Consider the following 70,111-nt stretch of genomic DNA (forward strand, 5'->3'; position numbering starts at 1 on the left):
CTGAAGGGAGACAAGGTGGTTGAATTTTGACTTAGGGCTTCATTTGTGCACCCAAATCTGTTGAAAATACCTGGGTGTGTGAGAGAGAATCTTGGAATGCACAAACCGATAAGAATGTAAATTGTCTCAAAGCACATAGTGGGTGCTTACGCATGATCAGAAAGGGGTGCTTTGTGACTTGGAAGAGTCCTTACCCCATCCTGGACAGATGAGCAGAGCCTCTCTTGGACTCTGCAACCCAACAGCAATTTTCCATTATCCCTCCCTCCTCCCCTACTTGGAAACTGTCTGATGTAGGTAGCACCATTCTTAGAAGGGGAGGAGGCATGATAGGGAAGAAAGGGGCATCTAGATTTTAAAAAACCTGTGTAAACGCGCAACTGATGAAACAGATGGCCGTTAAGCTGATGCTACAATTCCAGGACAGACCCCAAGGAGGTGCAGTTAAGAGACTCAAGTCCACCCGACTGGTAAGTTCCAACATGGACCCTGTTAAGACTCATGAATCAAACAAGACCTCATTTAACGATAATGAGTTATTGCTGTGTCCAGACTAGTGGCAAAGCTTTACAAGTTAACAAAATGTTGGTCCATTTCATACAAAGCATGTCCATTTCATTTGGAACACTCCTGATAAATGTAAATACAATATATGTACACTTTTCTACATATCTATATATATAATATAATATATATATATAAATATACTATAAGCTATGTATAATCCTGCTGTGGGACGCTATGATTGAAGTGGAGAAAGCCAGCATAAAAATCTCTTAATGTCATTTAGATTACACAAGGAAGTCTATACAAGGACACACACACCCCATCCACAGTTTCTAGAAAATATTCTGCATTTCATCAGGGGTGTGTGTGCATTATTCCTTCTGACCTCTTGCTTAAAAACGTAAAAACACTGATAATATTTCCCCCGGTTGTGTTTACAGAAATACAAAGACACCCCCCCATTCCTTTTCTACAAGCACCTCCCCCCCCCCCCGCAATCTCCCTGAACATACATTAGTTAAATGTGATTGCTCAGAATTAGCAACTTTACAGCACCGCCTCACCCCCCCCCCCCGCCCCCAGGGGAAGCTGTAATGCAGAAATTCATTGTGTGGGGAAAGCTGCCAATCAGCTTGGAGTTTCATGCAATGGGAAATCAGTCTGGTGCGTGCAGAGCCCTGAGTGAGGAAGCCCAAGAATAACAGAATTGCAAGGTGTTGGGGTTGGGACACACAGAGATCATGGAACTCTAGACCTCAGAGTTCTCCGAGTCTAAGCCTCTGCTGGGCGCTTCTAGCAGAATCCCATGTGAGATTCTTTTGCACAGCAGAACCCCCCGAGGGTTTGGGGATGCACCAAATCTCTGCCCAAGCAATGAAGAAATTGCATCATCCATGTGTGAGTGCGTTGTGTGTGTACAACAAAAACTTATTCCCCCCACTGTGTGACAATCCTATACTTTCACATTGCAAAACTGCGCAGAGCGAAATTGACTTATTGACCAATCAAGTGAGCATCTGGAAGTAGGGGCCAGGTTTCCACGAGGAGGACCACTTGACAGTTGCCAAGCAACAGGAGGATGCAGCATCACGGTTGCCAAGCAACAGGCTGATGTGGCATTCCGCCATTGCTAGGCAAAGGTCTCCAGCCTGCATGCAGTTGGAAAGCTCATAAAGCGGATATGTATGGAGCGGAATATCTCCATACATGGCCCTACGTGGAACCCAGGTCCAGGGTTATCAATTACCAGGTCTGTGCAGCGGGACATATCCGATATTATCGGAAATGATATCCCCACTCTCAGAAATACCAGCATCAATCCGATCAAACTATAATAGCCCTGTTGTATGGGAATTATTGGAAGTATTGTCGGAATCCCAAAACAGCATCCCTGGCCTGCTTAGAGCCAATTTTGCAGGCCTGTGCCACTGGATATACTGGAGAGCACTCTCAGAAATGTTATTGTCATTATTCATTCATTCATTTTTATTTTTAATATATATACCGCCTGACTCCGAAGGCCTTAGGTAGTTAGATTCTGGAAATATCAGAATATGTCTGATAGCTACTAGAATGGTAATGACGATTCCGGCCATTTTAGGTCCGATATTTTTGGACCACGCAAGCCTACTGGTTACCATGAAACAAGGCCCCTCGCTTAATATTTTGGCTTCAATAAGGGGGCAAACCCGTGACCTATTTCAGACAGCCAGTGGGCACTCACACGTTGGGTGCCTTCCCAAATGTCCCTTGCGCCCAGAAAAACAGTATGGTGAGGAGAAAGCCCAGCTAAGATCCTTCTCCTCAACATGTTAGCTTTCTAAGTCCAGAGAAGGCGGTCCCCCGCACCCCCTGCCCCATACAAGGACTTCGAGTTGGGTGCATTCCAATCGGTTCGAGGTTACAACCCACTGCCCAGCTCCCAATGTCTGCAGTCACTGTGTTGACCTGGTTGCCCCCTTGGAATGTCCCCTGAAATGTCCTCTTTTTACACCTGACCAAATCGTCCTTAGGAACATCCCTCCCCGGTGGGGTGCCATTTCTGGGACCCCCAGATCCTCCAGTGCACCGAATCCGTAAGGGGATGGCGCTATCATCGCAACGTCTGATTGTCCGGCTAAACATGATCTAAATTACTGTACAGTACATTTACACTTGTATGCATGATCTGCCTGGGTGCATATTCTCTCTCTCTCTCTCTCTCTCTCTCTCTCTCTCTCTCTCTCTCTCCTGCACACCCACAATCTAACAATGTGGAACGTAGGAAGGCTGGTAGCGAAGAAGCCAAGCCTGAACCTGCAGGCTCTACACATCGTCCCCGTTCCGGTCCAGAAGGTGCACTGAGCTCCTTTTGTTTTTATGGTACATGGCAAACAAGATGAAATAAGTAAATCGACAACCCTGCTGGGGTTGAGTCTCTGGCCCAATTTCAGGGCTTTGCTTCCTTCCGAGGCTCTCCAAGCGAGAAGATCTCAGGACAAGGAGCAAGAAACGGGGAAGAATCGTTTCCTGCAGAGCCAACATTCTCCTCCGCTTCAGACCTTAAAGCCCGCTCTTTTATTTATATTATATTATTATTATTAATTTCCCAGAACGATTTTACCAACGCCGTGGCCCTGGCTGGGGGAAGAGAGGGTTGAACCTCAGACATTTTGGAAGGGCGGGAGGTTTCTGTCTGCGTGCCCAAGGAGGCCCTAGATTCAATCCCTGGCATCTCCAGGTAGAAGCCCCCATCTGAAATCCGAGAGTGCTGCTGCCCGTCAGTGCAGACAACACTGAGTTCAAGGAGTCCGTGGTCTGACTCAGCCAGAAGGCAGCTGCAGATGTTCATCAGGAGCATCTATAGCCCCTGCTGTGCATGTCGGAAGGCTTCAGTCGCTGGCAGCATCTCCAGGTAGGGCTTGCAAAGAGCCTTTCCTGGAACCCTGGAGAACGGCTGCCAGTCAGTGTGGACACGACTGAGCTAGACGGACCAATTTAATTTGCTGTAAGGCAGCTTCATAAGTTCGTATCTGATCATTCTAAGCAGGGCTGTAGCTCAGCGGATGAGCCCCTGTTCAAGCCCTGGCTTCTCCTGGCTGGGCTGGAAAAGACTTGTGTCTGAAGATGCTGCCAGTCAGTGATGGCAATACTGAGCTAGACAGACCAACGGCTAGACTCAGCAGAAGATGGCTCCATTGATTCTCTCTCTCTCTCTTCCTTGTGGGACTGAGAGACAGGTGGATGCCTTGAAGGCATCATCACAAGTGATATAATCATATCACAAAGTATCATCATATCTGGATATACGAGGGGATTATCTTCCTTGGAGGTGCCTTTCGGAGAGCCTTAAAGACCCATCTTTTTAGCCTGGCTTTTAATGATGTCTTAGTTTTAATGTTCATTTTAATCTGCTTTAAATGGTTTTTTAAAAATTATTTTAATTGGTATGTTTTTTTCCTATTCTTTCGTGTAAAACCGCCCTGGGCCACTTTAGGAAGGGCGGGATATAAATTGAATAAATAATTAATAAAACAATAAATAAGTAATTAAATAAAAAGAAGACGAAGAAGATTTCTATCCCCCTTTCCATGTGTTCTCAGAAGTCTGCCCTGGACCCCAGACAGAAGGGAGACCCTTGAGATTTTTCTTCTTCTTTTTAAAGTGCATATCAAACTCTCATCCCAAATGCTTATTTACAAATAGTGGAAGCCATACCAGAGAAGAGAGAGTGGATGAGGCCAAAGAACGGGCCTGGGACTCTGCTCTGCATGCTAATGGTCCCAGGTTCCGTCCCTGGCAGCATCCCCAGGTAAGGTTGGGAGAGATTTCTTGCCTGGAACCTCCGAGAGTTGCTGCCAGTCAGAGCAGGTAATTCTGAGCCAGGTAGACCAAGCGTCTGACTCTGCAGAAGGCAGCTTCACCGGCTCATCACATCCATCCATAGCTCAGACTCAGAGGTAGCACATCTAGTTTGCATGCTGAAGGTTCCCACTTCGCTCCCTGGCAGCATCTCCAAGAGAGAGCATTAGAGAGACTCCTGCCTGCAACCTTGGAGAAGCTGCTGCCAGTCTGGGTAGACAATCCTGAGCTAGCTGGAACAAGGATCTGACTCAGTAGAAGGCAGCTCCCTGTTTTTATGGAGATGGGACTAGAGATGTAAAGGTCTGGGAAACAAGATGGGGGAAAGGAGAAAAAAAGACCCAGGTTGTTTTTTTTACTTTTAAAAAATGGGTTTCCCCGGTTTCCCCCACGTCTTCACATCTCTAGATGCATCTAGGTCCCAGGTTCCCTCCCTGGCAGCATCTCCAAGATAGGGCTGAGAGAGACTCCTGCCTGCAACCTGGGAGAAGCCGCTGCCAGTCTGTGAAGGCAATACTGAGCGAGATGGACCAAGGGTCTGACTCAGTATATGGCAGCTGCCTATGTACCTACTGAGTCAATGCATTCAAATGCAATCCAGGATTTGGCCTTTCCTGCAAATCCCTTGATCCGGATCTGCAACTTGATTCTGCAAATCCTCTCGATCCAAACGTAAACCGGGGCAGACCCTGCTTAGCAAAGGGGACCATTCAGGTTGGCTACCGCAAGACCAGATCTCCTAGCCCTACTAAGGCGGCTGCTGCTGGTGGTGTTGTTGACAGAGGGGGAAACCTAAGAGACTCAGAAATTCTGCCCACAAATGTGCCACTCCATGATGAACAGCAGAGCAGAGGGGCTATTTAAACTGGGGAATGGGTGTGGACGCACAGGGGTCGGACTCAGGGTCACCGACCCTCCAAGGGTGCCCTGCAGTCTCCAGGCACCAATATAGGTGGGGGGGGAGCTCTTGGAAGCAGTCCGGGCTGAGCATTTTGATGGCTGCATATTGCAAACACCAAGATGGCCAAGATTGAAAGGCTGCTTTTCAACCCAAGTCCCCAAAGCGGTTTACATGGATATAAAAAAAAAAAATGCCCCCCTGTCCCCAAAGGGGCACACAATCTAAAAAAAGAAGCATATCTTGCAGTGCTCATACATCAAGTCTCCTATTCATATGCAGACCAGGGCAGACCCTGCTTAGCTAAGGGGACAAGTCAGGCTGGCTACCACAAGACCAGCTCTCCTCTCAGAGATTCTGAGAGAGAGTCATCAGAGAGACTCCATCAGAGAGACCCCAGCAACAGCCACTGACTGGAAGGGATGCTGTGCTGGGGCCGGATAGGGCCAGTTGCTCTCCCTCCCTGCTCAAGAAAGAGAATCCCCACTTTGAAAAGGTGCCCCTTTGCTCAGTGAGCAGGGGAAAGATACTGGAACCAATGGAGATGGTCAATCCTAGCTGGATTCCCGTCCGCCCCATGCCATGGCCTTGAATTTTTGACACCCTCAACACCCTTTTGCAAAGTTTGCCCCAGATATCTACTGGGTCCTGGGAATCAGGATATTTCCCTCATCCAGACAGAACAAGAACAAGAGAAGGGGGGTGGATATAGGGATGTGTGTGTGTGTGTGTGTGTGTGTGTGTGTGTGTGTGTGTTTGTGTTTATGGGAAGGGAAGGAGAAGAGAATTCCTAAGCCCCACCCTGGATTCCTCCCAGTTTTAGCCTAATCTCTCTCTCTCTCTGTGACACACACACACACACACACACACACACTGCTGCCTTCTAAAAACAGGAGCTAAAGAAGCGATCACATGACGGACACGGACAGTCAGGGGGCGTGGGTCCCCGCCCCTGTAACTGGAGTATCACTGCTCACCATACCTAGGACCTATTCAAGTCTTCGGCTTTCCAACTCAGCCACAACCAACGATACCATCCACAAGGTCCAACATCCAGCCCCAAGCTCTCTTGTAACCTCTGGGGATGGGGATTCGAAACTCTCATTCAAGATACCTTTGGGTCATTCCAAAACACGCTTCCCCGCCGCCTTTAAGAGCCCCCTCCCCAAACAGTCACACCCAACGTCCATGGCCATCTTCTCTTGGAGTCGACAGCCTTACAACTAGTGCAGAAATGGGGTGGGTGGGGGGGAGAGAGAAAGAATCGCACCCATTCGAGACAGGACGAAGCGTACATGTTCAGCATCGCCAACGTCTGGATTTCAGGGCCAAAGCGGGTGGCTTTGCTGTGGAAACCAACATTTCAAAGCACGAGGCGCCAACCACAGGCCGGGAATCGGAAACGGGAAGAAAATTCGAACTGCCGGAATCGCAAGGCACAGGAACGGGAGGTCCCGTCTGTCTCGACGCCCTTTGCCCAACGTGGCCCAGCAGGTGACTTGGCCGCCATTCTGTTCGGCATTCCTCCAAACCACCCCAGGACCAGCAGTTCTGCTCTCTTTCCGCCGGATCCCGACGAGTGGCACAGCTATTCCGGTGGTCGAACAGCCAGTTGGGGGCCGGGGGAGGAAAAGGTTGTATCTATGAAACAGCAGCGCTTTCCCAAACTGGCTCCAGGCTTAGGGAAGTGTTTGCCCACTCCTGCCTCCGCTGGCGACCTCTGTAGAAAAGCGACTTCAACACGGCTGTGTGTTTCTCTCTCTCTTCCCTTTTGGGTTGCCTTCCTCCCCCCGTCGCTAAACGTCTCTCGAAGCTGGAGGACTGCAGCTGCTCCCTTTGTGTTGCTCCCCTTTGGAAGCGGGTCGGGGTTTCCCCAAAGTCCTGACGCTGCTGGTGGGCTCTGTCGGTCCGGGGAGGGCTTGCCGCGAGGGCCTCTGGGGGCTGCCCTTGGGGGTAGCGGGCTTGCCCGGTTCAGCCCCCGCCGCGGCGGACAAGGCTGAAGCCTTGGGCTCCGGTTTCCGCGGGGGGTGCCGCTTGGTGTACAAAAACAGGGCCGGATCCGGCATCGGCTCGGCCTCTTCGAAGCCGCCCAGCCGGTCGCAGGGCGAAGGATACCGGAAGGCTCCCTTGCTGTGGAACGAGCCGGCCGCCTGCCTCCGGGCGTGGGACTTCTGGCTCCGTTTCTTGGGCCTGGCCTCGCTGCCGGGCGCAGGGGGGAATGCCCTCTCCAGGGGCCTGTCGGGAAGCGGTTTGCCGGCCTGGCGGGAGCTCTGGAGCTTCTGCTTGCTGGCGTGCAGCTGGAAGGCCAGGTAGGCGGCCGCTTCCGTCTGCTTCTGCAGCTCCGTGTTGAGGATGGTCACCCGGTGGCTTCTCCTCTTCAGCTCCTCCAGAAACCTCCGCTCTTTGGTCCTCAGGCTGGACCGGAGGGCGGCCACCAGGTGCTCCCTCTGGGTCAGCTCCTGGCGCAGTTCCCGGTTGCCACGTTCCTTCTCCTGCAGCTGGGCTTCCATGATCCGGCACTTTCCCTCCAGCTCCTGCTCAATGACTTCTGGAATTGGAGAGAGAGAGAAAAGCGGGGGGGGGGGGGAGTGTTGGGAACCATCGTCAAGAAACTGGCCAGACATTTGATCCTGTTTTTAGACCGCCTGATATGTACATCTCTAGGCAGTGTACACATCATAATATGAAAAAAACCCCACAGGTTAACACACAGAACACACAGTAAACACAATAGAAAACAAATTATTAAAACCCTAATGAAAAGCTTGCGAGAACAGGAGAGTCTTAAGGGTCTTCCGAAAAACAAACCAAAAAGGAGATGCTCTGAGTTCAGCAGGGAGCATATTCCAAAGCCTCGGGGCAGCCACAGAGAAGGCCCGGTGCAGAGTTGCCACCAAACGAGCCGGCGGCAACCGTAACCGGACCTCTCCAGGAGATCGTAAAGGAGGGTTTCTGCCTGCCTGATGAGGTCGTCAGAGGAGGCTCTCGACAATGAGGGAGGCTCGGCTGTTGTGCACACGGGACGGGGTCTTCTCAGTTATGGCCCCCAGACTTTGGAATGCTCTCCCGGTGGGCATCCGCTCCTCAGTCTCCATCACAGTTTTTAGAAAGCGTGTGAAATCTTGGCTCTTGACCCAGGCTTTTAGATGAATGGTATCTTTATATTTTATGGCCTATGTTGTTGTTTGTTTGTTTTTAAAAACTTTTAATTAGATTTCTCTTTATATATTTGAATATAAGGTTGTTGTTTTTCAGTGGTGTAACGTTTATAGTCAGATTGTTTTCAGCATTTTGTAAACCGCCCTGAGATGGAATGAAAGGCAGTGTACAAATTCAACCATCAATAAATTCACATCAGAAAGCACGCTCCATCTATACTGAGAAGGGATGCTCGTTTCATTGTCATGCATCGGCCCCCATAAATCCTGGGATTTCTAGGTTGATGGAGCGGATAAGGATTCTCGGTGAGAATGCCGCCCCTGCAGAACCTCAATTCCCAGCGTTCCCTAGGAAGAAGGAAACAGTGCTCAGCCAGTGGGTTCCCCAAATAGTAGGTCTGGGGGGGGCAGAGAGAGAGAGAGAGAGGAGGGGAGGGGAGGGGAGGGGAGGGGAGAGAGAGAACATTCTCAGTGAGGAAGCAGCATACCATTTAGCTTGCTCTATATACCCCTATGCTAATAGGCAGTGTCTAATCCGATTACAGAAATTTGGGTTTCTTGGGGACAGAAACCCACCTCGCTTTCCCTGGGCAAAGGAGCTGCTTCTCTCTGCAACCTCTCCGTGGCACTAGCCTGCCTTCTGACCCTCTGTTCACCCGCCCCGGCCCATCTGCTCCCTAGGTCTCTGGCTTTACCCGATTAAGTCTCCTTGGCTAACACGCGCCTTTGCCCTTGATCGCTCCTTCTCGGGACTCTGACCTGAGGTTGCTCGGAGAATGCTGGTGCTTCTACCTGCCCGAAGCAAAAGATCTTTATGGGGAGCCAAGAACAATTACAGGCCATCATATCCCTCCTTTCTAAGGTCTAAGGAGAAGAGCCCATCTCGTGGTCGCAAGAATGAACTGTCCCCTTTGCTAAGCAGAGCCTGCCATGGTTTGCATTTGGATGGGAGACGACATGTGTGCGCACTGTAAGAGCTTCCCCTTCAGGGATGCAGAAGGTTCCCTCCCTGGCAGCATCTCCAGATCGGGCTGAGAGAGACTCCTGCCTGCAACCTTGGAAAAGCCGCTGCCAGTCTGTGCAGACAATACTGAGTTAAACAGGCCCAGGGTCTGACTCAGGAGAAGTCAGCTTCCTTCTGCGTGGAGATACATGGAGATCCCCAGGGGGCCTCTCTGAGGCCACGGCGGGGTGTGTGTGTGTGTCCACGGAGGTTCACCCTCCCTCCAGCCTCCGTTTTGCCAAAAAAGTGCCCGGTTCGGATGGTCTTTGGCCATCGAACCAAACCGGTTTGGCTCCAAAACTGTTCGTTCACCCCTATTATCTACTCCCTACATAATGGATGGAGAGAAGAGAATCGGCAACCACAAATGAACTGAACTGAAGGGGTCTGGAGAATTGCCGGGTTGCTATTTGCAGTTTCCCCTGCAAACAGCTCCCGACGCGGCCCGCGCGTCTTGAACGCTTCTCTGCTGCGGTGCCGTGCATCTGTCCGGGCCAAGGGATTAGCCGTGCACAAACTTGTCTGAATTGCGTTCCAGACCAATTGCGTTCCCTGCATCGCCTCTCAAGCGTTTGCTAACGAGCCCTTTGAGGGAGACGGGAGCATTAAAAGTCTCGTTAGGAGAGGGAGCGATCCTGGGATTGGCCTCCCAATAAATGTACTGCCCCATCAGATGCTGGGCGGGCAAAAGCGTACAGGGCAAAATTGGGTAGGCGAAGAAGCCACGGGGTGGAGAGGTGGACTCTTCCCCGGGAGGGAATGGCCAGTGAGTCACAGGCCCGGCTGCACACCAAAGGATGCTGACGGTGAAAGAAATCTGGCTGAAGATGTGCTGATTTGGTGTTGAGACACCACCGAGTCATTCTAGTGTCATCCCCCCCACCCCACACCACCCCGTGAGCACTCACTGCAGAAGGCGGCCTAGCATCAGCACAAGGCAGGGGAAGCTGCCATCTACTGAGTCAGACCCTCGGTCCATTGAGCTCAGGATTGCCAACACAGACTGGCAGCGGCTTCTCCAAGGTTGCAGGCGGAGGTTTCTCATAGCCCTACCTGGAAGGAACTTGAAGCATTCTGCTTGCAAGCCTGCAGGTGCTCTTCCCAAAGCAGCTCCATCCCCTAAGGGGGAATATCTTCCAGTGCCCACACATCTCCCATCCATTTCTGGCATCTTGCGGGTGGGGGGGGGGATGCCAGAAAGACCCTCGTCCTGGAGTGCCCCTGCCAGCCCGTGCAGACAGCAGAAAACAGCTCCTTCTGTTGTTCTGTGGAGGTGAAAGCACTCTGCACATACTCAGGAACACACCCATTGGCATCCCAGGGCGCTGGCATTCAAAACAACTTTTGCAATTGAGCCCCAGGGAAGCCGCTCTCCCGGAGAGCAACCAAGGCATGCGAGGAACGCCAGCTCTTTTGCACAGGCGATGTGCTTCCCTCCAGGGTGCGGCCAGGGAAGATGCGGGATGCAGTCTTTGGAGCTGTCACCGCCTTTGCTGGGACCGTCCTCCACCTGCATTCCATTCACCTGAGACTTCCTGCAGCCCTCCACACCTCAACGCCTTTCACTGAGCTGGCAGGCCTCGCCTTTTGACCCGAGGGCAGGAGCCAGGCCTTCCTCACACACAGCCCGACTCTGTTCCTCCCTCTCACCTCATTGCAAGCTTTGCTAGAGACGGGAAAGGTGCCGAGGAACACAGGAGGCAGCCCTACGCGCTGAGTCAGGCCACTGCGTCATCAAGCACAGAATTGTCTACCCAGACTGGCAGCGGCTCCTTCAAAGTCGCAGGCAGGAGTATCTCCCAGTCCTATCTTGGAGATGCCGCCAGGGAGGGAACTGGGAGCCTTCTGCATGCAGAGCGGCCCTGTCCCCTCAGGGGACTATCTTACAGTGCCCACACGTGGAGTCTCCCTTTCAAATAAAACCAGGGCAGACCCTGCTTAGCACAGGGGACAATTCATGCTTGCTAACCACAAGACCAGCTTTCCTTGGGCAAACAAAAAGGCCAGGGGCCTGGAGCATTCTTCCTTACAAGGCAAGGCTGTGACACCTAGGATTTTTCATTTTCAAGAAAAGGCAACTACAGGGAGACGTGACAGAGGTCTACAAAGGTAGGAATGGTGTGGGTGGAGAGAGTGGACAGAGAGAACATTCTCTCCCTCTCTCACAACTCTAGAACCAGGGGTCATCCCATGCAACCGATGGCCAGGAAGTTTAGGACCAACAAGAGGAAGTACTTTTCCCACACAGTGCATAATTAAAAACAGCAGAACTCCCTGCCACCTGATGGTCGCCAGCAAAAATGGCTTTAAAAGGGGCTTCAACAAATTAATGGAGGACAGGTCTATCAATGGCTACTAGTCAGATGGCCCGTAAAAAGAAACCGACAGATCCGATAATATAACAAAAAACAAAAGTACAACTAAATATATAAATACAAATTATATTCCAAGTGAAACAAACATGTGTGTATAATAATATGAATATTTCATACAAGTAAATAAGACATAACATCCAATCAACAATAGAACAATAGAATAGTATAATATTTCCAAAGTGTATGAGCACTTGAAAAAGTCTATTGAAACAACAAACATTACCGGAAAGCTGTTGTGTTTACACATGTTTGTTTCACCTTGAATATAATTTGTATTTATAGACTTAACTGTATTTTTGTTTGTTTGTTATATTTTTGGATCATAGGAACACAGGAAGCTGCCATATACTGAGTCAGACCCTTGGTCCATCTAGCTCAGTACTGTCTACCCAGACTGGCAGCGGCTTCTCCCAGGTTGCAGGCAGGAATCTCTCTCAGCCCGATCTTGGAGAAGCTGCCAGGGAGGGAACCTGGAACCTGTAGGTGCTCTTCCCAGAGCGGCCCCATTCTCCCCTAAGGGGAAGATCTTCCAGTGCTCACACTTCTAGTCTCCCACTCATATGCAACCAGGGCGGACTCTGTTTAGCTAAGGGGACCAGTCATGCTGGCGATCACAAGACCAGCGCTCCTCCCTCAAGTTAGTGTCAGTTACGAAGCTGCCGATCAGGGCATAAAAGGAACAGCCCTCTGGCTCCATTTGCCCCCCTGCAACTGATATTCATAGGTACATTGCTCTTGAAGCTGGAAGTCCCATTTAGTGACTAAAAGCATTGGGAATTGGCTCCTGGTTGTGGCCACATAGCCCAAGACGGTAGCCTTGTTCCAGCTCACACTGAGCAGGCTTTCGAATGTGCATCGATTGTAAACACGGCTGGTTAAAGAATGAAAGAAAGGCCAGGCCAGAACTGGAGGCAGCAAGACGAGGATGCTGGCCGAAAGCACAGCAGTGCCCTCTGCTGGTGGGAAGAAGCAGGGCTGAACATACAATATTTCAAATTTTTTAGGGAGTGTGGAATCATGAAGACAGTCCTTTAAAACATGACAGAGGATCAACACCTATTTAGACCCCATGACTCCAGGGGGAAAGGCAAAGGAGAAAAAATAAGGCTCTGGTGGGAAATGTGGCAAAAGCTGCAAGAATACGGGTCTGCTTCCTTCTTTTTGCAAACGCCAAATGACCTGGATTGCAAATATAAACAACTATTTAGAAGAGTTGTAAAAATGTAAGCTGACTGAACATAAGTGAACGAGGGAGGAGAGCTGGTCTGGTGGTAGCAAGCATGAATGGTCCCCTTTGCTAAGCAGGGTGTGCCCTGGTTTTCATTTGAATGGGAGATGACATGTGTGAGCGCTGTAAAATATTCCCCTTAGGGGATAATGGAGCTGCTCTGGAAAGAGCAGAAGGTTCCAAGTTCCCTCCCTGGCAGCATCTCCAAGAATGGGCTGAGATAGATTCCTGCCTGCAACCTTGGAGAAGCCGCTGCCAGTCTGTGAAGACAATACTGAGCTAGATGGACAAGGGTCTGACTCAGTATATGGCAGCTTCCTCTGTTCCTATGAGACTATGAGGGATCCACCTTATCCTCTTTTCTGTGTAAACCATAGAGAACTGGTTTTGCTTTGCTGAAAAAGAGTTTACAAATATTAACAACAGCGATGCAGGGGCTACACCCCTCATTTCACCGATACATAAAAATAAAAATGGGAGAACCCGCTTACCTTGCTGGGTGGCTTCTAACTCCTTTGCCTCAAGATCCTGAGTCAACTCTAGAAAAAGAGAAAAATGGCACCGTCAGATAGTAAACAGAAGCTTCACAGTACTAAGTGGCCGTAGGAAAAACGAGGATTTGATCAGTGGGTGAGTTCAATCGCCTTTTTCAGATACAGCCACAAGGATTCCTCATGTGAAACGCAGGGAATGCTGCCTTCTACTGAGTCAGACCCTCGGCCCATCTAGCACAATACTGCCTGAACGGACAGGCAGAAGTTCACCAGGGATTCAGACAAGGGCCTTTATTTATTTTTTTATTTGCAGATCTTGTCAGGGATTGATTGATTGATATTGTGTATGTATGTGTATGTGTGTGTGTGTGTGTGAAACATTTATATCCCACTCTTCCTCCAAGGAGCCCAGAGCAGTGTACAAGGTTATTTTTAGCCCCACACAACAACCCTGTGAGGTAGGTTAGGCTGAGAGTGAAGGGACTGGCCCAGAGTCCTATCCTGCCAGATTGTGACTGCTCGGTTCTCGAAGTACAATCAACGCCCAGACTCAGTTCAGCTCTGATCCAGGCGCCGTCGAGAGGCAGCGAGGCATGCTGGGAGAACCCTCCGCCATGGCCCTCTTGCTCCCGTGCTGTCCAGTCCAACAAAATCAGGCCAGTTCCAGAGGTGGGTGCACCACGGGGGACCAAGCTCATAGGAACAGAGGAAGCTGCCATATACTGGGTCAGACCCTTGGTCCACCCAGCTCAGGATTGTCAACCCAGGCTGGCAGCGGCTTCTCCAAGGCTGCAGGCAGGAGTCTCTCTCTCAGCCTTCTCTTGGAGATGCTGCCCGGGAGGGAACTGGGAACCTTCTGCCGGCAAGCAGGCAGGGGCTCTTCCCAGAGTGGCCCCAACATCTTACAGAGGGCACACACCTGCAGTCTCCCATTCAAATGCAAACCAGGGTGGACCCTGCTTAGCAAAGGGTCACGCTGGCTACCACCAGACCAGCTCTCCTCAGTTGGATTCCCCTTTCTCAGAGCAACGCAGCAGAGCTGTTTACATTTCCAGGAAAATCCACGGGGAGAAGGCAAGACACGAGCTCCCCTGCCAGCAAACGACGGCTTCCTGGCATGTTTTGTACAGAAGGGAAAATAATCTGCATGTAAAACCTTAATGCCAGGGCCATCTCTAGCTTTCTCAGGGTTCTGGATGAGATGAGGAAGGAACACCAAGGCTGCTTTTTACTGAGTCTGACCCTTGGTCCATCTGGCTCAATATCGTCTGCACTGACTGGCAGCAGCTTTCACACCAGAGTCTTTCCCAGCCTTACCTGGAGATGCTGCCAGGGATTAAACCTGGGACCTTCGGCATGCAAAGCAGATGCTACTCCTCTTAGCTACAGCCCCATCCCCAGAAACAACCTAATGAGGAATCATCAGCTACACACGAAGCTGCCATATACTGAGTCAGACCCTTGGTCCATCTAGCTCAGTATTGCCTACACCGCCTGGCAACAGTTCTCCAAGGTTCCAGGCAGGAGTCTCTCCCAGTCCTACATGGCTCACCGCGTGACCTGAGGCCATCATTCTTTTTCAACCTAACCCGCCTCACAGGATTGTTGTGAGGATAAGAGGGTTATGGAAGAACCAGGTATCCCATCCTGAGCATATTGGAAGGAAAGTCAGGAAAGAAATGTCATAAAGAAAGGCATGCATCTCGGTCTACACAACATAATAGGGAAGAGAGCTGGTTCGGTGGTAGCAAGCATGAATTGTCACCTTTGATAAGCAGGGTCTGCCTGGTTTACATTTGAATGGGAGACTGGAAGTGTGAGCACTGGAAGATATTCCCCTGAGGGGCTGCTCTGGGAAGAAAAACATCTGAATGCTTGCATACAGAAGGTCCCAAGTTCCCTCCCTGGCAGCATCTCCAAGAGAGGGCTGAGAGAGAGAGATTCCTGCCTGCAACCTTGGAGAAACCACTGCCAGTCTGTGCAGACAAGACTGCGCTAGATAGACCAATGGCCAGACTCAGTAGAAGGCAGCTTCCTATGTTCCAGCTTCCAGCCTCCTGGTACTTTACAAATGCATATATGCAGGCAAAACGGCAATCCGTCAGCGTCATGAATTGTTCTCCAGAAAACAGCCCGATGTCACTGCGTTTAAATTTATGACCGCTTAAAAATAGCGGTGGTGATTTGTGTTGACATTAAGATCCTTTAAGGGATGAACGTGTCTAAGCGAGGCAAAAATTATTACTAACAAACTACAACCCCAAGATGCACATTTCTTTCTCGCCTCGGATGATTGAAGTGTTTTGCAATCTAAATTGGGAAATTTGTTTTGTTTTGCCTTTCAACAGGCAATACATGGCCACCAATGTTTCCGTGCTCATTCTTTTGTTGATTGTTGGCATAAAACAGCACCCAACATGCATGAAAATTAGCAAAAACAACAATCTTCTTGTTAGATTTCTACTGACACAGTGGTGCTGGGAGGCAGGGTTAACTTTCTAAAAAACTAAATCCCCCCCCAAGTGGTTATTAGTTCTGTTTAGGGGTGTGTGAGCTAGCTTGGTTCGAGGGGTTTGCGGTCGAACCGGACCGGCCAGTCCGAGTTCAAACCGAACCGGGCTTGGTGATGAAACTGGCCCTGGTCCGGTTCGACCAGTGCCCGAACCGGGCCGGGCCAAATCTGGCACGGATTAGAACCGATCCAGCTTGGGCAGTTTTGTGCACATCCCTAGTCCTGCTGCAGAGGGAAAACAGGCACCTGGGAATATAGGAAGCTGCCTTATATGGCGTCAGACCCTTGGTCCACCTAGTTCAGAATTGTCCACACTGACTGGCAGCAGCTCTCCAGGGTTTCATGATGGGTTTCTCCCAGCCCTACCTGGAGATACTGCCAGGAATTGAACCTGGGACCTTCTGCATGCAAAGCAGATGCTCTTGGCACTGAGAAATGGCCCTATCCCCAGACCTGTATTATGCCTGTTATTTTTTTAATGCTCTGGTGGCATTAGCAGTCTCTTCTGGAGAGGAGATTTAGATCCAGAAAACGGCGGAGGGGGAGGTCACCACACCCCTTCTCCTGGTAATATTAATAATCAGCTTTCCCCACAGCTGATTTAAAGCCACCGGGACACAAATAAAACAGATCACTGATCTCCGAGAAATGATCCTTTTTGGCCCCTGGCCTTTTCTGTCTTGCCAATTCGGCTGTTTCCCAAATAATTAACAGGACGCAATCAAATTAAGAACGTCCAGGGAGCTAAATCGGGAAATGGCGCTTCGGAGAACGAGGCGGCCGCGCGGAAGAAGCATAATCGTTCACCACTGCCCTATTTTTGGTGTGCATCTCAAATTGGCTTTCGGGTTGGCTCTAATCGCCCTCGCTGGATCATCACGCTAGACGCTGCTGCAATTTGGAGGAACTGAGATCTCCGCCACCCCCCAGCCCCGAGGAATCCAGCAAAAGGCAGACATGGAAAGCATATAAAGGACAGAGTTCTGACTGCAATTTCTGGAAAACCATTCCTGCCTCTGTTACCATCCCATTGGAAATTGGTATTAGCTGCCTTAGGGGAATTCCCTCCGCTGCTAAAAAGAAGAAGAAGAAGAAAAGACTCCGAATTTAGAAACGCTGCAAAATGTCTCTATTCCCCCAAAGGCAAATGTCTGACAGAATTTATATTATGGAGAGGACATTGGGCCCGGCTGAAAGGAAGGTTTGTCCAGACACTCCACACTCCAGGAAGAAGCAGTGTGGTATAGTGGTTACAGCATTGCCCATGGTGTCTGAAACATACTGGTTCCCTACCTTAGGCCTGGCACGATCTCACAGGGTTGTTGTGAGCATAAAATGGAGAGGGATGAACCATGTATATCTGCTAGGAGGAAGGGTGCAATAACAGCCCCACCGACAAGGAATTATTATGCATTACAGTTTTGCTAAACACCACTTTTTGGTGGGTTTAGTAGTGGCAGATAATGCCACCACCACCCCAATTTGACAGGGGTGGTATTGTCCTATTATTTATTTTATTGATTGATTTATCAAATTTGTATGCCGCCTCAAACTTCCATCTAGTATTATTTTAACAATATTATTTATTTCTAACAACAACATTGACAATAAAATTCTGGCATCCCAGGTCCTTGGGAAGGACTCGATGTCTGGATAAAACAAACCCGTCAATAAAAGCTGTTTGACTGTGCAAACAAGAAACAATAATACTATTATTGCCTTCCCAGATTAGAAAATGATGCACCAGTTGAATTTCTCTCAATCACACAGCTGCTGTGGGGAAACCTGCATACTATCGAGAAAGGTCGTGGCCCTAATAATTTATCATATTTTTTTAATCCTACGACAAAAATAATAAAATATCATATGACTTTGCTCATTGTCCCTTCAGAGGTCATTGTGTTTGTGGACCCGCGAAGCAGCTTCATGTCAAGTCAGGCTGTTGGTTCATCTAATTCAGTATTGCCTGCACCAACTGGCAGCAGCTTTTCAGGGTAAAAGATACGGGCATTCCCCAGGCCAACCTGGAGGGGACGGGGGCGGGAGGGTTGAACCTAGAGCCTTCTGCAAAGCAACAGCTCTGCCACTGAAGCCACCTTCTACTGAGTTAGACCCCTTGGTCCGTCTGACTGAGAATTGTCTACCCAGGCTGGCAGCATCTCTCCAGAGTTTGAGACGAGTCTTTCCCAGCCCTACCTGGAGACGCTGCCAGGGTTTGACTTCCTGAATGCAAAGCAGGGGCATGGCCAATGAGCTCCCCACAGGAGTGCGTCTCCCCGCAAGATCTGCACGAGAACTCTGCGAAAGAACTGAGCAGAGCCTTTTTAGGTCTACGATTCTAGAAGCAGAGGCAGAGTCAGCAGCAGCCTGATGGTTCACAAGATATGCTGGCTGCATGTTGCATTTAATTCACCGGCGGGGCGCAGCTGCGAGCATTTGCTAGGAGAGGCAGTGGCGCGTGTAATAAATGCATTGCATAAGGGCTGTGCTGAAGAGAGCATTTCTGGAAAGGATGCCTCTCCGGGCTGGCGGAGGCCTCTCCCTCCCTCTTCCCCCAGGGACAGGATTGTTCGAGGAAGCCAGCCGGTTGGCTGTTAAGGAGCCGGATTCTTCAGAAGAGTGGCCTAGATGTTTAATGTTGGCAGCTGAACTCTCCAGATCGCCTTCTCTCTTAAAAGGCGTCTGGGGCAGTGGCGTAGAAAGGTTGGGGTGGACCCTGAGACAAGATGGGTCCCTGCCGCCTTCTCCTTTCCCACCACTAGTCAGTCAGGGGGAGGAGGAGGAGGAGGAATGGGTGCTGCCTGACACTCCTCTGCCATCTGTGTATTGTCTACCCAGGCTGGCAGCGGCTTCTCAACGTTTTCAGGCGGGAGTCTCTCCCAGCCCTACCTGGAGATCTTGCCAGGGATTGAACCTGGGACCTTCTGCATGAAAGAAGACACTATGGCCCCATCCCCTAAGTTAGGTGGGGAGGAGACTATGCTCACACATGGTCTCCCATCCAAATGCAAACCAAAGCAGACCCTGCTTAGCACAGGAGACCATTCATGCTTGCCACCACAAGACCAGCTCTCCTCTGTGAGTCTGATGTTTAAGGAAAGATCCACCGCCCCCTTTCTGTCCTTTAGGAACACGAGACTGCTTTGCTGGCACGGTCACGTCTCCAAAATACAAATGCATCCTCTGGCATTTCCATAAAAAGCAGACGCAGGTGGGAAAAACTCCTGAAGTCAGGAGAAACAAATATAGAGGCTTTTCTTAACAGCGGAGCACAAGAGATGCAGCTCCCGATTACTTTTTTAAAAAAATCAAAAATCAAAAGAGCCACTCAGAGATTTCAGTTGAACATATGAAGCGGTCTTCTACTGAGTCAGACCATTGGTCTGTCTAGGTCAGTACTGTCTACTCTGACTGGCAGCAGCTTTCCAGGTTTTCAGGCGGGGGTCTTTCCCAGCCCTACCTGGAGATTCCAGCTGTCTGCTTTTCAGAGGATTGCCGCAATAGAATGGGATGCTTTTCCACCAGACATTATATTTTAAATCGGAAGGGTGGGAATAGCAGCAGTTGGACTTGTCCAGTGATAGTGCACTAGTCCGGTCACTGAATAACTTGGCTGGTGCCTCCCAGGTACAGAAGCACCACAGACATACGGATCAGCAGGATCTGCCTTGGAAAACTCCATCACTCCAAGTTTGCCTGACGGTATGTGCACGAAATTTGCACAAATCAATTCGATTTGGAACCGTCGAGCAGAGCGGAGATTTATTTGAATTGGTTCGAATTCACCTGAATTCAAATTCATTCATTCATTCATTCATTCATTCATTCGATTTCTATACCGCCCTTCCAGAAATTGCTCAGGGCGGTTTACACAGAGAAATAATAAATAAATAAGATGGCTCCCTGTCCCCAAAGGGCTCACCATCTAAAAAGAAACACAAGATAGACACCAGCCACAGTCACTGGAGGGATGCTGTGCTGGGGACGGAGAGGGCCAGTTACTCTCCCTCTGCTCAATAACGAGACTCACCACATTAAAAGGTGCCTCTTTGCCAAATTAGCAGGGGTCAGCTCGATCTGAATTTGGGCAAATTCGAATCAACTTGATTCGAATTTGGGCGATCGATTCGAACAAATCTCCACTTTGTTCAATGGTTACAAACCAAATCGATTCAAAATGGAAACCATTCATGCGCATTTCGTGCACTTCCATATTTGCCTGCACCTTGCTCGAAGACCTTAAAACAGTGGTGCACATGCTGGTAACATCCAGGCTTGACTACTGCAATGACTCGAGTCTGATTTAAGATGGCGCTTTCAAAAAGCACAGGTTAAATTCAGGTTCTATCAGCATTTACTCAAAAGGAAGAGGACGCTGAATTGAAGACCGCCCTCTGAAGTACAGCCTGAGTGGTCTGACTCCCCCGCAACAAATGAGCGAACCCTTCCGCCACTGGACACTGGGGCCCGCCAAGCAAGGGCTGGCCGGGCTCTCTGGGGCTCACCTGTGCAGTGTTTCTGCAAGCGTAGGATCTCCAGGTGCAGGTCGTGGAGAAGCTCCACCTGCTCCTTCTTCAGGAAGGCGATGTGTCTCTGCACGCGTTGGATCTGGTGCTCCAGGGATAAGGTCTCCATCGCAACGCAATTAACCGTCGGCGTCTGCAGGGAACAGAAAAGGCTTTATGGGTTGCTGGTGCGGAATGCATCAGCGTGGCGGAGGGAAACCCACAGATCCACTGTCTTTTCTTTCCAACCCTCTCCTTTGGGTTAGGGAAATTGGGATTCGGAGGCCTCTTGCCTCCGAGACTGGAGGTGGCCTATCGCCACCGAACCAGTGTTCCCTCTAAGAGGGAGTCCCAGATGTTGTGGACTACAACTCCCATAATTCCCCACCAAAGGCCACTGCAGCTGGGGGTGATGGGAGATGTAGTCCACAACTTCTGGAACCCCCTGTTAGAGGGGACACTGCCCCAAACTAGTAGCCACTGACAGACCTGTCCTCCACGAATTTGTCAAAGCCCCTTCTAAAGCCATTTGAGCTGGCGACCATCAGGTGGCAGGTCAGAAAGCATAGCCCAAAGGTAGAGCACCTGCTTCACATGCAGAAAGCCCCGGGTTCAACCCCTGGCAGCATCTCCAGGAACACATCAGAAACCCGGAAGAGCTGCTGCCAGTCAGAGTAGACAGTACTGACTCAGTTATACCACGTTCTGGCCCAACAGAGGCAGCTTCATATATTCACTTGGAGAGGAGAGCTGGTCTTGTGGTAGCCAGCATGACTTGTCCCCATAGCTAAGCAGGGTCCACCCTGGTTGCATATGAATGGGAGACTAGAAGTGTGAGCACTGGAAGAGATTCCCCCTCTTAGGGAATGGAGCCACTCTGGGAAGAGCATCTAGGCTCCATGTTCCTTCCCTGGCAGCATCTCCAACAAGATAGGGCTGGGAGAGAGACTCCTGCCTGCAACCTTGGAGAAGCCGCTGCCAGTCTGTGAAGACAATCCTGAGCTAGATAGACCAATGGTCTGACTCAGTATATGGCAGCTTCCTATGTTCCTATGTTCACGTGCCTGCTTTGCAGGCAGAAGGTCTCGAGTTCAGGCTCCAGAGTGAACTGGGAAAGACATAGGAAACTGCCTCCTACTGAGTCAGACCTTTGCTCCATCTAGCTCAGTCGTGTCTACACAGACCGGCAGCAGCATCTCCAAAGAGAACCTTCTGCATGCAAGCAGGCAGGGGCTCTTCCCAGATCAGCCCCATCCCCTAAGGGGAATATCTTATAAGCCTCCCACATGTGGTCTCCCATCAAAATGCAAACCAGGGCAGACCCTGCCTAGCAAAGGGGACAAGTCATGCTGGCTACCACAAGACCAGCTCTCCTCCCCCTGGCCCAAGAGTCACTGCCAGTCAGTGTGGGCAGTCCTGAGCTGGGTGGACCAAGGGTCTTGCGTGGGAGGCAGGAGCTGCAAACGAGATCTTATTCGCAGGAAATGGTGGGGACGGAACCGAGGACCTTCTGCACGCGAAGCGCACCCTCTGCCACTGAGAGACACGCTTCCGAGGAGCAACGTGCATCTGTGAAGCTGCTTTCTAGTGAGTTTGTTCCCAAGTAGCAGCCGTGTTCCAGAGTCCCAGCGAGCAACCGGACGTGACGGGAGAGATCCGCGAACAGATCTTCGGGTTTTTTAAAAACCATTAATAGCAGTCATGAGAGAACCCGGTTCAGACTGGGAATACAAGCGGAGGCGAGCCCTGCCACGGGCACTGGACCGGTGACCTTCTGCAGGTCAAGCCTGTGGCCCCCGGGCCGAGCCACAGCTTCCTCCCCTTCCCTGCTCCATCTCGGCAGTGCCAGGACCTTAGCAGAGCCATCTCCATCTCCTCTGTGCAGCTGGGGAAGAGAGTGCTGGCAGGCATGCTCCCAGTGGGTTGCTCCCTCCTGCTTCCGTCTGGGAGGCGAGCCTCTGAGCCTGTGCAAAATGCACATCCTGACCCACTGCGGAGCCCCTTGTCCCCCAGCCCGGTTAAGAAGGCCGCAGGAAGGATGCCAGACGCAGCGGGCCTGCCTCCTCCTCCCACAAATAACACCCGGAATGGTTTGCAGAGGGGCCCGTGTGTGGCGCGTCCAGGACCCCTTCAGGGCTGCAGCTGAGTGAGTCCCAGTTGAGAGCTGGGAAGCAAGGCCCTGTGGCTAAGCAGGGCTCCCCTTGGTTTGCATTTGGGTGGGCAGCTCCCCCCCCCGGGGGCTCTGCCGCTCCGTCTCCTTAGGGGATGGGGCCATCACGCAGGCTCCCTCCCTGGTCGGACTGGGAAGGATCTGCCGGGAACCTCGGAGAAGCCGCTGCCAGTCTGTGCAGAGACAACCCTGAACCCCGAGGACCGAGCTTTCTAGGTCCCCTCCTCACACAAAAAACAAGACACTCTCATTACCTGTGCAAAGCAAGGAGGCAACCAGGCGTGGTGGCGGCGGGGGAGAGGCGCAGCTGGGGGTCATCCACCGAGAAAGAAGACAGGCCGGGCCAGGGCCAGCGGAGAGGCTTCGGGCAGCCCCTCCGATCTCCTTGGGCGGGGGGAGGACCCCCCCCTCCTCCTCCTGGATCCCTTTCAATTCAAGGTCTCCTGGCGGCGCCCGGCGCGCAAGGGCAGCAGCGGGCGCCCCGAGGTCGCGCGCCCCTCCATGGGAGCGGCTGGGGGGCCCTCCCCGGCCAGGAGTGGGGCGGCGGGCAGCTGCAGGCCTGGCGAGGAGAGCGGAGAGCGGAGCCGGAGCCGCCGGGCCAGCCGCGGAGGCGTAAACACAGAAGAACGTGACCGGAACTGGGGGTGAGCTCAGCTGGAGGGGGGGTGCTGCTGCGCTCGGGCGGCAGCAGCAGCAGCAGCAAAATCGGGGCGGGCGCAGAGCAGCGCGGGCTCCGCCTCGCCTCCAGCCGATGAAATCACCTCTCCTGCTGGGTGTCTCCCCGGGGAGGGGGCCATGCCGGGGGAGGGAGGGGGAGGAGGAGGAGCTGATTCAGCACAAAGGGCGGGGCAGATCGCATGGGGGTGGGGACGGGGGGGGAGAGAGGGGGGGAATGGAGGCCTGGAAGGGGGCGGGGGGGCAGGGAATGGGAGGAATAGAGGGAGGGGGGATAGAAGGGAATAGGAAGCCTGGGGACGAGAGGGGAGAAACAGAAGACCAGAGGGGGGGAGAGAGAGGGGAAGGCGGGGGTAGGAGGCTGAGAAAGATTGACCCCAGGATCCCCGGCCCTCCTCCCCCCCCTCCCCGGAGATTTCTGCAGTCCCAGCAGCGCCCCTGGGCGGAGAGAAGACAGACGGCATCAGGCGGAGAGGAGGGGGGATTGCGCGGGGGGGGGGCGCCTCAGGGAAAGGGATCGCGCGTTCATCTCCACGCGGCTTCCTTTTGGTTCTTCTTAATGTGCACCCCACTGGTAGGACCCAGAGCTTGGAGAAGGGGCACCCCCCCCCCGCCGCCCCGCCCCACCCCGCAGATGAGGCTGCAGTCGGCATTAAGAAAGGGAGGAAGACAGGCCGGAGGCCAGCCAGGCGATACGGAGGCCTTCTCCAGCTTGTTCTCTCCCTACGTGCTGGGGGAAAGGCCTTTGGCATGCACGCCGCTTCGGGATGCGGCCGTAACTCATTGGGGGCGCCCCTACTTCGCAGGTCCAGCCCCTGGCTGCGTCTCCAGGTTGGGCTGGGAAAGACTCCTCCTGCCGAAACCTTGGCAAGCTGCTGCCGGTCAGTGCAGACAGTACTGAGCAAGATGGGCCAAAGGTCTGACTCAGTATGCAGCAGCTGCCTATGTTCCTGTGTTTTCGGATAGGATTGTAGCAATTCACTTCCCAGTGTGGGAGGGCACAAGGTTTTTGACTGAGGTATACAACTCCCGGCTAAAAGGCAGTATATAATAATTATGGGGTCCAGCAATCCAGCCACTTTAAACTTGGTATGTTAGTAACAGAACATTAGGCACTAAAGAGAGGAGAGCTGATCTGGTGGCAGCAAGCATGTCTTGCCGCCCGTAACTCAGCAGGGTCTGCCCTGGTTGCATTTGAATGGGAGACTTGACTTGTGAGCAGCACTGCAAGATATTCCCCTCAGGGGATGGAGCCGCTTTGGGAAGAGCAAAGGTTCCCAGTTCCCTCCCTGTGGCCCCAGGGCTCTGGAACGCACTCTTAAATGAAACCAGAACCTCCCCATCTCTGGCTCTTTCTAAGCAAGTCTTGAAAACACCCCTATTTTATCAGGCTTTTAGTTATAATGTTTCAGAGTTTTGCTGATGGTTATTTTAAGTTGCTTTATATGATGTGAGGTTGTAATTGTGTTTTATTTTGTAAACCACCTGGAGATTTAGATGGGGTGGTATATAAGTACGACAAATACATGAATGAAATAAATCAGGATAACTTGTCCCCTGCTAACTGAGCAAAGAGGCACCTTTCAACATGGTGATTCTCTTGTATTTAGCAGGGGGGAGCAACTGGCCACATCCATCCCCAGCACAGCATCCCTCCAGTGGCTGTTGCTGGTGTCTCTCTTCTGTTTATTTTTTAGATTGGGAGCCCTCTGGGGTCAGGGAGCCACCTTATTTATTTATATCTATTCAAACTGCTTTGGCAACTTTTGTTGAAAAGCGGTGTATAAATATTTTGTTGTTGTTGTTGTGTGGCAGTTTGTGTGGACTAGAATTCACTTGGGTGGGGCAGGGGTTTGCAGCAGCATCTCACATAGAAGTAGGAAGTTGCTGTCCTTGGTGCTGAAACTCTTCTGTGCCACAAATCCTATATGCACCTATATGCTGGGTGAAATATTTCAGTTTTTATTTTTTAGAACAAATTCTGAATATTGTCATCTTTTTTACCTGTTATTGTTCTCCACAGATTTTTAACAATCAGATTAGTAATTCCAAAATGACTTCATGCCAAAGGAAAGCAGAAGCTCTTTCTCAGATTCATATTTTCTATTATTCAAACGTATCACATATGGCCATTATACAATAAAATGAATAACGTGTGACATGGACATCCTACAGATTTAAAACTCTTCTTTTGCCTCCCTTTCCCAAGCACATCGATCAAGAACTCTATGATATATATCTAATTTATGTTAAGATTGTGTCTGGGGGTGGTTGTCATTCAACAACAGCCTAGGTTACTTTTTAAACAGGCACCTTTTCAAACTGGCAATCCTCTTACATTTAGCAGGGGGAGAGCAACTGGCCCTATCCGTCCCCAGCACAGCATCCCTCCAGTGGCTGTTGCTGGGGTCTCTCTTACGTTTCCTTTTTAGATTATGAGCCCTTTGGGGACAGAGAGTCATCTTTATTTGGCGAGTCATCTTTATTTGGGGAGTCATCTTTATAGTCTCATGGCTGAATGGGGGATTTGAACTCAGGTCTCCCCGGTCCTAGTCCAGCACTCTAACCACTACACCACGCTGGCTTACATTACAAATTAAGTTTCCTCGGCATAACATTTGAACTGCTTTGTCACAGATTGTGAACAGCTCAAGATCTGCACTCTTTGAAGGTGTCTCGGGTTTCTTTTGTAGAACCAGCTGAAATTATACTTAAACAGAGCTAGAAATACAGGAGAAGCATGATTTTTTTTTTGAATAATTTATTTCACATAAGCTTCTTATTGACAATGAATAATTCAACCAGCTCTATTTAAAGCCTCTTGCGTAGTTCTCTTCCTGCTAGGCCTGCGTTAAGTTTGTACGGCAGGTTAGGGGGAAAAGCAGTCATCACTAGACTATTTCTCACTGCCCAGAAATACTCCGAGCATTTCTGATCAGTGGAGGCAAAATGGCTTTAAAGATGGCCGTGGGACTTCCAAATCCTCTCATTTTGGAGGGTCATAATTCTATTATAAACCTTTTATATTTGGAATTCTACATTGAGGAACATATACTGAGTCCATCTTATATCAAGTCAGACCATCCAGCTAAGTACAGACCCTTAGCTAAGCAGGGTCTGCCATGGTTTGCATTTGAATAGGAGACGACATCTGAGCCCTGGAAGATATTCCCCTCAAGGGATGGAGCCGCTCTGGGAAGAGGAGAAGGTTCCAAGTTCCCTCCCTGGCTGCAGCATCTCCAAGATAGGGCTGAGAGAGATTCCTGCCTGCAACCTTGGAGAAGCCGCTGCCAGCCTGGGCAGGCAATACTGAGCTAGATGGAGCAAGGGTCTGACTCCATATAATGCAGCTGCCTATGTTCCTATGAAATACCCTATTTACCTGACAAGAAAGCAACTCTGGATTTAAAACGGTGCCTTAAAAGGCAGAGGGGCTAAATCCAGCCCATATTTACCCCAAAGCAAGAGGACTCCAAATTTAAGACATTCCGCCATATTTAACAGGAACAGGCAAGAACCGAGGAGAAAAATCTCACTTTGGATTTGGGTGGATATGGTGTTATTCACCCTCATTTCCCATTTATCCTGCTTTCCAAAGGGAAGAAAGCTTACGAGATCACCATGTCTGCATACATCCCTGTGCATCCCTGTGCGTGCAAAATTTGGGATCTGACATTTCCGTTCCAGAGCCTTCCCATTGGAAGGAAAGTGGAAGAAAAAGGATTCGAGGCACAGAAGACTTTCAGCACCAAGGACAACAACTTCCTACTTCTTCTAGGTGAGACATTCTTACAAGAAGCAGGAGGAGGGCCACTAGCTTGGATGGCTTTACAAGGGGCTTGGGCAAATTCATGAATTTGTCTAGTAGTCACCAGATAGACCTGTCCTCCATGACGACGCTTCTGCACACCCAAGGCTCAGCAGAAAGAGAGCAAAAACGCCCCCCTCTTTCCCCCCCCGGCCTCTCTCTAAGCACTGGCGTCCCATTTGCGCCGATCAATATTTGCCCATGCAGGCTGCAAGGGTATCTATTCTTAGCCCCTTACGTGCTCTGCCATTCTCTTTATGTTTCTTTCCCCTCCTCCTCCCTGCTGTTGTGTTTGGACTCCAAAACACGGTGAATGAGAGAGGTGCTGAGCAATGCAAAAGGACCCGGTTTCTGCAAGGCACCCTGTGACGCCTGCCTGCCTTGATTTTGCATCGCCTAAACACACATGCGCGCACACCACTCACGGCCCAGCAACGGCACCAGGCTGCAGAAAAGATCAAGGTCAGGGATTCGGGGGGGGGGGTGGAGATGGCTCCCTCCTAGAATGAGGTCATTGCTCCAGGAAACTGTGCAAGAGAAGAGAGTGGATGGGGCCGGGAGGAGGAGGAGGGAACATCGATAGGTCTGGCCCGCCCTGCAATTAAGGGCAAACGGAAGCTTGCCGTCTTTGCTGGGATCATGTGAAGAGCTGTCTGGGCGAAGCCTCCATTTAGGGATGTGCACGGAACTGGTGCCAGACCAGATTCAAACCGGCTGGCCCTAGTCGAACCAGGGGCTGGTCCAGTTCAAACTTAGTTTGAAGCATGTGGGCACCCACCCCCCTTTACGGGGGGGGGAGGTCCAGTTTGAACCCGGACTGCCTGAACCGGGCCAGTTCAAGATCGAGCCGGATTGCACAGCCCTAGCCTCAATGGCCGCTGCCAGGCCTCCTACTGACTGGGGACATCTAGGATATGAATAGTGTGAGTGAGGTTTTGGGGTCTGTCCAACCAGCTTGGACATCGTATCCTGCAGTTCTCAAGAACTCGAAAGAGGAAGCACCACCACACATGCTTCACACAGTTCTCCCGCAGACCTTCTGGGCTTGCAAATCAAACCTGAGCATAGCGTATTTATAAATAAAATAGCTATATATTTAACGCGCTTATGGCCGACTGCGTAGGGGACTGCGGTCGGGGAACAGGCTGTACCTGGCCTTCCAACAGGCCGTCCATGGGCTCAGTGCAGGTTCTGCTTATGGGGCGGCAGAGAGGCAAAAAGGAACGAACTGCCGTCAAAATGAAGCCCCAAATTGCCGGAAGGATCGAGGAGAGGAAGAAGACCATGACACTGGATAGGGCAAGTTGCATTTAACATAGTGGTGGGGGGTCGACACGGTTAAAAACCACCGGGACTGTGAGGGCACGTTGCTGACCTTCTTCCCGTGCCCAAAAGGGGGGGGAACAGTTTGTTCCCGTCCCCCTTCCCCCCCAAAAAACACCTTGGGATTGTGAAGGTCAGAATACCCAGTCTTCCACACCCCACACCACCACCCACAAACAAACCCCTCAGCTCCCAAGTCACCCCTTCAAAAACAAAAAAACAAAAACACCCTGAACAAAAAAACCCAACCCAATAACCTCCTCAGGTGGACCATTTTAATAGGGCCCCTCACCCCTGTGGAGGGTGAAAGTGGTTATAAGTCCAACCTTAACCAGATGGTGGGCTGTCCAGGACAAGGGGGAGATCACAGGAGTCCCCACCCACGGAACACCACCCTGATCAGAGTGAAAGACCCAATCAAGTGTGTGACCTGCAATATGCGTCGGTCCAAAGACCGCTTGGGATAGGCCCATAGTTGTCATGGCCGCTATCAACGCCTGAGCTGCCCCGGACAGATTGGTCCCTAAATGAACACTGAAGTCCCCCAGCACCAAGAGTCTGGGAGACTCCAACGCGGGTTCCGCGACCAAGTCCGTGAGCAGAGTCAGGGATTCCGCTGGGCAGCGGGGTGATTGGTATACCAACAGAAGTCCCAATCGGTCCCTGGTCCCCAAACTCAAGTACACACATTCAGGATGGCCTGACACCCTAACAGGGACCCTGGTAAAGGGAAGTGTTATCCTTATAGACCACAGCCACCCCACCTCCCCTCACCTGCTCCTCTACAGAATATCCTGGAGGGAGAAGCTGGGACCAAACACATTACAGCCACTTCAACCCCAGTCCGAAACAGATTAAAATGGATTAAACAGAAGCCCTCTCACCCTCGTTCTCCCGCAAAGGGGAGAACTGCCACAGGCAGCATACCTATAAAGCCCGAGGCTGAGCAGATTAATAATAAAAATAATAAAAATAAAAATAATAATAATAATAATAATTTTTACACTTATATCCCGCTCTTCCTCCAAGGAGCCCAGAGCAGTGTACTACATACTTGAGTTTCTCTTTCACAACAACCCTGTGAAGTAGGTTAGGCTGAGAGAGAAGTGACTGGCCCAGAGTCACCCAGCTAGTTTCATGGCTGAATGGGGACTTGAACTCGAGTCTCCCTAGTCCTAGTCCAGCACTCTAACCACTACACCTCGCTGGCTCTCGAGGAACAGCTGAGTCACTCAGGGGCTGGTCCCCGTTCTGCAAACACTCCCCACACACTCCCCACAGATGTTGTTACCTAGAGGCTGCAGCCCCACAGGGGAAGCAGCCGAAGGAGCCCCCAGCACCCCCCTGGTCTCTCACTCCAAGCAGCACTGGGTGAGAAGCAGATAGACTTCTCCTCTGCTGGGCTTAGGGCTCAGGCTCCGGTGGGGGGCAGGAATCTCTGCTTTGGCCAGCAAGTCAGAGGAATTCGAGGATGCCGGCAAGGGTGCCTCTTCAAGTCGTGATTGATTCGGGGTGTCCCTCCCCTGCCCATGTCCTCCCTCATCCCAGGGGTTTCAGGCCCCCATGCCAGCGTCTTCCTATGCCCCCGGTTCCTGGACACCAGATCCTGATCTGCTGCTTCTTGCCCTTGTCGGATCTGGACTGCAGGTGATACCTTGTCTCTGTCTCCTGGACTGACACCCAACAACTTGGGTCATAGCATCCCGACAGCCTGGGGGGGCAGACAGCTATGCCTTGACTTGACACTCAGGAGGCCCTGCCTACACTTGGGCTGGCTCAGCCAGGTCAAGGAACCTAGGCCGCTGCTGTCGACTGAGTCAGACCCTTGGTCCATTTATTGCCTACGCCAGGGATTCTCAACGCTGGGTCCCCAGATACTATTGGACTTCAACTCCCATAATCCCCAGCCCCAGTGGCCTTTGGTTGGGGATTATGGGAGTTGAAGTCCAAGAACATCTGGGGACTCAGCGTTGAGAATCCTACACAGACTGGCAGCAGCTTCTCTAAGGCTACAGGCAGAAGTCTTCTCTCAGCCCTATCTGGAGATGCTGCCAGGGAGGGAACTTGGAGCCTTCTGCGTGCAAGCCTGTAGGTGCTCTTCCCAGAGCAGCCGCATTACCCCCTAAGGGGAATATCTTACAGTACTCACACACGTGGTCTCCCATTCAAATGCAAACCAGGGTGGACCCTGCTTAGCAAAGGGGAGCAGTCATGCTCGCTACCACAAGACCAGCTCTCTTCCTATTAGACCAGCTCTCCTTAAATTAGCTTTCCCCTGCTCTCATAGGAAAAAAGGAAGCTGCCACATACTGAGTCAGACCCTTGGCCCATCTAGTTCAGAATTGTCTACACTGACTGGCAGCAGCTTCTCCAAAGCTGCAGGCAGGAGTCTTTCCAAGGATGCTGCCAAGGAGTGAACCTAGGACCTTCTAGATGCAGGCAGATTGTGCCTAAGGGGAATGTCTTACAGTGCTTACCTAAGGGGAATATCTCAACAGTGCTCACGTGTGGTCACCCATCCAAATGCAAATAAGGTCAGAGCCTGCTTAGCAAAGGGGACAATGCATGCTTGCTATCACAGGACCAGCTCTCCTGGCTTGCTCGTTCTCCAGAAATGCTTCCTGGGGGTAAAGGTAAGGTGTGCCGTCAAGTCGATTCCGACTCCTGGTGCCCCCCAAACCCTGTGGTTGTCTTTTGGTAGAATACAGGAGGGGTTGACCATTGCCTCCTCCCACGCAATATGAGATGATGATGCCTTTCAGCATCTTCCCATATCACTGATGCCCAATATAGTACCCGTGAGGATTCAGACCAGCAAAGAGGGGTATTCATTTCTGCTTCCTCTCTCCTGACTGTGGTGGGATTTGCTTCCACTTGATAATGGAAAATGATTGATCCCATCCAAATATCGGCCCTCTGACTAACTGCATAGCAAACTGGGCTGGCTCCAGGCATCTTGAGTGGCCGGAAGCTCTTTTGGGGCCAAGAGGCTTTCAAACTCAGACTTCTGGCTCCCTGCTCTTGCAGCCGGCTAGCTCATCTTCTGACCCCCCTCGCGCTTCTCTGGCTCACTGCTTTGTTTCAGCTCTGCAAAGGCCGCCTGTTGAACGCTTAGCGGAGTTTCAAGAATAGATATTTTAGACAATGCCGACAATCATAATTAAAAAGTGGTCTCCCCCTACAGAGCTGACTCCATCCCTGTTCTTGATGCGATACTGACCTCTGGTGGCCATGCAGGGGAAAATTCAGAGGCTGCGCCCTTTGTTTTTCAATCTTTGATATTTATTTATATTTCGATCAAGGATCAGATACATCAGATACTATTATTTTAAAAATATAGTCAATATCCAGATAATAACAGCAGCAATAGATGCCAAACAATCATCTAAAACTTGAAGAAAGCTTAAAATAATGGCAATCCCACTAACTCAGGCCATAGCTTGCAGACAGCACAACAATATTTTGCAACTCTGAAAGAAATGGCATCATTATTATCAGGCAATAAAATCTGCAAATAGAATGTATCCGAGTGCCCTGGATATTTTGACAGCAATGGTGAGATTAACTGAGCCCGGGTATCTCTGTAATATGGGCAGTACAATTGAACATGAGCAGAAGATTCAACCAGCCCAGCTCCACACGGAGAAACCCTGGCCCCATAAGGAACCTTCTTGAAATAACTCTCTCTCTTTCATAGGAACACAGGGACAAAGGAGGCTGCCATATACCAAGTCAGACCCTTGGTCCATCTAGCTCAGGATTGTCTACACAGACTGGCAGCGGCTTCTCCAAGGTCGCAGGCAGGAGTCTCTCTCAGGCCTATCTTGGAGATGCCTCCAGGGAGGGAACTGGGAACCCAAATGCTCATCCCAGAGTGGCTCCATCCCCAAAGGAGAATCTCTTCCAGTGCTCACACTTCTAGTCTCCCTTTCAAATGCAACCAGGGTGGACCCTGCTGAGCTAAGGGAGAAAGGCAGGCTTGCTACCACCAGACCAGCTCTCCCTCCCCCTCTCCCCCCCCTCCCCCACTAGTATCAACGGCTACTAGTCGGAGGGCTACAGGCCACCTCCAGCCTCAGAGGCAGGATGCCACTGAGTACCAGTTGCAGGGGAGCAACAGCAGGAGGGAGGGCATGCCCTCAACTCCTGCCTGTAGGCTTCCAGAGGAATCTGGTGGGCCACTGTGTGAAACAGGATGCTGGACCAGATGGGCCTCCTTGGGCCTGTTCCAGCAGGGCTGTTCTGATGTAACCTCTCCACCTCCCTACACCACCCCAAACATACATCTCTGGGCAGTTTATGACAACATAAAAGACAATAAAACAGAAATTAAAACAATTTAAAACCAGAGCTCTAGTTAAAAAGCTTGGGCCTCGGGTGAATAAATGCATCTAAACTTTAAAAGTCTAAAGGCTTTTAAAAAGCTGTCAGAGATGGGGAGGCTCTGATTTCAGCAGGGAGCGTAGTCCTTCCTCCTCCCCCCTGTCAGCTCGGCTGCTTGCTCAATGGTCTCCCCAAACTGTCCCCATTCCCTAAGGGGAATATCTTCCAGTGCTCATACATGTGGTCTCCCATTCATATGCAAACCAGGGTGGACCCTGCTTAGCAAAGGGGACCATTCATGATAGCTACCACAAGCCCAACTCTCATCCTCTTCAAGGAGGTGTCCCCTCCTTCTTCCCAGAGGTGTATCTTGTTTGTACGGAAGAGGTAAGAATTGGTGAGTGTGCTAGAATTTGCCAAGCAGAGGAGGTCTTCTATAGAAAAATGGTATCCACAAAGACAGGCAGAAGATTTTGCCAGAAAAAGCCTCTGCAACTCCTGCCCTTCATTTGGGTTAGCCTGGGGCTAGAAACCTGCGGGTTCTTCTCTTTTTTGTGTTTAGATTCACCTGTGATTTCTTGGGCTTTGTCGCTGCCAGTGACAGCTGACAAAAACCTGTCTGAACAGATCTGACTGTGGGAAACACTTCTAATTCGGCCCGACGCTTCCCTGCAATGTCAAAAAAAATTCTGGCTTGCTGGGCTGTGCATTTCATAATGATGACAGGTTACTGACCTGCAAACCAGCCTCTCTCGTTCAAGGTGGATGGTGGCTTAATTTAGATTGGAAGGGTTACGACACACGTGCACACTCCATTTGTAATCCTTGGAAAGAGAAGAGATTGCTGCTATTAGAAGAGAAGGTTTCTGGCATCTTCCACTCAGTCATAGGAACATAGGAGAAGCTGCTGCCAGTCTGTGAAGACAATCCTGAGCTAGATAGACCAATGGTCTGACTCAGTATATGGCAGCTTCCTATGTTCTTCCTATGTTCTAGGAAGCTGCTTTATACTGAATCAGAAGATTGGTCTATCAGTTTTGTCAACACAGGCTGGCAGTGGCTTCTCCAAGGTAACAGGCAGGAATTCCTCTCAACTTTTATCTTGGAGATGCCAGGGAGGGAACTTGGAACCTTCTGCATGCAAGCAGGCAGATGCTCTTCCCAGAGTGGGCCCATCCCCTACGTGGAAGATCTTACAGTGCTCACACATGTAGACTTGCTAAGCAGTCCCTGCTTAGCCAAGGGGACAATTCATGCTCGCTACCACAAGGCCAGCTACCAATTAGGACATATCTGCTCAATGTTTTTCAGACATAGCCGAAAATGTTTTTCGGACATATCTGTCCAATCACCGCTGTCCCTCGGGCCCAAAGCAAAGTTGAAAAGGAGACTGAAACAGGACATGCTGGACACAAGAAGGAGGGCTGCAAAAGGCAGCTGGTTTGGGGATTTGTTTGGGGATGGTACCTGCTGAGAAGGCTAAAGTCCTCTGAATGCTGGGAGAATCCATGGCGTGTCACAGCAAGGCTTTGTTAATTTTAATACTGGGTTTTACATGTTTTTAACCTTTTAAATGATTTTAATCGTTTATTGATGTAATGCTTTAAATGATTTCAGTTTTAAACCACCCACAGATGCAAGTTTTGGGCAGTACAGAAATCTTTTAAATAAATAAATAAATATTAATAAAAATAAAATAACATGCTCAAAGAAGCAACACAGGGGTGGAAGCATTGCACCTTTCCGCCCCACCCAAATAGCTCTCTAAATGGGTTTGCATGGAACCAGTTTGGCCAATGCGGTTCCATTTACACCCGAACCGGGCCTGATTCAACCACCGAACCGGGCCGAACCGCTTCGGGGGATATACTTGTAAAATGGAATCCAGGGAGGATTCCCCTTTACAGGTACAAGGATGGGGGAACCTTTCAGGGGTAAGAGGTGGCTGGCAGGGGTGGTAAGCGAGTAAGCAAGCTACTTACCTGATTGACGTGGCTGATGGCACCACCGTTCTCCCTTCCAGCAGCCCCAAGCAGCACACTCGCCCCTCTTTTACCATGCTGCCATGGTGCAAACATCTTGCTTGCCTGCAAGAGGTGGCACGCACCAGCTGTTTCTGTGCCATTTCTTTTAGAAATCATGATGTGCACAACCACTGTGTTGCTTTAGGAAAACTCTCTCTCTCTCTCCCCTCCCCCTCCCTTTCATCAAGCCCTAACAGCAGGCTGAAAAGTTCTCCTTTTCAACAAACCATTGTCAAGGAAAAAGAACACACCACCCCCACTTTTCAAGCATTTTACCTTTTCTGCTCCTTTTGAAGAAGTCCAGCTAGCACTTAGGAGGAACAAATGATCGATTTTTGACTCACGGGGTGGTCTGGCACGCGGAGTGGTTTATGCAGAAATGGCAGCTCTGTCGTGGTAGGGCAGATGTGGGCCGAATCCCGACCTGATGCCTTTTCTTAAAAAACAAACAAACAAACAAATGGCAAATTGGCGGGCCTTTTCCTCCGATGGCATCTGCGCAGTCTTGTTAGGGCTGGAACCACAATTTCTCCAAAGGGAAACTTGAAATAAACGTGAAGCTGGGGAATGCCCATGGCATGTCGATCATATCACGCCAGTGCTTCGTCAGCTGTGCTGGCACCCAGTCCAATTCTGATCCCAATTCAAAGCGCTGGCTTTTAACCTTTGAATCTCTGAATGGCTTGGGACCAGGTTACCTGGGAGATCACTTTCTTTTACTTATTTATTTATTCATTTCCAAGACCCTGGGAGAAGTCAGGACAAATTCCTTTGCCCCCTATGCCCCGACTCGGACCTTAAGATCTTCTTCATAGGGGCAGGGCCCTTTGAGTAGTGGCACTGCGTCTTTGGAATAATAGCCTCCCCACTGAGGCTCGCCTGGCAGCTTCACTTTGTTCTTGTAGACGCCAGGTGAAGACCTTCCTGTTCTCTCAGGCTTTTAATCTGTTTTTGTTTTGTTTTTTAAACCCAACACATTTGGTACTGTGTTTTCTGTTTTCTATTGTCATTTCTTCTCATTTTTTAAAAATCACGTGTTTTATTTATGACATTTCTCTACCGCCCTGTCCAAACAGCTCTGGGCGGTGCAGAGCCACAAAATTGAAACCCAGAAATCAGTTGGGCCTGAGCATCATTCTTGGGTGCCTCACCACAGCATTCAGGCCATTGGGAAGATCACGACGATGATCCAGAGATACCGTAGCCCAGCTGGCAGCTGTGAGAGGAAAATGTGAGCCAGGATGTGACTGAAGTGGGAGAGAGAAAGGAAGGAAGCGGGGCAGGCGCAAGCCAGGCTGCTGCCTCAGAGAGCAGCGCGCGCCTAGTCCTTCTCCCGCCGCCCGAAGCCAGACCGCTGACAGGAAGGGGCAGCTGCTGTCCTTCAGGGGGGCCAGCTAAAAAACAGGGATGCTGCAGCTGCACATGCCGGAGGGAGGTGGCGGCAGCCGCGGGTGGGAGCGAGAGCTCCGAGTGTCCGAGGCTGGCCGGCCTGCCTGCCTGCCTGCCTGAAGTCTGAGGCAGGTTTGGTTTTTCTTAAGCCAAACTCTGGGTTGCGGGCGGCCCATTTGACCGACGAGTGTTCCCCTTAGGTTCTGGCAACCTGCTGCAGCAGCACTGAGGAGGAGGAGAAGGAGGACCCTGACTGGAGTGGCGGCAGCGGGGTGGGGGGGTGACACCGCGGAAGCGCGCGCGCGCCTCCTTGACCCTCCTCCCCCTCCCCCCCGGCTCGCTCTCTCGGCCCGGCTAAAGCGCCCGACCCCCTCACGACCCTCTTTGTCAGTCTCACCTGGAGCGTCTCCCGTGCCGGGGGTTCCCAGATGTTGCCTACAACTCCCCTCATGCCCAGCCAGAGGCCACCTCAGCTGAGGAGGCTGGGAGTCGCCGCCGTCAACAACAGCTGGGAGGAAGACGCTGGTCTCCCCTCGCCCGCCCGCCCGCCTCTGAACCCGTTTATCCGCGGCCGTCAGATGGGGACACAGCATCCCCAGGCAGGTCTGAGGAGAGGGGGACCCTTCCTTCCCCTGTTCTGGAGACCAGCCTCAGGGGGGGCAGCAAGGTCGGAGTGGGCCAAGGTTTGAAAATGGCCCCTCCCCCCTCACTGAAGTAAAGGAATCTTAAATGAGTGGTAACAAAAAGCAGAGTAACATATGTGTGTGTGCCCACACACACACACACACACACACACTATGTGCCACAACAGAACATCATCCTAGATTATTTTTCAAAAGGTTTTGTAAATTGTGGGGGCGATGCAAGTCATTTCATGGTACTAGAGAAAGACATGCTGTTCTGGTAGCTCCAGCTCGGAACACTCACCTCAATTTCGGAGGATGAATACAACTGTGTTTTTATGCTTGTGTTTTCATTTTTATTTATTTTTTAAAAAAATCAGATTTGTTTTTATATTTTTTTTAACTCTATGTTTCAGTGTGCCTTTTTAAGCATCTTGTTTTTAAATGTTATTGTGAGCCCCCTTGGGATTTTCTTAATGAAAGGCGGGATATAAACTTAACAATAAATAAAATAAATAAATACAACTGAAGGAAGCCCAGGCGGGTGCGTGGCTGGGGGAGTCAGTCATGTGACTTGCCTCTGCCCCCCCCCCAGGCAGTGGGCCCCCAGACAACTGTCTCCCCTTGCCCTATTATAGTTACACCCCTGCCACGCCTCTCTCAAACAACTCTCTGAAATTATCCTTCCATAACTCCACAGACCATGATCTCCTGGAGGGGTGGAGAAGGTGATGGTGATAGTACTTTGTGTAAAGCCTGTGGGAGCAATCAAGAAGTCAAACCAGACTAAGAGAGTAATGTGCTTTAATTCTTCAGAACAGCTGTGTCAAGATCTAGGTTCAGAGAACCCACCCGCAAGCCAGAAGGGATGACAGAAATCTCAGCCTTTCCTACATAGGGAGAGAGACCTTTTGACTGCTTGCTTACAACTCCGAAACAACCTCTCACGTCAGCCTTTCCCTTCCTAGCCTGTGCCTCTCCCCAGGACTTGAGCTGTCTGCCTTCTGTTCTCAGAAGCAAAAAGTTTCAAGAAATCTCTGCATTCCTTCCCATCGCCTGCTGTAAAGAGAAGGGCTCGGTCCGAGTCAGGGATGCATGTAAGTAAAATCCGAGTTGGGGATATATGTATGTATGTAAATCTGAGTCGGATATATATGGATGCACGCATGCATATATGTAAATCTGAGTCAGGGACGTATGTATGCATTCAATGCAAAAAAGAATATGTCGTTTTTACCCTCTGACCCCGAGAAGCATGCTTCTGGATTCCCAAATGCCAATCAGGACACCATTTTGAATTCCAGGTCCACTTCAATCAATTCGCCAGCCTGCTTTATAACTGGGCTTGCTCTCACAGAAGAAAAGAGAACCAAACTTCCGACCTGCAAGGTTGCTCTAGAAAGACTTAAACGCAACCTTGGAGTTGCCTGTAACAAAGTGATTATGCTAAACATATCCTCCAAGTCAACCACTTATCATTAGGAGCAGCTGCAGGCAAACAAACCTTGTATGGAGAATAAATTGAAATACAGTAGGCTTCATTTTGTTCACTCTGCCGCAGGGCGACACCCACCTTGACAACAGAGTTGAAAGCCTCAAAGGAGGCTTGGGGTAGAGGAGGCCAGGAATTCAGAACGGGATGGTGGTCACCTGAAGAACTTTCAGGCCCTGGAGCTATGTACTTAAAAAACCCAACCATCACTTCTTTTGTACATATTTGCAAGTCATGGCATTTACTTAAAGGCATTCTCAGGAAGCTGAAAGAGATGGTTGCAGATTGAAAGCAAAAATAGCAGTTAGTTGATTATATAATACAACCAAATCCAGCACATAAGGAGCTGCCATAAACTGAGTCAGACCCTTGGTCCATCAAGCTCAGTATTGCCTTCACAGACTGGCAGCGGCTTCTCCCAGGCTGCAGGCAGGAATCTGTCAGCCCTATCTTGGAAATGCTGCCAGGGAGAGAACTGGGAACCTAGATGCTCTTCCCAGAGCGGCTCCATCTCTTACGGGGAATCTCTTCTAGTGCTCACACTTCTAGTCTCCCATTCATATGCAACCAGGGCAGACCCTGCTTAGCTAAGGGGACAAGTCATGCTTGCTACCACAAGGCCAGCTCTCTTCACCTATTACATTGTACAGGCCTAGCATATGGGCATTGCAGCACAGGCAAATTTTATTTCCGGTCCCTTCCTTAACCATCTCTAGCGTGGAAATGTGCCTTTCACCACCGTCAGAATTTAGTTGCATAAATATTTTAAAACTCATAAACTGCCCAGAGATGAAGACCACCCAGAGATGCAAGTTTGTTGTGTTGTAAACCGCCCGAAACGGAAGTTTGGGGCAGTATACTTACATATATATATATATATATTTGTTTGTATATATATTTGTATATATTTGTTTGTATATACTTGTTTGTATGTATATATGTGTGTGTGTGTACACACACACACACACACACACACACACACACACATATATTATATATGGTAAAACTGCTGCCCTGTAACCAGAAGGTTACAAGTTCGATCCTGACCAGGGGCTCAAGGTTGACTCAGCCTTCCATCCTTCCGAGGTCGGTCAAATAGAATGTTGGGGGCAATATGCTAAATCATTGTAAACCGCTTAGAGAGCTCTGGCTATAGAGCAGTATATAAATGTAAGTGCTATTGCTATTGCTATTGCTATATATATATTTGTATATATTTGTTTGTTTGTTATTTCTCTTTGTAAACCACCCTGAGCCATTATTGGAAGGGCGGTATAGAAATTGAATTATTATTATCTTGTTTACACAGTCAGACAGGTGTTATTGACTGGTTTGTTTTATCCAGACATTGAGTCCTTCCCAAGGACCTGGGATGGCTGAATTTTATCAATACTGTTGTTGTTGTTGTTGTTGTTGTTATACAAATCTGAAAAAATAAGTGAATAAATAAATGGTGAGGGTCCCTCCCCCATCACCCTGATTTTCAATGATGATAATCCATGTCAATACAAAACCTCCCTAAATGACTCCTTCCGGCTTGGATAAACAGCCATGGATTTCTGGTTCAAGTGGAGGCTGACTTTGCCAAAACTCCTATTACCCTTTAAGCAATTATATTGCTTATTAAAAATCCTTTGTGGACTTGGCCTCAGGTCCTGTTGGCAGGAGGAGATCCAATTTGCTATTGTTTGCAAAAATGCTGCTTGGCATCAAGTTAATTAACCTGTATTAAAGATCAATGGTTCTTTTCCAGGAAAAGGTGCTTTAGGGTTCCACCAGTTAGAAAAGCAAAACAAAGAACCCTAAATATATTAAAATGCCACCGTTCAATATACAAGCTATGTGCACATTTAATAGCATTGAAACCTTGCTATGAGGATTTTTATAAGACTAAATAGGCAAAGTAGAGATCCATATGAAAATGAACTTTCTAAGTAACAGATGAAGTTCTTGAAGCAGATCTTTAAAAAGATATTCTTCATAAAGTGCTTCATATAATTCTTCATATCCCCCCCCCCCAATATGATAAAATACTGTTCTCAAATAAAACAGCCTTTTCCAAATGGAGTGTGCCATGGAACCAGAAAGTCTTCATGGGGAAGTCTAAAGGTGACTATTAAAAAGTCAAATGTCAAGCTGTCACTCCAACAGTTATTATAAATTCTTTTCATATGAAATGAGTAGCCTTTTCAAGTGGAGTGCGCCAATTAAAATCACACATGGGTCTCCATGAGAGTGTTTTAAATGCCAGACACATTTCAACCATACATCTTTTAACCCCTGCAAAGAGACACCTGTTCAAGGGCTGTTTCTTGTCTATCTAGCAGGAGGAGAGCAACTGGCCCTATCCATCCCCAGCACAGCAACCCTCCAGTGGCTGTGGCTGGTATCTGCCTTGTTTCTTTTTAGATGGTGAGCCCTTTGGGGACAGGGGACCATCTAACTTATGTATTATTTCTTTTTCTATGTAAATCTGTTGTTGTCATACTTTGAGGATGGGGTTGTAATTCAGTGGTAGAGCATCAACTTTGCATGCAGGATTCAACCCCTAGCATCTCCAGGACCACCTTAAGTGCTGCAGTGGGGAAATGACTTGACTAGCAAGCCAGAGGTTGCCGGTTCGAATCCCTGCTGGTCTGTGTCCCTAGGAATTATGGGAGTTGCAGTCCAAAAACAGCTGGCTGTGGCTAAGTTGAGTAGGCCTGGTGTAGACAAAACTGATCTAGATGGACCAATGGTCTGACTCAGTGTTCCCTCTAACTGGGATTCCCAGATGTTGTTAACGACCACATCTCCCATAATCCCAAAGCCAAAGCCATTGCAGCTTTGGATTCTGGGAATTGTTGTCAATGACATCCGGGAATCCCTGTTAGAAGGGGCACAGGTCTGACAGTTCCTCTGTTGCTGTGCCTCCCTCAGTGGTGGATTCTCCTTCACCGTCGGCTTCCAAGCAAACCTGGAGACGCTGGAGGAGATTTTGACGCTGAGGACTATGGTTGGACTAGAAGGCCTCCAGGGGTCCCTTCCAACTCTAACGGGCTATGGTTTAAATATCTGTGGGTTTGCTGCCTTGGTGAATGGCTTCGATGTCCTTTAGCCCAGTTTCTATAAGCTGCAGCAAATTCCTACTGGATTCCTTGGATGAAATGTACAAATGGATGCTTGTTCCTCTCCTCCTCCAATTCCTAGGCCATTTTGAAAAGGAAGGGGGGAGCCTTAGTCGGGACTCGCCTTTATTGAAATGTGCCCATGCAGAAATAATTCAACCCACGCGATCCACCCTGCTCTTCTCCTCCCCTTGGATACTTACAAATGTGCCGCTGGACTGAAACCCTCTTTCCGCCCCTTCGTGCACTTTGCAGGGATCGTTTGGCGCAGAGGACTGGCGCTCAGCTCCCTGCCCGTGGCAAGGATGCCAAGAGCATTATGGACCTGTGCTGGCCAGAGTCTGCAGAGGCACGCTTCTTGCTGCAGGCCTGTGTGCAGACGGCACAAAAACAAGCCAGCAAAAACGTTCAGTGTGATGTACGGACAAAGGAAGCTGCTGTCTACTGAGTCAGATGCTCGGTCCATCTAGCTCAGGAGTGTCTTCCCAGACTGGCAGCGGCTTCTCCAAGGTGGCAGGCAGGAGTCTCTCTCAGCCCTATTTGAGAATGCCAGGGAGGGGACTTGGAACCTTCTGATGCTCTTCCTAGAGTGGCTCCATTACTCCCTCAGGGGAAGATCTTCCAGATCTTCCCACCAGCTCCAAGGTGGGAAAGGTATGTTCCTGGTCCCTTTTGACTCCAGAATCCCAGGGTGAGAACACCCCGGCTCAGCCTCAGAGTAAGCCAGGGAATGAGGTTAATTCATCACCTAGCCCTCCTCCTGGAAAGAAGCTCCTCCTTGGGAGGAGCGCTGGTCTTGTGGCAACAAGCATGAAGACATCGGAAACGTGAACGGCACCTTGCTGGCAGTGCAGGGGACCGTGAGGCCAGAGCACAGGCCGTATGGAAACATGCTTAACGGACACCTCGTGACACGGTTGCAGTGGGGAATCTGGAAAGTGCCCTGGAGGTTCACTGCTTCGCCGTGCTGGCGGGGAAAATCTCAGGACTCATTGCACCACAGTCTGCAGCAGTCCCATCAATCCTTAGGAAAGGGTTTTGGCCGAAGGAATCTGTGGAAAATCTTAGCCCCTGGCCAGTTTTCCATCAGCTGATCTTTCCGTGCTGGGTAAGCAAAGAGGTTTCCTTCCCAAGCAGGGCTGCTTTGCAGCTGGGCAGAGCACCGGCCAAAAGAGGAGGCACAGGCCTCGCTCCCCGACACACGCTCTGATAACATTGCCGTTGCCCTCTGTTCGGCCTCTCACAGTTGGCCTTCCTTCAAGGCCTCCAGACGCGTGCGGGTGATGCTCCGATTTCTCAGAAGCCGCCTCCCCACGATCTCAGATTGCTTCTTGGCTTGAAATATTTATCAAGGCAGCAATGCCTCTGTCTGAGTGAGTCAGCACTGCGTTCCGCTTCTGCCTGCCAAGCAGAAGGAATGCCGAAGGCAGAAGAAGGTTGTGTGTGTGTGTGTGTGTGCGCGCGTGTGTGCGTGTCACAACCCAGTATGGTGGCTGCAGCCTAATTTTGACTAGATGTGTGTGCATGGCTATACGTTGTGTGCATCTGGGCTTGTGGGGAAGGATGGAGAGGAGAGCTGGCTTGGTGGTAGCAACTCCTCTTAGCTAAGCAGGGTCTGCCCTGGTTGCATATGAAAGGGAGACTTGATGTGTGAGCACTGGAAGAGATTCCCCTCAGGGGATGGAGCTGTTCTGGGAAGAGCATCTTGGTTCCAAGTTCCCTCCCTGGCAGCAGCATCTCCAAGATAGGACAAGATTTTTTTTTTTTAATAGGACAAGATTTTTTTATTGAACCAACAAACTACCAAAGCATACAGTACATTGCCATAGGGCTGAGAGAGAGTCCTGCCTGCAAACTTGGAGAAGCCACTGCCAGTGTGAGCAGACAATACTGAGCTAGGGTCGGAGCTTGGTCGGACTGAGCTGAGTCCGACCAAGGGTCGGACTCAGTATATGGCAGCTTCCTGTGTTCCCATGCTTTTACACAAGACCTAACAAATGCACTACTAGTTGTGCTGCTTTGATTTCTAAATCACCCAGAGGAACATAGGAAGCTGCCATATCCTGAGTCAGACCCTTGGTCCATCTAGCTCAGGGTTGTCTACCCAGACTGGCAGCGGCTTCTCCCAGGTTGCAGGCAGGAGTCTGTCTCAGTCCTATCTTGGAGATGCTGCCAAGGAGGGAACTTGGAACCTTCTGCCTACAAGCAAACATCCAGGTGTTCCTCCCAGAGCGGCCCCATCCCCTAAGGGGTGCTCACATCACATGTAGTCTCCCATTCAAATGCAAACCAGGGTGGACCCTGCTTAGCTAAGGGGACAATTCATGCTTGCTACCACAAGACCAACTCTCTTCAATGAAACAGAGAGAGTCCATTCCATTCATTTATTTAGCATATTTGTATCCAGCCCCAAAGTCCCATCTCTGGGCTGTGTCAAGTAAGACAACACCGATTCAAAAACAAAGTTGAAACATGAAAGCATCAAAACCGTTTAGAGTCTAATCAGTCTAATTTTTAAAAGCCTGGGTGAATAATCTGTCTTTAAAACCCCTTCAAAAGCTGTCGGAGATGGGGAGGATCTTATTTCGGCAGGGGTGGATGCCAAAGCTTTGGGGTGGCCATGGAGAATTTTATATGGGGCAGAACAGCCATGGAATGTATAGAATTTCCAAATGGCCAGTGGCCATTCAGAAATTCCATGCCATCTTATGGAAGGAACCCGTGCATTTCAGTGAACATTCTCTGACATTCATTCTAGTACATTTCCTAGAGTCTAGATGATCCTTGATTTCTTGTAACAGAATCCCCCAAATTACTGCATCTATCTAAGTGAGGGGTGTGGCCATTCGGGGTGGGTGTGGCCCGGGGGGCTGGCAGTAGGAGGGCCATCACTTCTGTATTGGTGACTACACCACTGATCCAGACCCCAAGTAAATGGATTGCTATTGCCAATCAGGGAGACACATGAAGCTTTTGGAAATAGGTGTTTGAGCAGGGGGATCCTAGGATGTTTGCCTGTCTCCAAGAGCAAGATTTTAATTAGCACCTGTCTTCACTTTCTCCTCCATAAAGGAAACAGCCAGCTTTTGCCATTAGCCAGTCATTAGAGGGCTCTTGAGGTTGCTGTTTCCAGAACATCGCTTTTATGTTAGTCTTGCTTTCTTAGCTGAGCCCGTGCTGCATGGCTCCTAGGAGCCTGCAGAGTTCAGTTCAGCATCATGCATGCTTTTGTTTTCTGAACTGCAACTTAAGACCCAAGATCTACTGAGCCTCCTGTCTAAAGCCAGACAGGAAGAAAGGTACCTTGCACATGCATTTTAACCATTTTGGCTTGTTTGCCTGCAAACTGTCCTGATTTGGATACTTACTTCAATAAACTAAGTTTTTGATTGTTTTAAACTTTCTCTGTGCCAGGAAATTGCTTTGTTCTGGCTCTGTATGTGCCTGCTCTGGCCTGGGAACACAGGGATATAAGAAGCTGCTTTTTACTGAGTCAGTCCCTTGGTCCATCTAGTTGAGTATTGTCTACACTGACTGGCAGCAGCTTCTCCAAGGTTGCAGGCAGGACTGTCTCTCTCAGCCCTATCTTGAAGATGCTGCCAGGGAGGGGACTTGGAACCTTCTGAATTCAAGCCGGCAGGTGCTTTCCCACTGAGTTACGGCCCCGTTATATCTTGCAATGCTCACATGTTGTCTCCCATTCAAATGCAAGCCAGGGTGGCCCTTGCTTAGCAAAGGGGACCCTTCCTCCTTGCTACCACAAGACCAGCTCTCCTGGAGGTGTTTCTAGTCTTGCTTTAAGGCAAAGGACCATTACCGCCATGGCTTTTAAATCCGTGGAGGACAGGACATTGCCGAGCAAATGAATCTAGCTCACTGCAAGTGGAACAGTCATTAACACTCTGCAATGGCTTTTTTCCTTCTCTTTCTCAGTCATTCTTGTAATAAGATTTGGGCTCTTGCAAGGATGCTCCCCTCTGAAATCCTGTAGGGTCTGGGAAGTTTTTAGCAAACCCCCCATGTCCTGCATCCCCATCCCCATCCATCCCCCACGGCTGTTTAGTCCTGCTTCCCTCCCTCCATTTTGCAGTTTTCTGGGTTGTCTGTGCCTTGGGGCATGGACCTCTCATTCTTCAGGGATGTGCATGGATTTTGCTCAAATCGATTCAAATCCAAATCGATCTGAGCGAAATTCGTGCCCATCCCTATCAGTCTTTGTAAAACACCATCTCCGTCGCAGAATAAACCAAGATAGTATTTGGAGCATACCCAGAGATCTTTGATTGCCACATCTAGTTTTTAGCCCTAGCACCTCGTTTGCAGAGGATCTCACTTCATTGCTGTTGGGGCGGGCAATCTGCTGTGTTTGTGTGACGCAGCCTGAAATGCCAATACCAACATGTACCAGATTTTCTTCCAGCAGCTTTCAGCCCACTTACTGTGTTGCATTTGCAAATACAGTCCAAATATTTTAGACCTTTCAAGGTGCCCCCTCCCCGTGAATCAAATTCGGTGCTGCTTTTGATTTAGGTTGTAATAGCCCCCCCCCAACACACACCCATATATTAATGTTGGAGGTGATGGATCCAATATTAGTTGGTTATTCACTCCTGCCGCAGCATTCTGCAGCCTTGTGGTGCCATAAAATTTATGAGGAGTTTTACAAGCTTCCTTAAGTGGTTTCTTCCTGAGATTGCTAGAGGAAACAGTTGAGGGTATGTGTGTGTGTATGCCTGTATGATGGGGTGTGGAGGGCTGCGGGGGGGAGGTAGGATCACTCTTACCTTCCCCCCCCGGACAATCTTTTCACTTCCTTTGGCTGTGCAGCTCACTCGCCCACATGAGCCACGCGGCCATCAGGAGGCCGGAGGAATGCAGCCCAACCTCTAGAAATCTTGCAATAGATTGGAGGAATCTCTCTGCATTGGAGGATTTCCCCACAGCTGGGTGCTCTAGCCAGCCAGCTTTGTATACTTGGCTCTATCCAAAGAACCATGAGCGGGGGGTGGGGTGGGTGGGGAATAGTAGCTCCCAGCATTCTTCCACAGCAGCCTTTCCCGTGAGTTCCCACAGCACTGGAATGAGTATCTTCTACAGCAGAGCCTGCGATTCTGTCTGTGCGGGGGCAGTTTGATAATTTCGGACCCTGGAATGAACAGCCGTACAGGGACCCCTCCCTTGTTACGTGTGTGTGTGTGTGTGTGTGTGTGTGTCCCCTTATCCATCAAAGTAGTTCTCAAAGCAGTTGACACAGAAAAAGAACGAATAGATTCAGGATGACACAAAAACATCATCCTGAAAGTAGGTGATGCCATCCATAGTCACCCAGATTGCATGCATCATTCGTTGAAATTCGTCGATTAGCCACTGCAGAGGCTAATCCAAAAGGGCAGTCTTTTGTACTGAAAAAGACCCTCTGGGTAATGAAAGCTGTGTATTTGTGAGAACCATTGAGGAGAGAGATTTAATGATAGGCCAAAGACAAGTCCCAAGTTGTGAACACGGAGGCCTCTTTCAGCGTAAGCAGCATTTCCTCGATATTGGGTAACGGATGACAATCCACTACCATGTTGGAGTTCACAGCTCTTGAATCTACACACCTTCGCCCAAGAACCATGCGAGAGACCCATCCTGGTGAATCTACAGGCTCTATGATGTCAGCATGCTGTCGCCTTAAGAGCTTGTCTTGAAGTGGTTGGCACAATATGATGGGTACATTCCTCACTTTGCATTTCATGGATATAGCATTTGCCTTCATCTGGATTTTATGCTTGAAATGTAGGTATAGTCTTTATTTCAGTCTTTGACCAGCATCATGTTTGACATGTATAGCCGTGCCAGGACTATCAGCAAAAACATCTGAGAAATCAACGATCTGTAATACGGGTTCTGTGCTGTTTTGGTCTTTCTGATGTTTCCAGCACAATATTCAGGGGCAGATTAATATTTTGGCTGCCCCAAAGATTTGCCACCCCAGGGACAAGAGTAAGGAGGCTTACGGCGGGTGGGGGGGGGAGGGAAACTTATTTCTGTCTTTTACCTTTATAAATAAATAAATAAAATTATGAAGTTTTCCTCCAAGCTGTTGTTCCCCAAGACTTGCCGCTGTAGGCAGCTGCCTATGCCGTAATCCGCCGTTGACAATATTGAGACTCCTTTTTGTGACACTTTCCCTTCTGCGGTACGTCCTTTGTGATGTACAGGACAGCAGTGCAGTATCCATTTATGGCATTAGGGGGACCTCCGTATCCCCATGGGTGGGTGTCTGAAGGCTGCACGTGCAGAACTGATGTAGTGAGGAGTTCCTTGTAAAGTAGATGGGGAATGCTAGTGTACAGAGAACCAGAATCAGCCAGCATCTGCACTTCATGGCCATTACGTTTAACGTGGCCATGTGGAGAAGCAGGCTCTGACTCTGTCACATTTAACACACGGTCAGGAAGCAGTTCAGTGGCCTCATCCTCCTTATCATATGGTGAATCAGTCATGGAGTAGACGGCAGACTTGCCAACCTTAGCAAAGCGCCCCCTTTTTTTTGCACCCATTGCAAATAACCTTCCGTGCAGGAGAGTGAGCAGAATTGGCTTTGTGGGCAGAATCTCCACATTGGCAGCTGCCACATACTGAGTCAGACCCTTGATCCATCTAGCTTAGTATTGTCTTCACAGACTGGCAGTGGCTCCTCCCAGGTTGCAGGCAGGAGTCTCTCTCAGCCCGATCTTGGAGATGCTGCCAGGGAGGGAATTTGAAACCTTCTGCTCTTCCCAGAGTGGCTCCATCCCCTAAGGGGAATATCTCGCAGTGCTCATACTTGCAGTCTCCCTTTCATATGCAACCAGGGTGGACCCTTAGAGGTAATTGAGTGCAGACCCATGTTCAGTACAGGACAGCAGGGCTATAGTGATATCTCGAGGGGAATCAGGGATCTCTCCTGGGATTTGCAGGCAGGGATTACTGAAGCTCTTCTTGGTCCCTCACTATGTCCCCCCTAATTTTGCTACCTGTGATGGGGGCTGTGAAATTGGAGGGTATGTGTGTGTGTTTGTTTGTGTGTGTGTGTGTTGGGGGTGGGTGGGGGTGGGGTTGACTCGACCCTATACTAGTTTTGTTTGATTACCAAATGTTGGCCTTTACCTTCCAAAATCTGAGTTGAAAATCTTGCATTCTTCCTGCGCTTTGTTAGAGTCTGAGCGTTCCTCTGCTGGGCTGACAAATTTTAAAGCTTGAATTAAAGGCCACCTCTAAATCGCCAGCACATGTTATTCCCCCACATCCACCCAGCAGGACTCTGTTGCTTCCTTTCATTTATCAATTTGTCCATAAAATGTGTTAATTGCTTTTCCACTCTGGGCACTCATTTAATTTCCCCCTGAAATAAGTTTGTTTACAGCCAAAGGTCACTGCAAGCCAAAGCCCCATTTAGGACTCAAGAGAAAACACTGATGAATCAAAATACAGATCAAAATGAATATAACAATTAATTCCACAACAATTACTAAACCAAGGGACCATTTGTTAGCCGAGGAGAGCGGGAAGCTCATTGAACGAGTGGGCACAAATGATCTCGCTGGTATCAAATGATCTCCACCACACAACGCAGCAATTAAAACAACTCTGATCACGAAACAGTGATAGCAATTAAAACAAAGGAAGGGAAAAAATCCAGATGGTAACATAAGGCTCAGAGAACCATTTGACAAGCAGGGGAAAATCATGGTTTGTAAGGCGTTGTGTGTGTGTTTGTGTCTGTGTACATATATGTATTGGGAGGTGTTCCCTGTTGTTGACTGGGCAAAGTTAATTCATGTAGACTACACTCATAGGAAAGTTCAAGAAGTGAAATATATGTTACAGAATTTTGTATTCATGTGCATGCAAAAAAGAAGCAGGTTTTAAATGGGTAGGATTTCAACTCAAACTTTATTCATTTTATGGAATAAATGCCATATACGGTACATTTGAATCACAGGAGATCAAGAGATTTGGATCTGGCCTACCTTAAATGTCACAATGGGAAATGCTGGACTAACAAGCAGAAGGTTGCTGGTACAAATCCCTGCTGGTACTATATCGGGCAGCAGCGATATAGGAAGATGCTAAAAGGCATCATCTCATACTGTGCGGGAGGAGGCAATGGTAAACCCCTCCTGTAGTCTACCAAAGAAAACCACAGGGCTCTGTGGGCACCAGGAGTTGAAATTGACTTGACGGCACACTCTGCTTTAGATTTGGATCTGAGAAAGATCTTCTGCTTCTCTTGGGCATGATTCCGTCTGTGACACTGATATTATTTCTGTTATGGCCAGGTTGTGTTATTTTATTTGTAAAACACGTACTGGTTTATTGTAAATGTTTGCTGGTCAATGACCAAATAAACTTATAACTAACTCGTCTGTGAATTATTGATCTGATGGTTGGACTTGAAGAAAATCCGTTGTGAACAATAACAGTTAAAATATGATCGCTATCTTCAACATCACTGCTAAAAACATTAAACCTTTCACTGAGCATATTCTGGTGTAAAAAGTAGTGCATTCCGATAATTGATTGTATATGCAAAATTGGGTATCTCTAGGTAAGATGGAAGTATGACTTTATTTGGCACAACACACACAACCCCACTCTATCTATCATTTACCCGAATCAAAGACAACTCTGAATTTAAGATGACCCCCTTCAAAAGTGGAGCTGAAATACAGCTTATACCTGCATTTATTTGAAAGGAACAGGACTCTAAATTTAAGATGATATCAAAAAACTTGGAGAAAACCTAGACTTGGATTCAGGGAATTAGAGTAGGATGGTCTTGTGGTAGCGAACATAGATTGTCCCCTTTGTTAAGCAGGGTCCACTCTGGTTGCATTTGAATGGGAGACAACATGTGTGAGCACTGCAAGATATTCCCCTTAGGGGATGGGAAGAGCATCTAGGTCCCCAGTCCCCTCCGGTAAAGCCCTTCTTGCCCCGAACTCTGAAACTGGCTGGATTTGGGACAAGTATTAGCCTTTAAAAGAGACACACACACACACACACACACACAAAATGGCTCAGTGCTGTAAAATGGCAGCCGGGAATGACACTGGAAATCATTTCCTGGTCATTTCTGGCTACTCAGGAACCATGAATAGGTGCATTTCTCCATGGAATTTTATACCCTGGATAAATAAATCGGGTCTCTAAGACCTGCCACCCATGGATTCACGAAACTGCAGATAATGAGGGCGTCCTGTCAATAAATATGCATTGTCATAATAATCCTCGGGGCCTCTTTGCCCATTATAAAAGTGATGTTAAAAGAATGGCTCCTTAACTAACTCACAATGGTATTGTATATGTGTGCGCACATATATGCACATCTCCCAGTTTAAGCCAAGGCCCAGCCATTTATAGCTGAGCATCACAGGCGTGTTGGCTTCACAGTCGGCTGTGACTTCTCGCCTTGCCAAGGAGCCAAATATAGACTTTCAGAGATGAGATTTAAAGAGGATGCTTATAAAAAATGTAAAAACCAGCCAGTGCCGTGGCAAGGAAGCATTAAAAAAGAAAGAAAAAAGCCAAATCTTCAAAGAGAGATATCTAGGTCAAGAAACAGGGGGAAACATGTTTATGCTATACAGAAGAGTTACAGAGCACCTGATGTGGTTTGATCAATAGCTTCAACATCTGTGTAGGGGTGTATATGGGAAGGGGTCTTCACAGCTCTGTTTTAAATGGGAGTGTGTGTGTGTGTGTGTGTGTGTGTGTGTGTGTGTGTGTGTGTGTTTCCCATTGATTCCTTTTGAAGGAGAAGCAACTGTTCCTCTTTTAGTGCCCCCCTCCCCTGTCCAGCTCATTAGGACCAGCCTCTCCTGCCTTGGAGCAAAACACCTCAGCTTCAGATATATGTATTGGGGTCTGTGGAAAGCAAATTTGGGGCTGTGGTCTATTGGCTATTAATTAGTCACAGAATAGAGATGTGCATGAACTGAGGTTCGTGCATGGTTCGGTGCCGTGGGGAGGGTTAGGGATTCTTTAAGAAAAAGGAGAACAGGTCCTTATATGCTCACTGCCACCACATGCAGCTTCCTCCTCTGGAGGTGCTTGTCTCAAGTACCCCCACATGGCGCCAGCACGCACATGTGCAAGTGCCATGTGTGTGTTGGCACCATGTGGGGGTACTTGGGACAAGTGCCGCCACGGCAGGAAGCTGCACGCTCTCCTTTTTCGTAAAGATCTCGCTTGCCATCCTCCTCCCTGTGATGTCGAACCTGTTCGAACCTCATCCAAACCGGTTCAGCACTGAACCAGTGCACGAACTTTGGTTTGGGCACATCTCTATCACAGAGCGCAGATGGAACATCCATGCCCAGGGGCAACCTATCACAGGATAAGACCATTTTCTGGGCCACGACAGCAGCCATTTGCTCTTCTGCCTTCCCACTGTGAGAAGATCAACAGGTTGTTGGGCTAGCTAGACCTAGGGTCTGATCCAGCAAGGCTGGATGTGAACTGCAGCACCTGTGAGCAACGTGTGATTTTTTCCCCACAGTTGTCGCTTTTCTGAACAGAGACCTTGATGGCTTGAAACTCTGCAAGGAGGTGGACTCTGCTGAGAGAAGGCCTGTTCAAACAGACAACGCAGCGGGCGAAAATAGTTCAAAAGAAACTGATCAAAAAGGTAATTGACGTGCGTCATGATTAGTATCCTTTCAGAGTCAGAAAACATTTGGAAGGCACATGGGAAAAACAGCATCAACTGTTTTAAAGTAAAAACAGTGTGGATATTGGAAAGAAGAATGGTAGGGAGAAGCGGCCACCCTTTCCTGGTAAATCTTACTAAATGAGTTTGGGGCTAGATGGTTTGACTCAGTAGAAGGCCGCTTCCGGTGACTTTGAGAAATGGACGCTGTCCCGGTTCCAGTCACATCATCTCCTCAAGTGGCAACACCACAAAGCAAGCTCTGCATAGGAGGAATGATTTGGGAGCAGAAGCCAGGAGCACAATCCGTGTTGCGGCCCCGACCACAAAACAGATGGCAAAACGGGGGGGCGGTTTTGCGATCTGCCCCCTCTAAGCTGGGGCCCCCCATTTGAGCAGAAATGTGGTGCTGTGTAGAAGGTTTGGCCGAGCTCGAAAAAAGAACGGCTTGCGTGCCTTTCGAGAGCAGCCTGCCTGCCCCTAGGCACAGGTGGTGCCCGTGGAATTTGACATCTGTGTCGGAAAGCTGGGTCTGTACATAGGCAAGCGCCCCCACGTCCACACTTTCCCGTATGGAAGTCTCGGGGGATTGTTCTCGTCTGACCCTCACTTCCCTAAAATTCCATGCAGTTAAAAATACCCCTGCAGACTCCCATGCCACGTGGCTGATCGTGCGCGATAAACAAGTCTGGAGATAATTATATACATTCAATGTGATTTATTGTTGGAGAACAGAGCTGGGAGGAGTGACGGCTCTCTGGACGCGCGGAAGCCTTTTGTTCCAACTAATTGTCAGAGCTCTGGCTCAAAGTGGCGTTCTCTCTCCTTCTGCCTCCCACCTTCCTATCCCCCTGCCCTGTTTCTCCCAGACTGAGGAATTTTTCGCTTGATTCCTGCTCCTTTGTTCCGTGTTGTGACCTTGTGGTTGAGGAACACAGGGTGTGAACCGTGCTAATGGACTCTGGACCACTGCATTCTATTTTTACTCCTCTTCTCCCTTCTTTCCTGGGACCATTAAGAAGAGCCAGGCAGGATGAGGCCAAAGCCCAATCTAGCACAGCCACAGTCTCAGCATTTGTGAGAAGCCGCCCCCCCTGAAGCATTCCTAAAATAAGGCTACGGGCAGCTGTAAACCCAGAGCATTTTTAAGAAAAGAGGCACTGGACTCCTTCACTGGATCATAGCAGGGAATGAGCCTATCTTGGAGATGCCTCAGTTACATGTCACCCAGATATATACCCTCCTCAGTTATATGTCACCCAGAAACAGGGGTTCAGGGGTAGACTGCTTCTGAAAATGGAGGTTCCACTCCTAATGGTCATAGCTAATAACCTAAGTACCCAATTCTTCTAGGAGGTCCCCAGCAACGCAGGAAGATGACTTTTCTCCCTTGCTGTTCCTTCCTCCTCTCCACTAGTGTTCAAACAGGAACATAGGAAGCTGCCATATACTGAGTCAGACCATAGATCCATCTTGTTCTGTACTGGCAGCAGCTTCTCCAAGGTTGCAGGCAGGAATCTCTCTCAGCCCGATCTTGGAGATGCTGCCAATGAGGGAACTTGGAGCCTAGATGCTCTTCCCAGAGCAGCTCCATCCCATCAGGGGCATCTCTTCCAGTGCTCACACTTCTAGTCTCCCTTTCATATGCAACCAGGGTGGATCCTGCTTAGCTAACGGGACAAGTCATCATGCTTGCTACCATAAGACCAGCTCTCTTCTCCTAGACCAGCTCTCTGTACATGCTGTTTTTATCTGTGATGGCTCATGCCCTTGCCAATGTTGTCCTCCTCCCTTAAATGTGCCTGATTCTGTTTGAAAACCATTTGTGTGACAGGGACCATCCTCCACCCCTCTGGGGGCAGCTGATTCCATAAGCGTACTGCTTCTGTCATGTTTTCCCCAGCAGGCAGCAAGCTTCACCTGCTGGATTGCTGCCTGCCATGTAGTTCTCAGAAGCAGAGGAGACCTGCCAGGTGGAAGGAGTGGGGAGAATAAAGCAGAGCTGATCCCTGCAGGCCCTGGAGGAAGGGTGGAAATGTAATTCCATTCCTGGCCTCAGTAGGCTGCAGCTGAGACGTCAGAGAGAAATCCCACACTGTCTTTCAGAAATCCTTCATTTTCAAAAGATAGGACTGGTTCGGCCTCGGGCAAGAGAATTCCGAGCATGCTGGGATAACACTCTGTGATCCTTCACCCATTCAATGCAAGTGGACAGAAGCGGGCAGGTGTGTGTGTGGGGGGATCCCTTTCCAATCACTCAATCGGTCTATGTGTTTAGCAGTCCTCATAACAAACATGGTGTTCTAGTAAGGACGTATCTGCCTACTTGCTTTTCACTACCATCCTTATTGATAATTACTTTCCTCAAAAATATATGCATTTTTGGTTGTTAAATGCCAGGTGTACTTTGCAGAGAAGCATATTAGTGTGGTGGTTAGAGTGTTGGGCTAGGACCGGGAAGACTCGAGTTCAAATCCCCACCCAACTATGAAACTCACCGGGTGACTCTGGGCCAGTCATGTATCTCTCAGCCTAACCTACCTCACAGGGTTGTTGTGAGGATTTTTTTTTTAAAAAAAGCACGTACACTGCTCTGAGCTCCTTGGAGGAAGAGCGGGGTAGAAATAGATGATAAATAAATAACTAAATAAACGAGTCGTTGCCAGAGCCTTGGGTGGACCATGTCTTGGTGGAGGAGCCGAGAAAGCAGTCTTCTCCCGAATCAGACCATTGGTCCATCTAGCTCAGGATCCATCATCTTCACCACGGCCCTAGATCAGCGTAAATTGCAGGGGCTGATTGCACAGCCCCAAGTATAATGCATAAACGAGATGTCAAAAGGCCCAAGGAGACATTAAAAAGCATTTAAAGGCATAAAGGGGGGCATAAAATAACATAAAAAAGCAGACAAGCGCTAAAAGGCATCAAAAAGGGCTAAAAGGCACAGAAAGGCGTAATTGCCCCCCCCCTTCTTGGAACGCAGATGGGCTCCGTTATGGCGACCCCCCCCCACCGCCCGCTCCTGCCCAACCGCAGATGCCTTGCACGACGCCGGCTCTTCCCGGGTGGGCTCTCCTCCCGCCTCCAGTGCTTGAGCCGCCCCCCCTCACCCCGCCGCCTCCCGGCTCGCGCGATCCAGCCCGGGTTTTCCAGGCAGCCGCGCGCGCCTCCTGCCAGCCATGCGAGCGAGGGGGATTTCGCAGGCACCCAAGAGAAGCGCGGGGCTGCTGCTGCTGCTGCGAGCGCGGCGGTGGCGGCGGCGGCGATGGGAGGGAAGCCAGGCCGCCGAGCAGAGCGCATCGGAGGCTTTGCCGTCCTCCTCTCGGCGCTCGAGGACCCCCGCCAGAGCCGGGCCGAGGAAGAGGAGGAAGAGGAGGAGGCGGCCAGCTGCAGCCGCAGCCGCCGCTGGACCTGCTCCTGCTAGTCCGCGCAGGCGAGCCGGAGAGACGCCCGGCCGGGGGCGGCATGCGCGCCTGCTGCCCAGCGCGGCCTCGATCCGGGGGCCCGCGAGCCACGAGGGGGAGGAGGACGACGACGACGACGAGCGGGGAGCCGCCAGCACCTGCCTCTGCCGCTTGCCGGCCAGGACAGCCGGGGGCGGCTCAGCCCCGCCACGCCCGGCGCCGCAGCGGCTCCCTGGACGGCAGCATCTGCCCTCCCCCGCTGGGTGCGGGGACCACCCCCAGCCCGCCGGCCGCCCGGAGCTCTGGGACTTTGTGAGTGCGCCGCGCCGCCCTCCTCTGCCTGCAGCTGGAGGAAACCCCTGGGTTCCCCACCCCGCCCGCCTAGAAAGACCCCGCGGCTTCTCCCTCTGGAGACCCCCGCCCACGCCCCTTCCCAAGCGCCGCTTTCTCCCTCGGCGGGGGGAGGCAGAGGGGGCCCGCTTCCTGCCTGGAGGACGCCCCCCCGCCCACGCTGCCAAGCTCTGCTGTGGGGCAGATCCTGAGCTGCCTGTCTCCTGGTGGGAGGGAGAACTGTGACCCCCTCCCGCCGCCCCCCGCACACTGCTCCCCTCTTAGCCAAGTAGCAGCTCAGAAGTGGGAGAGGCACTCAGCTCTCTCACTCAGGATCGCCCCCCCCATCCAAGCTTGTGGGGCTGAGCTTGACCTTTGGGTCCCCTGGGAGGAATAACTGGGACCTTCCCCCCGCCTGCTCCCCTCCTCTCCAAATACCAACTCAGAAGTTGGGACCTCGCCCAGTAATCCCACTCAGAACACACACACCCCTCCTCCCAGACTGGACTATTAGCCTTCCTCAAAGCCCGGCCATCACTGAGCTGCGGGTCTAGGGAAGAGGCACGGGGTAGGTACTGGGGGACACACGTTGCTTCTTCCCCCAGTCTGAACGCAAAGGAGCCCCCCCCCCGTTTGTCGCAGAAGTCAGCCCTTTACTTAGGAGCCTAGGCAGCTGCCATATACTGAGTTGGTCTGTCTAGCTCAGTATCGTCTTCACAGACTGGCAGCGGCTTCTCCGAGGTTGCAGGCAAGGTTCCCTCGCCCTGCCTTCTGCTTGGGGCAAACCTTGGCCACGACCAGGCCAGCCAGGCTGGGCTTCAGGGACCTCACCTGCCAGCGGCCTGAGCTCTCCCTCCTTGGGAGTTGTCCAGCTGGGCACGAAGGAGGCTTGCCAAGGGCACAGGGCTGGCTAGGGGATGCCGGATCAGCTGCCAGCTCTTCTTCCTCCTCCTGAAGCCAGCCAGAGAGCCTCTCCTCCTCCTCCCTCTCCTCCTCCCAGTGCTCTGCCCCACACGCTTCCAAAACAACAGCCTGGGTCGGATCTCCCACCTCGGGACCCTCTTTGATGGCTTCTCTGAGGAGAGTGAAAGTCCTGTTGGTCTTAAACTTGATTGCCGTGGCCGGCTTTGTCCTCTTCCTGGCCAAGTGCCGGCCCGTTGCAGTGAAGAGCGGGGACGCCTTCCACGAGGTCCACCCCCGGGCCGAGATGGCCAACCTCACCAGCCACGCTGCCAACCCCATCCAGGATGCCGTCTTGAAGAGGCTCTCGCTGCTCGAGGACATCGTCTACAGACAGCTCAACGGTAGGCATGCCTTCCTTTTCAGAGTCAACACTGGCAGCCTTTGACTTCTGCCCTTGATTTTGGGGTGGTATTACACCCTTTTCAGGCAGAGGAGAGCTGTTCTGGTGGTAGCAAGCATGACTTGTCCCCATAGCTAAGCAGGGTCTGCCCTGGTTTGGACTTGAATGGGAGACTACATGTGTGAGCACTGGGAGATCTTCCCCTTAGGGGGTAATGGGGCCGCTCTGGGAAGAGCATCTGCATGCAGAAGGTCCCAAATTCCCTCCCTGGCAGCATCTCCAAGATAGGGCTGGGAGAGACTCCTGCCTGCACTCTTGGAGAAGATGTTGACAGTCAGTGTAGACAATCCTGGACTAAGGGTCTGACTCAGTAGACAGCAGCTTCCTATGTTCCTAAACCAAGTCTGTTGAACCCGGTGGTTTCTTTAGACACTGTTGAAGTGTTGCATTGAGGTGTTGCAACCTTGGAGAAGCCGCTGCCAGTCTGTGAAGACAATACTGAGCTAGATAGACCAATGGTCTGACTCAGTATATGGCAGTTTCCTATGTTCCTACAGGTAAGAGAAGCATGGAATAGACTCACTGGATGTCCCACGAATGGGAGGAGAGCTGGTCTTGTGGCAGCAAGCGGGATTTTATTTATTTATTTATTTCCATTTCTATCCCACTCTTCCTCCAAGGAGCCCAGAGGGGTGCACAGGGTTATGTTTATCCTCACAACAACCCTGTGAGGTAGGTTAGGCTGAGATTTGAGTGACTGGCCCAGAGTCACCCAGTGAGTTTCGTGGCTGAGTGGGGATTTGAACTCAGGTCTCCCCGGTCCTAGTCCCGCACGCTAGCCACTACATCACACTGGCTCCTTGAAAAGATTTGCTGAGCAAGGCCTGCCTTGGGATGGAATGTATGTGTGCTCTTTAAGGTAGCGCTTAGTGGAAGATAACTCAGTAGAAGAGCATCTGCATGTGGGAAGGTCTCAGGTTCAATCCTGGTAGGGCTGGAAGACTGCTGCCTGCTGAAACCCTGGAGAAACCGCTGCTTCTTAAAAGTTTTTAACATTGTGTTCAATTGTTCTAATGTTTTGATTCTCTTTTAATTTGTGCAAACCGTCCAGAGACATTTGTTTGGGGCAGTATACAAATATCTTAAATAAACAGACAAACAAATCAATAACCTTTATCCTCACAACAACCCTGTGAAGTAGAAGAGATGGTGGCTGGCCTTAAATTGCCCAGTAACCATCACGGATGGGTGGGAGTTGAACTCGGGCCACCCCCCGAAGCCCCACTCAAATGCACTAACCGCTGTCCCCGGGGTTCTCAAATCGGGTCTCCAAAATCACAACGGCCATCATCACTGGCCACTGTCGCTAAGGCTGATGAGAGTTGTAGTCCAACAACATCTGGGAACCCCTAGTTTGAGAACCCCGGTGCTGTTCGCTAGGGTGTCTGAGTGGGAGGCTGTCCTGTGATCTGCACACACCTTTGCTGCGTTTGGTGGTGCGTCTTCAGGGCAGAGGAGGTGGGTTTATCCAGTCCCACCCCTGCTTCGGTCACATCTGTTTCCCGCCCCCCACCGCTGTCTCAGCAGGAAATCCTCCTTGCCTGCAATTCTGTGGCGTAGTAAAGAACGGCACGTCGCCCGCTGCTCTCGGGTTCTCTGTAAGCAGCCTGCTTCAGCCGTGGTGTGTCAGCTTTTGGATGCTGGCAACCAAGGAGTAATGTTAATTAGCAACGTGGAAAGGAGGAGTAGAGGAATCTGACGAGCAGCGATGACTGCACCAGAGGGAATTGGCGGAACCTAGGAAGCTGCCACATACTGAGTCAGGCCCTTGGTCGACCTAGCTCAGTATTGTCAGCACAGACTGGAAGCGGCTTCTCCAAGGTTGCAGCAGGCAGGAGTCTCTCTCAGCCCGATCTTGGAGATGCTGCCAGGGAGGGAACTTGGAACCTAGATGCTCTTCCCAGAGCGGCTCCATTTATCCCCTAAGGGGAATATCTTACGGGGCTCACGTCACATGTAGCCTCCCATCCAAATGCAAGCCAAGGTAGGCCTTGCTTAGCAAAGGCGACAATTCATGCTCGCTAACATAAGACCAGTTCTATCAGCTCCACAACTTGGAGACTGAAGGGAAGCTATCATTGAGCAAAACTGCCTTACCTTGGAGTAAAGGCCCTCGGTTAAAAAAAAAAAAGTCTTCTGAATCCTGATATGATATTTATTTTACTTCATTTCACTATTTATTTATCTGTCTATTTATTATTAAATAAGAAGTGACGATGTGGAAGCCAGGTAGGAGGGAAACCTGGGTGGAAGTGACGGTGCGGAAGCCAGGTTGTGTGGAAGCCTACCCTGCTTCCACACAATCTCTTCTACCCAGGTTTTCCTCTGACCTGGCTTCCACACAACCAAAAACTGGGGACACACAGAGCTCCCAAACCTGAGTAGAAGACACAGTTTTTGATTGTGCGAATGACCTCGGACTGTGTTGTTTAAGCCATCTTATCATTAACTCATTATTTCTCTCTGTAAACCACTTTGGAAACTTTGGTTGAAAAGTGGCATATAAATATTTGTTGTTTGTTGTGATGGTTTCCCATGAAGTCCATCTGATGTCAGGTACTTAACCCTACGCTTTGGAACCGGGCTGCAAACGGAGTGGAACGGGTGCATTCCCCTATCGGCCGGATTCACCCCAAAGTCCCTGCAAGTGATTGAGGAGCAGTTCACACACCTTTGGGGTTGTTCACTGCGCTTTAGAGGGCAGCCTGATTTATATCCGGGGTTAAAAAAAACACCCCACTGTTTGTGCTGGTTTTGGGGGACAACTTCTGTATACCAGGCAAATACTCTACCACTGAGCTCTGGATACCCTTGAGAATCCTACCCGACTGCTTTATCCGGAGTCATATCCTTGGTGGGTCTGTTTTCGTTCCCTCTGAACTGACTGGCTGTGATTCTCTGGGTCTGGGGCGAGGGTCTCCTCCTCTCCCACTTCCTGATCCTTTTTAGCGGGTGCTTGAACGTGAGATTTTCTGCATCTCTTGGTAAACTCTGTGTGGGGTGTTGGGGGAAGGCTGGTATACCTTAAATCAGGGTTTCTTAACCTTGGGCCCCCAGATGTTGCTAGACTACAACTCCCATCATCCTCAGCCACAAAGGCCATGCCTGGGGTGATGGGAGTTGTAGTCCAACAGCATCTAGTTAAGAAACCCGGCCTTAAATCTTCCTCTCTCCTCCATGTGTATGGTTGCACTGGATATTTTCGTGTCTTTCAGTTGGCTGGCAATTTGTGATGTTAATAGTGGCTATATTTATTCCCACTGGTAGTGTTACTATGAATAGTCTCGGCAAGCGAGCGGCTTGGTTTAAATGTAAGATGGACTCGGTGCCCAGCAATACTGATGGTTTCAATAAGGCCGGTATCTCATGGCCAACTCAGAAGCGCTGGTCTTGCGGGAGAAAGCAGGACTTGTCCCCTTTGCTAAGCAGGGTCTGCCTTGGTTTGCTTTGGAATGGGAGACCACAAGTGTGAGCACTGGAAGAGATTCCCCTGAGGGGATGGAGCTGCTCTGGGAAGAGCATCTAGGTTCCAAGTTCCCTCCCTGGCAGCATCTCCAAAGAGATAGGACTGAGAGAGACTCCTGCCTACAACCTGGGAGAAGCCGCTGCCAGCCTGTGCAGACAATACTGAGCTAGCTGGACCAAAGGTCTGACTCGGTATAAGGCAGCTTCCTCGGTTCCAGTTAGGCGACTGCTTGTCATGGAAGGTGGGGAACTAAGATCGGAGAAGCATTGTTGATTTGGGGAAGATCCTTTTGGGAGTGCCAGGGAGGCTGGCTCCCTGAAGCGTCCCCCCCCTCGGAGGAGCCCCCCCCCCCACAATCGCTTCCGTGCTTTGGAGGAAGTTGAACAAACCCCCCTCCCTTTCCTCCAGCTCATGCTCGACAGCTGCTAATTAAAACCTCAAGCTCGATTTGGCTGCATGGCAGAGTGCAGAGACGTCGGTTCAGATCCGGCCAGGGAGGAGGCTTTCAGAGCTGTCGCGGGAGATGAAGGGACATAGCTGTGAGAAGGAAGGCATCTAGGTGAGAGATCTAATTAAAAAACTGAGTGGCAGGGAGGGGTGGGTGGGTGGACTCCCCTTTAAAAACCTGCTCCCCGGAGATTTGGGGTTGCTTTTAATGAAAGGAGGGATATAAATTTAACAATAAATAAAACAAATAAAATTTGCAAAACTGTGATCCTGAGCATAAGCTCTGTTTTATAGAGCTTGCTTTCGGAAAGGGACTTGGGCTCATGTGTGTTAAAAATTGCTGCTGTTCCCTTTCCCCTTTAATGCCTGTCTAGCTGGGCAAAGAGGCACCTTTTCAACGTGGGGATTCTCTTGGATTGAGCAGGGGGGAGAGCAACTGGCCCTCTCCACCCCCAGCACAGCATTCCTCCAGTGGCTGTTGCTGGTGTCTATCATGTGTTTCTTTTTAGATTGTGAGCCCTCCGGGGACAGGGGTCCCTCTTTATTTATTTATTTGTTATTTCTCTTTGTAAACTGCTTTGAAAACTTTGGTTCAAAAGTAGTATATAAATATTTGTTGTGGTTGTGGTTGTTGTCGTCTGGAGTTTTCAGGTTTCTTTCACTGAGTATTAAATGGGTGCCTGCTTTGAGATCCAGGCCTCACGGATCAGTGTGTCCGTGTTTTGTCGTATACCATCTCAGCAATTGTGTCTGTGGATTTTGAGAAGGGGAGGATTTTGAGAAGGGGAGGCAGAAAAGGAGGAAGGGAGTGAACAAGGGAGTGAACGGGTCATTTTGGAAGCAGGGTGGGCTTGCAAATCTAAGCCTGGCATACTCGTGGGGGCACACAGGAAGCTGCCTTACTGAGTCCGACCCTTGGTCCAAGTAGTTCAGGATTGCCTGCACTGACCGGCAGCAGACGTTCCCAGCCCTACCTGGAGAGATACTTCATGGGAGGAAAGCTGGTCTATGGGAGGAGAGCTGGTCTTGTGGGAGCAAGCATGAGCTGTCCTCTCTGCTAAGCAGGGGCTGCCCTGGTTTGCATTTGGATGGGAGACAACATGTATGAGCACTGGAAGATATTCCCCAAGGGATGGGGCTGCTTTGGGAAGAGCCCCTGCCTGCTTGCATGCAGAAGATCCCAAGTTCCCTCCCTGGCGGCATCTCCAAGAGAGGGCTGAGGGAGACTCCTGCCTGCAACCTGGGAGAAGCTGCTGCCAGTCTGGGTAGACAATACTGAGCTAGACGGACCAGTGGTCTGACTCAGTAAAAGGCGGCTTCCTATGTTTCCTTGAACACACATTTCAGCATTTTTGTTTAATGGTGGGTTTTTCTGGGCACTCGGTCTGCCTCTGCTTGTCTAGATGGTTGGACATTTGAATGCCGGTGCGAGAGGAATGCTGAAAATGAGGAAGGAACACGTTTGAGCTGTCAAAGGAGCAGAAGCTTTTTGGACTTGTGTTGGCGAGGAGGGAGCTGTCCACGGACAACTTGAAGCCAAGGGTGCTGAAACAGGGGAGCATTCATAGGAACCTAGGCAGCTGCCATATACAGAGTCAGACCCTTGGTCCATCTAGCTCAGTATTGTCTACCCAGGCTGGCAGCGGCTTCTCCAAGGTTGCAGGCAGGAATCTCTCTCCTAGCATCTTGGAGATGCTGCCAGGGAGGGAACTTGGAACCTAGATGCTCTTCCAATAGTGGCCCCATTACCCCCTAAGGGGGGAATCTCTTGCAGTGCTCACACTTCTAGTCTCCCGTTCAAATGCAACCAGGGTGGGTGAGCCCTTTGATGGTGAGCCCTTTGGGGACAGGGAGCCTTCACCATCCATCTATCTGTCGCTTTATGTGTGAACTGCGAAGTATCCCTTCCCTTGTGTAGTATTGTATTGTATCTAGAAGATGGACTCTTGGCCGATCTTGCTCAACATTGTCTATGCCAGGCCTGCTCAACGTAGAACCCTCCCTCCCACTGTTTTTGGACTACAACTCCCATGATCCCCAGCCACAGTGGCCAGTCGCCAGGGATTATGGGGATTGTCGGCCAACATCTTCAGGAGGGCTGAAGCTGAGCAGCCCTGGTCTACACTGACTGGCAGCGGCTCTCCAAGGTTCCAGCCTTGGCTGTGTGGAGCCTCCAGTGCCAGGGGCAATGTACCAGTAACCTGGTGGCTCATCTCTCCCAGCCCTATCTGGGGATGCCAGGGAGGGAATTTGGGATCTTTTGCATGCAAGCATGAAGATGCTCGTCCACTGAGTTATGGCCCCATCCCATAAGGGGGGAATATCTTCCAGAGCTCACACATGTAGTCTCCCATCCAAATGCAAACCAGAGCAGACCCTGCTTAGCAAAGGGGGCCATTCATGCTGGCGGCCACCAGACCAGCTCTCTTCCCCCGCCCGAGAAGGCTTCTTCTCGGGGGCAGGGAAGCCTGCCTCTTCCAGCTCATCCCAATACTAGCTCTTTGCAGGAATATTGCTGGAGCTTTTTCGTTTGCTTGCTTACATGCATCTTTCCCCTGTGTGCTCTTGTTTGCAACTGCTGGATAAGGAGACGGGGTCATGTTTCATTGGCGTGAATTGGGAGCACGGGGGCGCAGCGAACGAGCTGGAAGGGATGTGCGCAGCGGCTTTGCAAATCCATTGAGAAGAATGTGAAAACAAGCCGATTGGGGGGGACTTGGCCGACTCGCAGAGGACGGGGCTGTCGATGGCTGTGTGGAGCCTCCAGTGCCAGAGGCAATGTACCTGACAGGGTGAGTGGCTCATCCTGACGGGCCCAGGGGGTGTCAGATGAAGCATAGCTGCTACTGGTTCCCAGCAGCTCTGGTTCTCTCTCTCTCTCTCTCTCTCTCTCTTCTCTCTCTCTCTCTCTCTCTCTCTCTCTATATATATATATATATATTTTGTCCCGGTGTTAATGAAAGCCATGCTGCTTGCAGGCTGGCCATTCATCAGGTAGAGCTGTGTGGGCAGTCTGCGCAGCTCTACCTGACAGATGGCCAGCTTGCAGGCAGCACAGAGAGAAGGAAAAAAAGTAATGATGTGCTGGAGGCTACTCTTCAGCTCTCCCGTGAGAAAAGGCAGTAAAATAAAAATTTAAAAATCATTAAAAAAAAAACCACAAAACCAGCAGCTGCTGTTGCTATTTTCTGCAGCTTTTTGAGGTAGCCGAGAACTTGATCTGTTTTCCCTCCACGGCTGTCTAGACAAACAGGAATCCGATAGGACCCTTCAGGTTTCCGGAAGCAGGACTTGTGTTTCCCAATAGCTCCAAGAGCGTTTAGTGGAGCCTGTTGGAGCTCTCCAGGTTCAATCCCTGGCAGCATCTCCAGGCAGGGCTGGGAGAGACTCCTGCCTGTAACTTTGGAGAGGCTGCTGCCAGCCTGTGCTGAGAATACTGAGCGAGGTGGACCAAGGACTTGACTCAGTAGGCCCCAGCCTCCTATGGTTCTGTGCCTTCCAGTGCATAAACAGGGAGGTCTGGAGATCCTAAATATGCTTTCGCTGTGGCCCAAACCCTTCCTGCCGGGGCTGGCAAACCCATTTATTATTATTATTACTATTTCTTGTTTACACAGTCAGACAGGTGTTATTGACTGGTTTGTTTTATCGAGACATCGAGTCCTTCCCAAGGACCTGGGATGGCTGGATTTTATTGTCAATGGTTATAGATATCGTCGCAGAATATAGGCTGTTCCCAGTAAAGCTGCTTTTTGTAGTTGGCTGGTGGTGATTTCTGTGGCCCCTATAGGTGTTGAGGTGCTCTTCAAGGTCTTTTGGAACTGCACCCAGGGCGCCAATGACCACGGGGATTATCAGCCTGGGTAGACAGCCCTGAGCGCGATAGACCAAGGGAGGAGGCAGCTTCCTAAATGCTCTTTCCTCTGTCTTGGCCTGTGGGTAGAAAGAGCCCTTTTCTCGAAGGACCTTTTGTCTCGGTGGGTTGAGAAGTGACTCCTTGGGCGGCCTGCGCATAACACCGCCACCACAAGCAGCGAGAATAAATGGTCGGGGAAGGAGACCCCGCTGGGCTAAGCTCTGGTTTCCCTTTCCTGAGCCTGCTGGGAAAGTGCATCCAGCGGGTCCTGAGAGCCGTCCTTTCTCCCCACGCTGCAGCTGTGCAATTTTGTCTTTTGGAAACCTCTAGGAGGATCTCTGGCTCGGAGAGGAAGAGAGCTGGTCTCGTGGCGGCAAGCATGACTGGTCCCCTTTGCTAAGCAGGGTCTGCCCTGGTTTGCATTTGCAGGGGAGATGACACATGTGAGCACAGGGAGATCTTCCCCTTCGAGCAGGGCCGCTCAGACTTCGGCCCTTCTGCAGATGTTGGCTCCCAGCTCTCATGATCCCTGGCTCTTGGCCACTGTGGCTGGGGATGATAGGAGCTGTAGTCAGCAACTGCTGGAAATCCCTGATACAGAGAGCACAGCTTACCAGAGCAAAGACCAAGGATGGTAATTCATAATTCAGTGGCGATTGCCCACTGTGGCTGGGGATGATGGGAGCTGTAGTCCAAAAACAGCTGGGGCCCCTAAATTGAGCAAGCCTGCCTTAGGGCATGGAGCTGCTCTGGGAAGAGCAGAAAGCCCCAAGTCCCCTCCCTGGCAGCATCTCCAAGATAGAGTTGCCAGAACCTAAGGGGTATACTCGTGGGTCAAATGGTCCGTCAGCCAGAATTTGGCTTTTTAAAAGCCAAATCTGACCACCTAGCGAACTCCTGCCTGCAGCCTTGGAGAAGCCGCTGCCGGTCTGGGTAGACAATCCTAAGCCAGATGGGCCAAGGGTCTGACTCAGTATGTGGCAGCTTCCTAGGTCCCTATGAATTGTCCCCTTTTGCTAAGCCAGGTCTGCCCTGGTTTGCATTTGGATGGGAGACTACAAGTGTGAGCACTGGAAGAGATTCCCCTCTGAGGCGGGGGCTGCATCTCCAAGATAGGGCTGAGAGAGATGGTTGCCTTTGGTCAGCAGAAGGAGGCTTGTGCATTCCCGCCAATGGATGGTGACTTCCCTGGGGATGCAAATGGCCTGTGCTCATGCATGGCGGCCTCCAAAATGTCCGCCACCAGCACAGAAAGGGAGTCTGGTGGGTTTCGGCTCAACCTCGAGCCGAGCCAGGCTGGTTCGCTGTCGAACCGGCTTGAGGTCGAGCCGGTCCGCATCTCCCTTGTAAGCACACCCGTTTCCAAATTTGGCCTGTTATCTTAAGGGAGTTCTGCATGCTTTCCGAACGTTACGCCGATAAGGAAGGAGCCAGGCCGAGACGGCCTCTGAATAGAAGCTGATTTCCATAGCCAAACAGAGTGACCTACTTAGAGGCAGAAAGAATATTTTTTAAAAGAAGCTCCTGTTTAAAGATCTGTGCTGACAAGTTGCATTCTCCAGCTCCTTTCTGAAGTTCTCTGGGCAGAAACCAAAGGCGTGGGAAGCCAAAAGAATAGTTTGTCCCTGCTGACTTTCCTCCGTGCCGGTTCACGCAACAGACCAGCCGTTTATGCTCTAGAGAGGAAATAATTTGGGGCTCTCTTTCTGTCATTATTTTAGTGTCTGAGGCTGTGTGGTTAACCCTGAGGTAGCCCAGATTGCTGTGGGCCAGCTAGGTGGCCGGGGCGACCATGGAGGAAAAGTCTAGATTCAGCCCTGACTGGTGCCCCCAGAAATGGCACCCCCTTGTGGGCCCCATGGGGACTGCGGCCAGGTGCTTAAGGCAAAGGCGAGCAGTGGAGGCTGTACAGCCTGAGGTTGAGCAAAAGTGGCCAAGGGAACTCCCTGCTCCTGCAGGATTTCCTCTGTGACTGAGGCCCACTCCAGGTAATAGTGGCCACGTTCCTCCCCCTTTTCTGCCCAGGGAGGGACAAGCAGGACACGAAGGAAATGGCTCTCCCCATGCCAGGAACTGATATTGAGAGGTATACTCTTTCTGTATGTGGGAGTTCCATTTAGCTGATATTTAGCAATCATCCCCCCCAAGCATCCTGCCTTCTCTGTGAGTTTGTGGAATCCTCTAGGAAAGCCATCTAAGCCTGTGCCCACCAGCGCATCTTGTGGCAGGGAGTTCCACATGCTGTGTGAAGAAGCCCTTTCTTTGGTCTGCCTCCTGAATCACCTGCCAATCCAATGACTTTATGTGGGTAGAAAAACAGTATATGCAGTCCATCAACTTGCAGTATTATGACTGGGAGGGGAGGGAAAGCTTCACTTTCTCTGCGCTTGGCGTAATTTTCTAAATCCCCATCGTGTCCCAGAGAAAGAGAACTGTGCAGGTCTTGGTGCCAAGGCTGAAGCAAATATTTTATGACATTCTGATATTAAGCCGTCTAGTCTGGGAGACATTGATCGTAAAACTTTAATTGCTTGGAGAACTTCTTGAACAGATATCGGGTCATTTCATGTTTTATGTTTCAGTGATCCTGGGAATGGGTAAATCCATCTAAAAGCTCTTAGTAAGATTGATATCAAGATTCTCCGATTTATATGTACGATTGCAAACTTGGCAATTTCATCGGGAATAGTATTTGCCTTCAGAACTGCCTTTACACTTAATTGGGGTTAGCCTTGCTTAAAAAAAAATATCTGTGTGATGTGATTTGACTGCTTTCTTTTCAAGCTGAGAAATAAGCTAGGGAGTTAGACTAATGCTCGGGGTTCCCAGCATGTGGAACATAGGAAGCTGCCTTATATACCAAGTCAGACCACATCTAGCTCAGTATTGTCTACCCAGACTGGCAGCGGCTTCTCCAAGGTTGCAGGCAGGAATCTATCTTGGAGAAACCAGGGAAACCTTCTGCTCTTCCCAGAGCGGCCCCATTATCCCCTCAGGGGAATCTCTTCCAGGGCTGCTCACACTTCTAGTCTCCCCTTCATAGGCAACCAGGGCAGACCCTGCTTAGCTGGGGGGACAAGTCATGCTGGCTACCCTGAGATCCCCTGTAAGAAGGAATCCCAGCAGTTGTGGACTTCAGCTCCCAGTATCCTTAGCTGCAGTGGGCTTTGGCTGAGGATGCTGGGAGTTGCAGTCATCAACACCAAGGATTTTCTGTTAGAGGGGACACCAATCCCCAGCCCCAAGCTACGCTGCACCTCTGGGGTGGATCTACCCCCATGCAGCCATGCGCTCGGCACTCAGACCAGTGGGGGCTGCTGAGGGGCACTGCTGCCAGCTCCGCCATTTGCTGCCGCCGCCGTGCCCCCTCCTGCCACTGGCCTCTATGGGTCCGCTAAGCCCCACCACTGCCATGGCTGCCTTACTACCCTTTGCCAGCTGTGCTGCGGCATATTGAGGTCCCCATCCAGTGCCTGTGGCTGGCAAGTGGGCAGGCCCTGCAGTGGCAGGAGAGGAGTGGCAGGTGGGTGGGGCCTGCATATTGATGTCAAATCCAGTGCCGGAGGCTGGTGAGTGGGAGGGGCCTGCAGTGGCCACCGCCCACCCCCAAATTTGGACATGGGCGTTGCTCTGCCACTGCTGCACCATGTGCTGGAAACAACGCAGAGAGGCTGTTCCTACCTGTAGCCTAACCCAGGCTAGGGAAGTCCTGTCTGGGTGAGGCTGTGCAGGAGAACTACCAGGATCGGGTCTGGTCCTGGTGGGACAGCACTACCAAGGCCGTCTTTTTAGATCGACTATTAGCCGAGCAAAAGGGAGCGAGTGCTTCCTGAATCGGGGCTACTTGCTCGTGTGTGAATCCGGGCTGCTTCCAGCCCGCCTACAGCACCGGTCTCCTGGGGGAATCCCCAAGTGTATCACACATGCCACGTGCTGCGTTGTAGGGTCTCCAGGGGCCAGGACGCCTTGTCCCCGCCTCTGGAACTGCATGCAGCTTCAGAACTTTTGGAAGTTCATTTTGCAAGGGCCTCCTTTGGAAGATGGGCTCTTCTCAAACGCCATTCCAAATCAGAGTGTCCTGATCGGTTTGTTGAGATGCCGCTTCCTGAGATGTCCCTTTAAACCAGTCTCATTCCACAAGGCGATGGAGAGGAAATGACTTCCTAAAGCCCTCTTCATGCTTCTTGATTCCAATCTGCCCTCAGGGGAAAACGTGGGCTTTTCCAAGAGATTTGCTCCTGGGCAGGGAGACGGGCGTCCAATTTCAGCCTGCAGCCAATCCATGGGCTTTAATGGGAAAATGTGGACAGCCTTCTCCACCTCACCAGCTTATCGGCGCGCCTCGGTAATAACCCGTGATGGTTTGGGATCGCTTTTGACATTAATCTCCTCGAGGAGAAAGTGCAAGCTGATCCTTTGGACTCCGCCAGTCATGAATGGTTGGATTTCCCTTCACTCAGGGAAGATAAATAGCACACAGCACTTAAGCTGCCCCGTAGCCTCTGGCCCGCTCTCTGATGTCCTCGGACAGGCCCCTGCCCTGCTCCCCGCTCTTTAATTCACCCCACTGCCTTATTTCCTCAGATCTACAGCTGCACCTTTAGGGGAATCTCAGAAATCGCTTTAGCTCAGAATCCAGCGGGAAGGGGTTGCTGGATTTCATTTCTCAATGGAAAGTTCTCAAGAGGTCCTGGACAGAGGAGCTTGTCCTTCTGAAGGGGGTGTACAAAAGAGAGATCTGGCTCCAATGTGGGTCTCTTCCATTCTGCACCTTTAGCCGCCATTCAGCCCCCATTCTCTTAGGCTAGAAAAACTGGGCAGGAGGCACTGTTGCTTTCTCTACATGGCGGGGGTGTGGCACAACTTTTAACAATGGGACTCTTCCCCCAGGTTGAACTGACCCAGCTGCATTCTTCCTAGGACTTGGTGTCCAGACCCTTCGCCATCCTTGTTGCTCCCGTCTGCACCCGTTCCAGTTTATTCCCATACGCCTGTAGGAACGTAGGAAGATCGGAAGCTGCCGTCAACTGAGTCAGACCCCTCCAAGTGCAAACCAGGGCAGACCCTGCCTAGCAAAGGGGACTGTTCATGCTTGCTGCCACCAGATCAGCCC

The 70,111-nt window shown here is 50.4% G+C and overlaps 3 protein-coding genes across 6 annotated transcripts in view; 2 read left to right on the top strand and 1 right to left on the bottom strand.

Annotated features, from left to right (window-relative positions):
* Window positions 1-1,083: 1,083 nt before the first annotated feature.
* Window positions 1,084-35,249, bottom strand: CCDC92B (coiled-coil domain containing 92B). 3 transcript variants are annotated; one of them, XM_053274977.1, is made up of 5 exons: window positions 35,120-35,249; window positions 33,555-33,643; window positions 20,521-20,674; window positions 13,501-13,548; window positions 1,084-7,793 (listed from the first exon to the last, which is right to left on the bottom strand). In XM_053274977.1, the coding sequence occupies exons 3-5, from the start codon at window positions 20,648-20,650 to the stop codon at window positions 7,042-7,044; spliced, it is 930 nt and encodes a 309-aa protein (XP_053130952.1). In that variant the 5' UTR covers window positions 20,651-20,674; window positions 33,555-33,643; window positions 35,120-35,249; the 3' UTR covers window positions 1,084-7,041. The 3 variants fall into 3 exon arrangements, with proteins under 3 accessions (XP_053130952.1, XP_053130953.1, XP_053130951.1); XM_053274978.1 differs by lacking the exon at window positions 33,555-33,643 and having other exon boundaries at window positions 35,120-35,205; XM_053274976.1 differs by lacking the exons at window positions 33,555-33,643; window positions 35,120-35,249 and adding an exon at window positions 22,945-23,352.
* Window positions 35,250-55,168: 19,919 nt separating this feature from the next.
* On the top strand, window positions 55,169-55,853 carry LOC128336147 (cuticle collagen 2C-like). Its single transcript, XM_053275337.1, has one exon. The coding sequence runs from the start codon at window positions 55,169-55,171 to the stop codon at window positions 55,850-55,852; it is 684 nt and encodes a 227-aa protein (XP_053131312.1). The 3' UTR covers window position 55,853.
* A 78-nt stretch (window positions 55,854-55,931) lies between these two features.
* Window positions 55,932-70,111, top strand: part of GALNT17 (polypeptide N-acetylgalactosaminyltransferase 17) — a 68,513-nt gene continuing 54,333 nt past the window's right edge. The window contains exon 1 of one of the 2 annotated variants that reach the window (XM_053274975.1): window positions 55,932-57,170. In XM_053274975.1, the coding sequence (XP_053130950.1) occupies window positions 56,933-57,170 (238 nt within the window). In that variant the 5' untranslated portion in view covers window positions 55,932-56,932. The remainder of the gene's footprint in view (window positions 57,171-70,111) is intronic. The other variant, XM_053274974.1, reaches the window with a different exon arrangement.

The sequence above is a fragment of the Hemicordylus capensis genome, chromosome 12 (assembly GCF_027244095.1).
Source record: "Hemicordylus capensis ecotype Gifberg chromosome 12, rHemCap1.1.pri, whole genome shotgun sequence".
NCBI classification, from domain to species: Eukaryota; Metazoa; Chordata; class Lepidosauria; order Squamata; family Cordylidae; genus Hemicordylus; species Hemicordylus capensis.

Bases quoted from the DNA above. Each gene is read 5' to 3' on its own strand.
- CCDC92B (XM_053274977.1), bottom strand. From the start codon at position 20,650: ATGGAGACCTTATCCCTGGAGCACCAGATCCAACGCGTGCAGAGACAC. The intron at 13,549-20,520 runs GTGAGCCCCAGA...CTCTTTTTCTAG, and splicing joins CTTGCAGAAACACTGCACAG to AGTTGACTCAGGATCTTGAG. The intron at 7,794-13,500 runs GTAAGCGGGTTC...CTCCAATTCCAG, and splicing joins GTTAGAAGCCACCCAGCAAG to AAGTCATTGAGCAGGAGCTG.
- LOC128336147 (XM_053275337.1), top strand. From the start codon at position 55,169: ATGCCTTGCACGACGCCGGCTCTTCCCGGGTGGGCTCTCCTCCCGCCT.